General features: G+C 39.5%; 1 long non-coding RNA gene across 1 annotated transcript; it reads right to left on the bottom strand.

The window, feature by feature from the left end:
* Positions 1–11401: 11401 nt before the first annotated feature.
* On the bottom strand, positions 11402–52680 carry LOC125921092 (uncharacterized). The gene is made up of 3 exons (XR_007457296.1): positions 52440–52680; positions 35225–35412; positions 11402–11791 (listed from the first exon to the last, which is right to left on the bottom strand). It is a non-coding gene; the product is annotated as an uncharacterized LOC125921092 (long non-coding RNA).
* Positions 52681–72089: the final 19409 nt, after the last annotated feature.

Raw genomic sequence — 72089 nt, 5'->3', positions numbered from 1 at the left:
TTAAAATCGTTTTGGGTTATTCTGGGGTTGCAATAGTGCCTTCAGGTTTCAGGGCGGTTTTAAAAGCACTTATGCTTTTTACTGTAATCTTCCTTAAATATCTTTTCTCAAGTCAGTTTACATAAATAAGTAAATGAATAAGCGAGGGTTCAGTTAGACCTAAGTCAGTGTGTGAAGTTGAGAAATAAACCCACTTACGATTAGTGAACCGACTAAAGCCCTCCTAATTATAATTGAAGCCAAAGGTCCAAATTTCATGGCATCACTCAAACTATTGACTTAGTGCTCCTATGTTTGAGTGGCAGTTTTGTGTGAAATGGTTTGACAGGATTGTGATTATCTGTAGGCAGTGCAAGGACCCAATGATAATTGGAAGAAGAAAATTTAAATAGTACTGGGGGGGGTCATGGGATTAGCAAGTGTGGAGTTTATACAGTGGAAGTTACAACTAGCCTAGGAAGATACCATAATCCAGACTTATTCTACCAATGCCTGTGTTGCCTTGAGATGTCTGTCTTGGTATTATTAAATGATAACGAGAGTGGTTGCACTGTAAGTTTCCTTCCAGTGCTCATGGTCTATTTGCTGAAAAGTCAGAGTCTGCCTGGGTTCAAATTCCACAATCCACCTTGGAGCCCACAAACCAGTGAAAAAACCGATGCCCTCCCACCACATTCCCACTGCCAGTGGTTAAAGGGCAGAAATGACTGGGGAGGGTTGTGGCTAGAACTTTCTAACTCAAGCCATTCTTCCTGACGAAGGGCGTATGTATTCATTGAACAGTGACTGAACAAACAGTTATCCTTAACCTTCCTTATGTGAATTCCCCAAAGAAAAGTTAAATTATAATTCTAAGGTGCTAGCAGCGGATAGACTCAGAATGCAGAATGAGAAATGCATCTGACAGATTGTGTGGTTCACCTCCCTCACTCGATATATGAGGAAACCGAGGCAAAGAAACCTACCCAAGGGACTTGGTCCAAGACACAGAGAAAGGAAGTCTCAGAGCCAGGGCTGGAGCCCAGATCTGCACTGTTCCTTGGCGCTTATGTTTTTGGTAAGAGCTGAAGCTCAGTCTCCAGGTTGCAATGGATAAATCTTTTTCTAGGCAGCCCAGTTGCTAAGCTTTGATTACATCATTCTCGGTCTCAAAACTCTTTCTGGATTTCTGCTCCCCATTCCTACTTCAAAGTTCATTTTGTGTCATTATTGGGCTCTATCCATGCTATGAGCCCCCGCTTTTTAAAAATTTGTGGATTTCCACTCCCGACCCCACCCCCAATTTTTGAATTCCCTTGTAGATGATGAGATATGGAGAGGTAGATAGGTGATCTTGCTTATGCTAGTTTGACTGTCTCTGACACACACCTAACCTGGTTAACCTTTTCCTGATTTCTCAGTTCTCAGCAGCTTTTCAGTGCAATTGCATAGGTGTCACATTTCTTAACTCATTTCTGAACTCATTTCTTATCTCTTGAGGATCAGTTAGTCACTTTTTTCTTGTAGTGGGAAGAGAGGTAGAGCTGGAAAACAGGGTCTTCAGCAGAGTTTAACTGGGCTATGAATAGAATCCTATAAAGCAGCGCAGGAAGGACCAAGGATCTGTCTTGCAGGTCAGCCCAGAAGGCTGTAACACCAAACCAGCCTGGTGGTTGGAGGTGGAGGTTGTCTTCCCAGAGTTTCCCACCACCCTCACCAATTGTACTCCAACAGCGCCCTCTGCTGGATTGGAGCAGGACCCAGCAGTCTCAACCATCTTGGAAGTGGGGCCAACAGGAACTTTAAAAGAATGAAAAGTAAGATTGGGGTTTCCTTGAGAGAAGGGGTCCCCACTCAGGGAAGCTCTGAGTTGCCAGTATTTAAACACAAGCTCAAAATAACGTGGCTCCATTCCATGAGATTCCCTTGCTTTCCACTCAGGGAAGCTCTGAGCTGCCCCTAATAAAACACAACCTCAAAACAAGATGGATCCATACCATGAGGTTCTCTTGCGTCTCCATTTCTCATTCCTTCTATTTCAAGTTCTGTCTTTTGCCTCATCTCGCTGATTAGTATTTGAGGAAAAAATTCACTGTAGTAATTAAACCCAAAAGATCATCTTTGAATAGATGAAAAGAGGGGATTTATGGAGAGGAAAGTGGGCATAAAATATGAATTCTACCTTCTTGATGTCAAATGGCTGGGTTACAAAGAGCAAGTTCTTGCAATAATGATTTCTAATCTCAGCTTGTATTATTCCTTAGGTTAAAGACTTTCATCAGACCCTCACTGCCTGCTAAATTAAGTCTACATTCTTTACCTTAGCATTCAAGGTATATTTGTATATTCACAATGCATTATTTTGTTTGCATTAATTTATCAAGGCTAATAGCATGCTTATTTTAAACAAGAACCTTACCATGATCTAGTTTTTAGAAAATAAAAATGTATTGAAATTTTTAAAAGTATATTTGAATACCAAATTTATACCTTTCACACTGAAATCAGGCTCAACAAATAATTAATCTGCTTTTAATTTTGAACAAGGCAGAAGACCTTGTGTAATTAATTTTTTTTAAACAGAAGCAATAATTGATAGATTCAGTGTTATCTTTAGCATTGATGTTAGTCCTAACATATTTTTTATTGAGAAAACCAGGTGAAACTTATTTGATATAAAAGGTTTTGGGGGCTGATAATCTTTCTAGTGCCACGGAGACAGTGGGAGACACAGTGGTTAGGAGTGTATTTATTGACCAGAGACAGTAATATGGTAACCACTAAAACTGTGCCCCCAAATTAATGACTAAAGCTGGATGGGGCACCTGGGTGGCCCAATCAGTTAAGCATCCGACTCTTGGTATGAGCTCAGGTCATGACCTCACAGTTCGTGGGTTCAAGTCCCACATCAGGCTCTGTGCTGACAGGGCAGAGCCCACTTGGGATTCTCTCTCTCTCTCTCTCTCTCTCCCTCTTTCTGCCCTTCCCCCTTTTCTCAAAATAAATACATAATTTTTTTTTTAAATCCAAGAAAAAGAAAAAAAAAGAAAAAAAGAAAAGAAAACCCTCCTGGATGAAAACTTACAGAGGGCTCTACCCTTTTATAACTCAGATGGTAAAATGAGACCCAGAAAGAAAAACCTCAGCACAGGTTCACAGGCAGTTAGTGAAGGAGCCCAAGTTGAAATCTGGGTCATCTAATTCTTAGTCCGAAGCTCTCACCACTCCTCAACACAACCTTCCCACAAAGGCATGAAAAAGGACTCATAGAAGAGGACCCTAAAGTGCCTTTGGAAACTGTGGCCCAAATTATATTAAAAATTAAAGAGTCCCCTAATCCAGGATCTGTCCCATTTCACTATATCTTTGAGGCTGAGAAATGGGGCATTCAGATCCTTTCCTCTCTCTGAGCCTTCATTCTGTTTACACATGGGTGGACCAGATGTCAGAGAAATAAGAGAAACATTTGCAGCTGTTACAGGGAGAGGGAGGGGTTGGGTGGAACCCATGAGGTTCCCAGGTTTTGATGCAACACATCAGAACACATTTGATTTTTACTGGTGGCTTAGAGTTTACTACCCTCAGCTCCATCTTCAAAGCTGGGAGTTTGCCACTTCATGTTGAAGGCCACACTGAGACATGCTGAGGGTTTCCGGAGCTAACTTCAGCCCATGGCCACAGCAACCCAGGTGACCAAGGCAGCTACTGCTCCATTACGACTTTAGGGGTCCCTTTCTGCTCACCCCCTGAATTCCCTGATGCAAGGTCAGTGTTTCTTCCTATCAGGCAGAGGCCAAGAGGGACACCATGTGAGAGACAGTGCATTCTAGTGAGCAGAATGTGGGCTTTGGGGTTATGTAAGACCTAGTTTTGATCCTGGCCCAGCCATTCACTGGCCATGTGATTTTGAGTGCGTTGCTGCTTAACTCCGAGCCTTATTATCCTTGCTTTTTCTTAAAAGAGGAATAGATACTAATACTTACTTTTCAAAGTGAAAAGGTTTAGGGATATAATGTATTTGGACTTTATGGTGTACAGGAATGTCCAATAAACTGTAGCTATCACTATTTTTTCCTGAGGGTTTTTTTTTTTATCTTCCTGGAGCCTATATGAATGATGTAGCTACTAATTGGTAAGAATCTAGGGGAGAGCATTAGGCCTGTTACCATTATGCTGTTTCCTGAGGCCTCAAAAAAATGTGATGACATTATCAATAATAGTCTACTGTCTGAGTTTAAAGCTCTTCAAAGCTTGTTCCCCCCCCCTCCATTTTATGGGAAAAATTTTTAAATCTATATCAAAGATAACATAATTTTATAACACTTATATACCCACTACTTAGATTCTACCATTAACATTTGACTGAACCTGTTTTATCAATTATCTATCCATTTAACCATTCCTTTATCCATCCATTAATCCACATTTTTATGTATTTCAAAATAATTTGCAGACATCCATACACTTCCCCTTAAATTCTTCAGTATGAATATCATTAGCTAGAGTTCACTATTTGTTTGCTGTTTTTCTTTCCATATATACTCATATACAATGAAATGAAGTCTTAACTATACGTTCGCTGAGTTTTGACAAATGCGTGCATCTGTGAATCCCAACCCCCTGTGAAGATATATAACACATTAGCATCACCCTGTAAAGTTCTGCTACGTCTCCTTCCAGTAAATCCCTGTCTTCCCCACGTAGCGGGAAACTCTATTCTGATTTTTTTCACCATAGATTCATTTTGCCTGTTCTAGAACTTCCATATAAATGGAATAATATAGTATGTACTTGTCTGTATAAGTCTTTTTTCACTCAACATACTATTTTTGATTCTTGTTACCGTATGTATCGGCAGTTTGTTCATTTCCACTAGACAGCTATCTTTAGTGAGTGGCTTTACATACCTCTTTGAGAATGCTGACTTGGTAAAAACAAAAGCTTATGTGTGTATACAAAAAGAAGAAAATCTGGAAAGATCATCAGCAAAGTGTGTATAGCCTTTACCTAAGATATGCAATTGGAGTAAAAGGAAGAAATGGGGAATTTGTTCTTGAAAGTACACACTTTTATAGTGGTTGAATTTCTACACATGTATAGAGATGTTAAAATATAGGCAACACATAAAAGTATTTTAAAAACAAAACAACAACTAAACTAAACTCCGTGTGGGATGGGAAGAGGACTGAAGGTCTCGTGCTACTGAGGCCAAGGAGCCCCAGGCTTCCTCTCTGCCAGAGCTTTCTTCATGCTACTGAATAGACAATCGAGCCTGGAAAAGTAGCGATGATGAGGTCTGGATGAGAAGAATAGTCAGAGAAAACAGAGAAAGTTATAAAATATGGTCAGGGTTTGAAGGGTTCGGGAAAAGGTATAAAGGAAATAATTCTGGAAGTAGACTGACAGACTGGCCCAGCCAGTAGTCCTAGAATCCTACAGCTATAAATCCATAAGAGGTTTCAAAGGATATTATTGTGACTCCTTTGTTTTGAAAAGTGCAAAATGAGGTCCTACTTAAGAAAATGACATGTAATAGATCTTAGAGATCATCAAAGCTCCTTGAGGGCCAGTCCATGTCTGTGTTTCCTTTCAAGGGTACCATGTACTTAAGTGCCATTTATTGGAAGAGTGATTCTAATCCTAGATCTGATTTTACAGATAAGAAAACTGACACATGAACTGACACTTGCTCAGAACAATACATATCTTACCCAAAGGATAATAAGAGTTGTTGATTACTAGTTTCCACTCAGACAACACAATAAGAGATAGATTGAAATTATATTTCAGGGCTCTAGGTTAAATATAAGGAAGACTTTCTTGGAGGAAAGGGTTGTGAAACCTCCATTTCTTAGAAATATCTAAGAATGCAGTACAGTCTCGCATGTTGAAAGACTTTAAATGTGGCACTACTTGCCACGCTAGACCACCTCTTGTTTCCTCCCAGTTAGGGAAAAAAAGAAAGAAAAAAAAAAAACAATCCAAAATTTTGGTTCTTTCTTGCAGGTCTGACCCCTAGTGGTCATCTCTCTGGGTTGGACCTAAGAGAAAAAAGGCCAAGAAAAGGAGGACTACCAGACTTTGTTTTTAAAATTGGAAATGAACCTTGAAATTTCCTAGTTGAATGATCTAATTTCATAAACAAGAAAACTTAGACCAAATGAATAGCAATGATTTCCCAACATCAGTGACTTTGTAGTAAAACTTGTAGTGGAACCCAGCTTTTGTTAGTGTTATAGGTTCAAGCTCCAATTCCTACACCTCTCATTCTTTGACCTTTGGTGACTCTGGAAGCTGGAGCCTGGCTAGATATTTAGGCCTCAAGTATGCTTATGGTCTTGGTCACTAGCCATTAAAAATAAGTTATTTTCTTTAGCTAAAAGAGCATTAAAAAATCATCTGAGCATTGTGTCATGGACAGGTGACCTCAGACAAACTGCTTCTGTCTCTGAGCTTCAGTTTTTAAAATGGGGAAACCATATGATCTCTAAGGGCTTATCCAGCTCAAATACTTAAGGCTTTCAAGCATACTCTGTATTTTGGCTCAGAATTTTTAGCGAAGTGACGGAACTGTTACATTAACATAATACTCCTCGCTTTTATAATAAGGATCCCTAATCTAGGATGGACAGAATCCTGTAGGATCAGGCTTCATGAGAAGAATCATGAGCTCTCTGACATTGCATGTGGTTGCTAATGCATCTGTATATTTTCATGAAGAAAAACCTTCTTATATTTAATCAGAAGGGTCTAGGACCACCTCAAAAGGTGTAAGAACCACTGAGTTATAATACTGGAATGAGGTTTCCAAGAAAGTAAAGGACACAATCTCTGACCCTTAGCTCTAATTACACAGAGCTAGACTAGTGTCCCTTCAGTCCCTTGTTGACATAGAGACAACAGATAAACATGATCTCTGCATTCAGAGTGCAGGCGTTCATTTCACATTCTCTCCTTCTCTTCCAGGTTGAGGAGCAGTTGGTGAATCAGTAGATGTAACTCCCATTTAACTGTCAGAAGCTTTCAGTTCCCTTTGTAAGGATTCCTAGTGATGCCCTAACACACTACTCATGGATGCCAAGCTGCTGTCCAGTGCCCTGGTGCCCATATTTTCCCACTAGTTGAGCTGTATATTTAGCAAAGATTGGTTGATTTCCTCCCTCCCCCCACCAACATGTTTATGCTGGTTGTATTTGTTAATATAATTATATTATTTAAATATTATGCAAACAGATGAAGTATGGATGTGAAAATAAAGAGACCGATTTCAATGAAAACTAAATTAGTTACATTGGAAAGGCTCAAAGGGGATGGGTTACTGGAAAATACTTTAAAATTAGTTCATGGAAGAGGCAACTATAAAAGAATGACACAGATTTAAAATGTAGATGATTAGTTTTAAAGTCTTCTGTTGTTAAAAAAAAACCACAAAGCAGTAAAAGGAAGACGAAAACACACAAAATGGGAAATAGTGGAGGATACATCATGGGAGTGGTTTGGTCAAGAAGGAAATCGGAATTGGGACATGCATGCTGAAAGACTGAACTTTGTTGACTGGCAAATGAGTGTCTTAAGTTAAAATATATGCATTCATATGAATCCCAGGTTTGGCCAATTCTTCTGATTAGCTGACACTGTGGCCATGTTTCTTGAGTATTAAGACCAAAATATCAAAGTGAGGTCCAAAGGAACTGGTCGACTTGTGTCTCCTGAGTGCTAATCTCTTGAGGGTTTGATCTTTTCAAAATTCCCTTGAGATCGCTTTTCATTCCTATTTCTTGTAGGCACTTCTCACGAACCTTTCCCACCTTGACAGTCAGCTTTGCCTTGGAATCAAAACTTCTATTAAATTAATGTTGGTTCCCCTTAGCAAATCAGTCACATTTACTCAAAATCTGGAATCAGATTCACTCTTCAATGCCTTAAGATTTCAACAGTCCAGGGTCACTTGTGGTCACCATCAATATTGCACTCTCCCTTTTCAGAGTACGGGCCACAGACATGAACATAGCTTTGCCTTAGCTTTGCCTTCTGGGCAATATTTTGCCTTAGCTTTGCCTTCTGGACAATGCTTGCTATAGAAACAATGTGACTGATTAAAAAAAAAAAGTGTTGAATGGTGTAATGATATTTATTGCAACGTTATATATAATAGTAAATATACCTGAAACGACTTAAAGTTTAGCAACAGGGTCATTAGTTAATTTGATAGTTGTTGCTGGTTGTTTATGTAATCATGAAAATGATAATTATGAAAAATTTTCGCAGTGATTATTGGGAAAATGTTCAGGACAATAAATTCAGTGAAGAAACAAAAATGCAAAATGAAATGAACCCCATGATTACAAATGTAATAAATGTCTGTATGAAATTGGTAAGCTGGGGAAGATTTGGGGTTTTTATCTTTTTCCACTTTTTCACTTATAAGGGTCTTTCATGATTAGAAAATCCTGCATTATGCAATGATTCACCAGTTTTTATCTTGAGAGGCCTTGTGATGTCTGAGGTTACCATCGAGTTGCCCAGAACCACAGAATTACCCCCAGAGGAGAGAGGATTAGGCAAGAGCTCACTCAATTATACATGGACTGGGTTGGAATGTGCCTTTGAGGTCAGAGTGGTCCCATCCCCTCAATCTCCAAATAAGACTTATCATAGCAGTTACCAGCAGCTTGACCTGAACAAGTCACTCATCCACCATACTTCACTTTTCTCCTCGGCAAAATGCAATAATAAACATGCCCACGGTTTGTTGTTGTGAGGTTTCAATGATATAAATACAGTGCACGGCACAGAGTAAGCTCTCAATAAATGTTAGTTATTAATATCACCAGAGTTAGTGGTTGAGCCAGGGGCCAAATTCAGGTTTCCCAACTTCCTCACTGGGGCTATTTCTATCATACCACATCACAGAACTCATTCCATAGAACTTAATCCAGGCCGGGATCCTTTGCTCTGCTGAGTGCTGGGCAGGAAAAAGGCTGTTCTGCTAACACAGAAGCTACTATGACTATGCATGACTCTTGCCTATCAGGCGACCAGGAGCTTACACTGTAGTCGGAACCATGTATGAAAACTGTCAGCAGCATCATAAGATGCTAGTACCTTCCAAAGTGAAAATACGTCTTCAGTAAGACAGAACTGAGTTCAAGTCTATAACTGTTTAAGGTCTCCTTGACTTCTTGATCTGCACTTGCTTTCAGGCAAGATGGGGATTCATGGGGGGTAATCCTTCCTGTGGATACGTGATGGGAGCCGCCATATGTGAAAACACTTCATAAAGTATAAAGTGGAATATAGTTCAAAGTAGTGATTTTGTTTTCTAAAATTATTTTTATTTTAAAAACTTAAGGACACTTATATATGTTCTGTGTGCCAGGCGTTATTCCAAGGACTTCACAAGCATCAATTAATTGAATAGACTCTTCACAGCAGTCCTGTACAGTAGGGACTATTACCCTAGCTTTTACTCAGGGAGGCACAAGGAATTTAAGGAACTTATCCTACATCACGGAGCTAGTAAGTGGTGGTGCGGAGGTGTGAACTTAGGAATCTGTAGTTTGGCTACAGAGTCCATGCACAGCTCTCGTGTTGCTCTGTTATCACTGAAAGTGCCTCAGCCCCAAAGCAGAAGAAACATAGGTTCTGGAATCTGTCCTCCCTTTTTACAACGTTTAATTCCGTAGTCCAGTCCAATGCAGTGCAATCCAGTACAACCCCTTCCCATCCAGTCCAATCCTGCCTGGCTTAAACTCAGTTAACTGAACTCAGTTGAACTTAACTCAATTCAACTCAGGAAATACTCTTTTGAATATTTAGTTTGGGCGGGCAATCATTGCACACAGCAGCATGAGAACTAACCTAGAGGATGGGACCCAAGAAACCTGGGTTTAGATGGCAAGGGGTAAGTCACATGTAAAATGATGGTAAAATATAGAGTGAGTAAGGCAGTTGCAGGAAAGAATATCAAATCTAGAACTGTGAAGGTCATGATAAAGGTACTTTATCAAGTGTCTCCTCTCCACTGCTCATTGAATAAAAAGTGGCCCAGCCATCAGGGCAGATAGGGGCCTTTTGGCAAGAAGGTTGCAAAAGAGATACTCTAAACCCCTAAAAAGTAAGTGGTCTTCAACTATGTTTATATCTTCAACACTGGGACCATTGCTCTCTGTCTGACATGTTCCTGACAAGTGGCCACAGCCTTTGGCTGCCGTTTTAAGCTGAGATGAGTCATTTCAGTGGCTTGGTGTGTGTGATTTCTTGTTCTGCCTCTCTCAGCATTCCAAGGGAAACCTACGTATTGGTGCATTTGCTATCTTTCAACCATTAAAGAGATTATCTATATGAAGCAACTGATACAGTGTCTGGCCCACAGTTGAGGTTCATAAGGTGGCAAATACTGTCATCATTAGCCCAAATCTTTATAATCTGACCACTTTTCCGTAGTTCCCTCTGAGAGACAAGTTAGAATGACCTCAGAGGCCTGACTCTATGACAATCATTTGTCTCTTCCAGAGCGTTCTATTTTTCTGTTCCAAGATGAAGAGTGGGACAAACCAGGCTACGCATCTCAGATCATGCTCGTACTTGTCCTGTGGTCCCACTACACAGAATATGAGTATTCCCCATGGGTAAACTGTTCCCTTACACAACACTTTTGACATTACACAATTAAAACGGCTTACATATTAAAATTTGAGGCAATGTGAAAGTACCTCATAATTAACTGCTGTCTATTTAACCAGACAGTTCTAGCAAGTTAATTTGATGTCTGTTACGAGACTTAATAATTGTCAGTGATTTTTAAAAACAATTTACTGGTATAATCATTAACTACCCCTAGATTATCTTGTCAAATTGATAATTAAATGCCTCAAAAATTCATTACAGAGTCAGTGTATTAATAGGAATGTAATTAAGTAATGTTTGCTTATGTAATCTAGAGTTTATTACCTGTACACTTATTTATCTTTTCTACACTTATTAAATCTTTCTAGGGGCCTTTTCAGAATCAATAGAAAAACCAAGAGTCAATAAATGTCTTATTGGATCCAAATGAGGCACTTAATTGAGAGACTGTGAAATAAATATGGATTCTCCATGTCTGTGGAGAGGAAGACGAGATTATTCCTATTTTACAGCAGGATTATCAGTTGGGGACATAGAACACTATTTATTCCTTCTTCCATTCCTTCCTGTGTCTTTTCTTTCCCTCCTGTTCACCTTCCGTCTCTTTCCCTTTATTCTTTCTTCATCCTTCCCCCCCCCTTTCCTTTTGTCAAACACGTAAGTGCCTGCTATGTGCCGGTCGTTGTGTGAGACCCTGAGACTAGATAAGGTCTGATTTGAGTCTAATGTAGCAAAGAAAAAAGACCTATAAAAAATTACAAGGCAACATGTTTAATGCTACCCTAGAGCTGTGTACAAAGTGCTAAGGGAGCACAGAGGAAGGAACAACTGACTGTTTTGGTAGTCAGGGAAGACTTCTCAGAGGAGGTGGCATTCGAGCTTGCCAAATTTCGCAGGGAGAAAGAGTTGGAGAGAGGCATTCCAGGCACATATGTGCAAAGAAGTGGGGCCAGGGAGGAACATGGGCCACTCAGCGACTAGATGGAAAGGGCTGACTTTTAAACTGTAGAGTATCATGATCAGAGCTATGTTTTTCAAAGGATATCTTTGGAGGACAGAGTCTTCAGGATATGCATTCAAACCGCAGTCTGGTTGGCCTGTCCTTTCCACAGCCTCTCATCCTGGTGATGATCATCATATGCCCAGGGGCTTATGGGTTACATTGGCTTTTGCTCTGTTGGCACTGTAAAGATAGTCATACGTTTCAGATTACATATTCAAAGCTTGAGCTTCATAAGTAATATCACAACATATTTCAACCCGGGCCTTCCCCAACCAGGAATCCACAGTTCAGTTTGCTTATTCTCAGAAACTCTCCCATAGACCCAGAACCAAGAATGTTTGGTTGAAGGGAAGGGGCCTTAACTTCCAATTGACAGTTTTCAAACTTCTACATAGACGTGAACCTTCTTATCCCTCATCACCATTGAGGCATACAAGAGTCAGTTGTAATAATTTTTGTCCTTGACCAAGTGTCAATGACTATAAAAGTAAGTCCTTGCATGTTTCCTTTGGCTGTATGGCCGGGTACCTTTTAGTGAAGTGGGAAACATGGGAGAGAGAGGGAAAATGAAAATAAAAACACCTATTCTGGTATTTAAAACTATATTGCTTATACACAACAAGTGAAAAAACATGTTCAGAGTCTCTGAAGACTTTTTCGTGATGCTTGGAAATCATTTTCATATGTTAAGCTCAGGCTCATGGGAGAACCTGCTTGGAGGGCTCTCGTTGCCCTAGGAAATAAGTACAGTGCATTTCTGATACCCATATGCCCTGCATGTGCCGGGCCTCCTGAAGTGATATGTACTGTGACCCGCAGTGTTTCAAAATGACCAAAATGATCACATTAGATCATGACATTAGACAAGGTCAGAGAGGATCCACGTCAATGGCTAATTAGTCCTGAGAGTCTCTAAACTTTGAGCCTAGAAGTGTTTAGAATTAAGTGACAAAAGATACTCTATAAATACAAAGTAGCTTACTTTTAAATGTGTATATATTCATATATGAACATATGAATATATGTGTGTGTGTGTGTGTGTGTGTGTGTGTGTATACACACACATATGAAAGAAGAACTTCAAAATCCTCCTCTGAGATCTCTTATGACACATCTGCAGGTTTGACCAAAGAGGTAATTCAGTTTGTCAAAGCTTCTGGGCCAAGATAGGAAGATGATGTTGTCTCAAGGCCAGACATTCGTGAAACCTGGACCTCAGTCTGATGACCTGGTTTGAAGTCCCTGGTCTGCCGCTGCTAAATGGATGCCTTAGGACCAATGGCCTCTCTTTGGGCCTCATTTCCTCAGTTTCCACTTAGCCACTGCTAAGTGGATGACTCAGGACCAGCAGCCTTCTCTCTTCGGGCCTCAGTTTCCTCAGTTCTGGGAAGAATTGTCCCAGGCCCACCCATCTCACATTACTCTTGGGAGGATCAAATGAGATCATGAGTGTAAAATACCTTGTAAACAGGTCACAAAATCCTGCAGAATCACGAGGGGTAGTATTATGATGAGATCGAAAAGGCTATAAATATTTCAGAGAAAAATACTCAGTATTCAAAGCACATGGTTGGGCTTAGGTGCCCTCCATGCATCCCATCCTGACTCTGGGCACTGATCAACAGATTCACAGAGTTCTGTTCTCTGGGAGGGGCTGCTCTTCCCAGGTACTCCCCTGTGGAGGCAGGTATTGCCACTCCTTATTGACCTGTCTTCAACCTCATTTAGCCTGTGAGCTCTGGGCATGTGGAGACCCTGCCCACCATGACAGTCTGGCACAGTGGCAAATGCACAGGATTTAGGGACAAGTAACCTAGGTCAGTCCTTCTTCTGGCCATGGCTTTGCCGTTGACCCGTTGTGTGACTTGGGGCAAATTACTGAACCTCTTCAAGTCTTAATGTCCTCGTCTGTGACATGAAGATAATAAATATTACCTTAGTGACATTACAAAGATTCAATGAGTTAGTACATGTCAAATGCCTGATTTAAAACCTGCAACATAGAGAGTGCTCAAGGAACACTGGGTAGTCGCTATGATTATTTTTGCCATTGTTCTTCCTTTACATCTCCAGTGCCCAGAATAATGTCCAACATGTAATAGGTATTCATTAAATAGGTAGTGAAAGAATAAAAAAGAAAGTCCCTATCTCAGCAGATGGGTATACTGAGATTGGAGAAACATAAATTCAGAAAAAAGATGGAAAAGGGTTGAGTTTTGTGGGCTGAGGAATTCAAACTTTGAGCTTGTTTCCACCTTTTATCAACACTGGTAAAAGAGCATTTCTATTTGTGCTGGAAATGTATAGTATCGGCATAGCATTTTAGAGTTTACAAACAATTTTTAAGACCAGTGTCCTATTAGATTTCCACACCAGCACTGTGGGGAAGGTATTGTTATATTACCCACTTCACTGATAAGAACATTGAGGTTTAGGGAGGGGAAGTGTCTTGCCCAGCCATCACACATCTGATAAGTGGAACTGCTGAAATCAGGTCTTCTGGCTCATTGTTCTTTTCTCCCTCTGGACAGAGACCCAAGGCTGATCCACCCAGGACTGGGTTTCTGATGGTAACCATGAATAGTATTATACAGAAGTGCCTGGTTTTTCTCCTTTCGTGCTACAACAAAAATTAGTGGGAAAGCCCCTAGATTTCGTGTAGTGATACATTAAGAATCTTTCACCTGTCAGTTTAACTATCAACGCTTGTGAAGCTTATTAGTTCAGTTTGTACTTTGGTTTTGAATCCCAGTTTCCTTGGCTGTGAAATGTGCTTCACCATCATTGTGGTGGGTTTTCCCCTAGGAGAGCCGATCTGTTGCAACTAGTCCCTGCTCTGGAAATGGAAACCAGAAGCCCTGGAGGTCTTTCAACCCGGGTCACTTAGGCAAAGCAGCCCGAGAAGTATAATTACACCATTACTCAACTTCATAGATCCTCCAGATTGCCCGAAGAGAAAAGCACGTCTTTTGATAAATCCGAACCCTCTGATAATTTCCTTTAAGGGATTACGAGCTGATTGCAAAACCAGCATGGCTCCCCACTGCCTCACCTTCTCTCTAGTCCCACTCTCTGATATCTCTCTGCCACATTGATGCTTTTGACAACCTTTCCTCCAACATTTCCTGAGACCCAGCATTACTCTGGTTCTTCTCCAACACCTTCATCCTGGCCGCCTCCTGTTCTTTCACAGCTTTGCAACTATGGACATTCCCTGGAGGCTAAGCCTGTGTCCTCTGTTTCCACTTCTCCCCTTCTCTCTCTCTTCCCATCTGCTCTGGTGCCAGCTTTTAAGGGAGGCACCGGATGTACAAAGACCAACAGATTAGATTGAGCATCTAATCTCAAGGGACTGGCAGTGTGGTAGAGGGAGAAGAGTTGTGAACGAAGACCTCAAATTCTAGTGAGTGCGGTGCTCCCCTGCTGCTGGCCGGGCTTGAATGCAGGGAGAGGCCAGTGAGTGGGGAAGGGCAGAAAAGTCCCTGTGAGAGGAGTCTTCAGACTGTCTTAGAAGATAAGTAGGTGCTCCTCATTCAGATAAGAAAAGCAAGGCTATCTGAGACAGGAGCACAGCTTGTACAAAGACACCGAGGGAAGAAACTTTGAGATTTATTTTCCAAATCAGGAAAATGGGGATAATGATACTTGACTTGCAGTGTTGTGAGCACTGATGATAATATACACAAATGGAGCCTGGAACAGCATAGGTGATAAATGAATGACCAATAATAAAATAACAACAAGCCCCTTTTTCCATTTCTCTAACCAGTTCAGTTTGTTCTCTTTTTCTTTCTTTCTTTCTTTCTTTCTTTCTTTCTTTCTTTCTTTCCTCTCTTTCTTTCATACAGGACTGGACTAGAAGATTTTTAAAAGGCTTTCTGGATCTTAAAAGGCATCCCAATGCCTTAAAATCCTCTGGAAAAGTTTAACAACAGTGCTGTCCTTTCTCCATGCTTTCTGTGAATGCTGCAAATCCTCAGCACTCTCCCACCTCTGGACACACAGATCATTTATTCCAAAGACCATCAATTTTACAGACAATGCTGCCTCATTAGGTATATTTCACCATTGTATGTACTGTCTGGCTTTGACTGTTCAACTTTATACATGGGCTCAGCTTGTCTTCTGTTCTTGATTGTAAATGCTCTGGAACAAGAATGGATGCTACTGAATTCAGAGTAGGAACATTGGATGCCTGTCTGGCTCTGTTACCTACCAGCAACCAGGGCTTGGCTAATTTTGTTAACCTCCATTTTCTCATGATTTAAATAGGGAGCATGATAATGGCCGCCAACAACAACAACTTCTTCTTCTCCTTCTCCTCCTCCTCCTCCTTCTTCTTTTCTTCTTCTTCTCCTCCAAGTTAATTAACATACAGTGTAATAATGGCTTCAGGAGTAGAATTTAGTGATTCATCACTTCCATGTAACACCCAGTGCTCATCCCAACAAGTGCCCTCCTTAATGCCCATCGCCCATTTAGCCCATTCCACCCGCCCCCACCTCCCTTCCAACAACCTTCAGTTCGTTTTCTGTATTCAAGAGTCTCTATGGTTTGCCTCCTTCTCTGTTTTTATATTATTTTTCCTTCCCTTCCCCTATATTCATCTGTTGTGTTTCTTAAATTCCACATGTGAGTGAAATCATGTGATATTTGTCTTTCTCTGGCTGACTTATTTCACTTAGCATAATACATTCTAGTTCCAACCATGTTATTTCAAATGGCAAGATTTCATTCTTTTCGGTCACTGAGTAAAAAATTCCATTGTGTATATATATACCACATCTTCTTTATCCATTCAGCAGTCAACGGATATTTGGGCTCTTTCCAAATTTTGGCTATTGTTGATAGCACTGCTATTAGCATTAGGGTGCAGGCGCCCCTTCAAATCAGCATTTTGAATCCTTTGGATAAATACCTAGTAGTGCAATTGCTGGGTCCTAGGGTAGTTCTATTTCTGATTTTTTTGAGGAACCTCCATACTGTTTTCCAGAGTGTCCATACCAGTTTGCATTCCCACCAGCAGTGCAAAAGGGTTCCTCTTTCTCCACATCCTCGCCAACATCTGTTGTTGCCTGAGTTATTAATGTTAGCCATTCTGACAGGTGTGAGGTTGTGTCTCATTGTGGTTTCGATTTGTATTTCCCTGATAACGATTGATGTCGAGCATCTTTTCATGTGTCTGTTAGTCAACTGGATATCTTCTTTGGAAAATTGTCTGTTCATGCCTTTTGCCCAATTATGGCCAACTTTTGAATCTTTTATGATATTTAAATGAGATAATGCATTTGATGGTACTTTGCAAAGTAGAAAGCATTATGAAGATAGGAATTTTATATTACATTTGTCTCTGCACCTCTATTAACCAGGGCTCTTTTGGTTGCAACTAACAGAAACCCAACACAAAGTAGACTAAGCAATAAATCACATATTGGGTACATAACTGAAAAATTGCAACAGGTATCAAGTAAGAAAATCAGAATAATGCTTCTCTGCTTTTATCAGCTCTGCTTTTCTCTGTGTTGGCTTCTTTATCAGGCATCTGTTTGTTAGTGTTTCTCAGCAGCTGCACATTTATATGCTATCAGTTAAAAAACCTTAACCAAAAGTTGGTTTTCTTCCCCACCCCCCCCCCAAGTAATTTTGACAAAAAATCCACAATCAACTCTCAGTGGACTGACAGGGGCACGTACCCATCTCTTATTTGGTTAGTGTGGCCAGTGAGGTTAGATGTGCTGATTGACCAAGCTTGGGAGCTGAGAGGAATAAGGTCAGTTCCTCATATACCACATGGATTGAGAGGGAGGGGTGGTTCTCTAAAGGAAAAGTGATTGCCAGAATAGGAGAAAATAGGTGCTAAGAAGGCCAAAACAACATGTAGCACCCACTACAGCAGCCTTATCAATCAAAGCCAAGAGAACTTACGAAGGCTAATGCCTTATGGGGCAACACCATACACACATGGGAAGGTACTGTTATGCATCAAAATTCATGTCACCAGAACATGACAATTCATTCGACCACTGATCTGGAGAAGACAGGTTGTGGAAAGTTCCAAAGCAGAATATTCATAGGGTATATATTTGGGAGTCCAACCAATGTTAAATTGCTTTGATTTTGTTGATTTCAAACTGGGCTACTTCTCTTATACTGACCTTGGGGACTATGAGAGCAGGAGGAACAGAGAAAGTTCTGAGACCGTATTTTTAAACAAAGTCTTTTAAAATAAAACATTCACTCATTTGAATACCTGTCCGAAAGCAGGAGGGCCTCGGATGAGTTCACTCCAGGACATGCTCACTTGGTGCTGTGGAGCCAGGCTGTGGCGAGGCAGGAAAGGGCAGAGCCCACAGCGTCTCCTGCCAGCTGGGGCTGCTCCCTCCTCCCACAAGCCTCCCAGCAGCGGGGCCTCCTGGCCTTCGGTGTCCTTTCTGGTGGGCATGGTTTGGGGGCACATCTGGGTGCTTGTGTTTGGTCCCTCCGTCCTGGCTCTGATAGCAGTTGTCTGCATTTGTGGACGGTCACGGGACAGATTTTAGCGAGAAACTCAGGAAATGCCAGAAGTGGCTCCTAATTTGTTTGGGAAAATGGACTAAGCTAAGGGATTAGAGGGTCTTCTACTTCTTTTTTCTCTTCCTCCCCTTCTCCACATTTATCCTTATCTTCCTTCCCTTTCAACTCTTTCTGCCTTCTCCCCCCCTCCCATTTTCCCCTTCTACTAGGATAAAATCCCCTTAAGGACAGTCTCTGTGTCTTAATTATGTACAAAGCCTTGGTTGGCAGAAGATCTTAAGACAAATAAAATACAAATCCTGTCTTTAAACTTTACTTTTATTAAAGGGAAAAGCCCCACTGACAACAAACCCAAGATAGGCATTGGTGACGACCCATCCCCCCAAGACACATGTACTAGTTTGAGAGTTCAGAGGCAGAAGTAATTTCGGCTGGGGATTCACAGGATTCTGAAGGAAGTTTTACTTAAGTCGGGTCTTAAAGGCCATTCACTGAACAAATACAAGTAAACCTGGCAAATAAGCACAGGACATGGATACAGCCACAAGAAGGGCTCAAACTTAATGCACCAATGTTGACCTAGTTTGCTGATGGGCTATAGTCCTTTACTCAGAGCTTGATTAATTTTAATTTATACAGACTAATAACAAATTTGGTTACCTACAAATACATATGAGACCAAACACAGCAAATTAAAAGTGGGAGAAGGTGCTGGCACGGGCAGGCTACTGAAAATGGAGAGAAGTACAAGGTTGATGGCTTAGTAAGAGGAGAGGAGACAGAAAAACAAAAAACAAAGCCCTCCCACAAATCCACAAGCATGAAAAAAAAATCGCTGCAATCTGAACTGAGTGTGGAGGTCAAGAGTCCCTTAAATTTAGAGTCCTCTAGAATGTCATTGTGCATTAGAGTTCAGTGAAGAATGTGACAGCCTGTAGTCCACTCCTCCCAAAAAGGCTAAATTGCATTTTTTGTGCTTTGTTTCAGAATATAGACAAACACGTAATGGATTTTTGAAAGAGTTGTATCCCAACTAAGTTACGATAACATTTGTATTAAAATCATAAACCTTCCCCATCTGGGATGCTACATCCTAGAGAAGGAATGATTTGATTTGATGTTTAATAAGTCCAAGATGCTGTGGGTCATTTTTTGTCATACACTCTCCTTCCAGTATCCTTGTAATCTTTGTGCCTCCCATGTTCCTAAGGTTTCTTCTGGTTCTTTCCTGACTGTGGCTTTCAGCAGCCCCCTCCAGATACTGGCATACTGAGCTGCTTTTGGTCCCTCTTCTGAGGCATTTCCAATATGGCGGTGAGGAGCAGGGAAGAGCTCTGAGGCATGGCCTAGGGACTTGGGTACTGGACTTAGCTTCCTACTTAAGAGATGGGTACTTCAGAAAAATCACATTTCTTCTTTGAACCTCTGTTTTTCCATTTAGAAAATGGAAAATAACCCTTATTCATGGAGTTGTGAAAATCAAAGACATTAATTGATGTGAGATTGGCCAACTGAATGGTGGTTCCATTTTCAGCCTATAACTGCACTTATCTCTACTCCTAACCCCTGATTATCATTTGCATACACATCTGTCTCCATCGTTTGATTGTTGCTTATTTGAGGTTGTGTTTTTCTTGGATTTTGTTTGTTTTTGTTTGTCTTTTGTTTGTTTGGGTGTCTCCTTGAAGAAAGGGTATCTTGAAATGCTTGACAGGTCATGTGTACTACACAACACTGGGGGAGGGGCACCATCCATAGGACCATGATGTGAATAGGGCTTCCTTTCAGGTTGTGTGACTCAGGGGCTCTGACCAAAGTGCCTGGTATATTGTAAATATTAAATAACAATGGCTCTCTTTTCCTTCCCCAATAGTTAAACACTGTCCTGGGGCATAAAATATTGCTGAACACTGGATTCTGGGCCCAAACTGAAGATTTTCCCTCTATTATCTGGTTTCAGGCCCAGCTTTCAACCTCCATTTTATCTTTGGTTGGGCCGAACTGGTCATGTCCTTGGCAGAATCCTTCAGCCACGCAGGTGTCCACCCCACAGGTGAAGAGGGGTTTTGGGCAATCAGGATTTCAAAGTAAAAGTAAGTAAAAAAAAACTTGGCAAGCCTCCTGTTTAGACTTTAGTGTGTTAATCCCAAAATCTTTGTAAATGAGGGGGTCTAAAAAGTCAGGACCGAAAATAGGACAGAAAAAATCACACACGTTTCTCCTCTACTCCTTCATTCATTCCAATCATTATGGAGATTTCATAGCATCTGCGAAATGTTCTAGGCTGACCTCTACATTGGAAAGTGATGGGCTTCACTTTCCGCTTCTGCATATTGGGACTAATCCTATCCACTTCCTAGGGTTACTAAAGAGATGTACCATGAACCTATCCAGGCCCAGAGCCTGACCCCTATTACATGCTCAAAAATGGTAAGTGAATCTGAAACGACGGAGGCAAGAAGCCCACGTCTTCCATTCTCTGATAATGTTTTCAGTTGTTGGGTAGCTTTGCCATAGAACTATCTACCTTGCAAAGAAAGAAAAAGTCCTCTCTCCATGTAACTTCCACCTATGAGGCCTGTGGGCAAGGATGAAGTGCTCTCCCACTTTCCTGGCCTCCCCCTTAGTGAGGACAGACAGCAGAGGGCCTCTGTGGTCAGAGGGCCGAGGAGCCAGACAAGCCTCTGTGGTTACACACTTATTTATTTCCTTATTTATTACTTTTGCAGCTAACATTTTTACAATCATGTTATTTTGTGGTTTATTTGCAAAATGCATCGCGAGTCAAGTTTGCTTCAAATGTTCTCTGGGTTGGGGAGCCCAGGTAGAGGTGGGGGAGGGCAGGAAAGCAGTCACAGAGACGTTATACAATTTATTTATCTTAATGATCCTTTCTTTGTAAATAGGCCATATGAGGCAGACAGAGAAACTGGGAAGGCATCACAGGCTCATGGGTAGCGGCATGAACAGACAGCAACCTCAGAAATGAAATGTAAGGAGACCAGACTTGGGGAAGGCAACCCAAGAGGAAGATGATGAACTCCTGTTCACCAGCCCCCAAGGCATCAAAATGGCATCTTCCGAGAGACTTGGGGAGACACTAGAGGTTGGTTATAGAAGACTGATGGATAATGACTCAATCCATAAACATTAGTATTAGAGACCTTATTATAATTAGGTTTTGAAGATTTTAATAAAAACGAAAACCCAGTTTTCAGAGAGTAGCTAAAATGGGGCTCCGGAGACGCTCTGCGGGAGCTGCTATTTCTTTTATTCTGTATTCTTTCTTCCTCAGCCCCCAGGTAATAGTAGATTCCTGAGAGGGTGCCCAGTTATTGCTACAGCCCATTTTGACTGCATACAAGTTTGTTCTTGTATTATTCCATCTGGTGGCTCCCCAAACCACTTTCCTTTTTTACCCTCCTTGTAAATATTTACATAAGAAGGTTCTTGCAGGATCCTATATTGGTGGATGGTGCAAAGCAGAGAGTCTTGGTGTGTTTTATTCCTTTTACAAACAATTTGGTTAAGTGGATTCCCTTCCAGCTCATTAAAAAAATTCTTTCATTTTAATAACATCATCAGAAGCTAAACAGCATCAGAGGGAAAAATAAGTTCGCAACGTACAGCCTCGAGTGGCAATCTCAGAGCGGCTTCTAGCTGTTAATGGTTGATGCAAAAGCTGGTGATTGTAGTTAATGGTTGGAATGCAGCGTGCATTTAAAGGCCTTCTCTCCTTGGGCCGGACAAAGATATGTGGTGTTTTCTGGGTTGGCCGATGAATAAGAGATCAGATAACTGAATCAGGAGATCAAGACGTGGTTCATAAACTTCAGACAATGGCTCATCCTGCCACCCTCCCTAAGGCTCTGTCTTTGTTTGCTTTCTTGTCTCTGCCCGCTTTCTTGGACAAGTTCATCCTTGCCCACAGCTTTTACCTGTGCCTTTCCACAGGTAAAATCAAAGCTCTCTCTTCAGCTTTGACCTCTTTTCTGAGCCCCCAGTCTGTATTTTCAGCTCTTCTGGACATATCAGCAAGATAGCCATCACTATCCTAACTCAGCAAGACCAAAGCCAACTGCATTTCCATCTGGACCTGGCCCCACTCTGGCTCCTGGGAATGTCACTTTCTATTCCCACCCAAAGCAGCATCCTTCACTCAGACACTTCGTTCCTAAATCTCTCACCTCTGACTACTCCCTCCAGCGGCCCCGAATCTAGTCTGTTACCACGTGCTGTTGGTTTTAACACCTCATGAGACTCGCATGGATTTGTTCCTGCTTCTATCCTGCCTGTCATTACCCGAGGTTTCTTTAAGCTTTATATTCATTTATCCGTATACTCATTGATTGAACACACAAATTGTTTAGATACTTCCTACATGCTAGGTGACTAGCAGGTGCTGGGGACACTGGAGTGTACAAGACAAAAAAGATCTGTACCTGCTTTCTTAGGGAAAGATGCATTAAAAAGAACATTAAAAATTTTAAATTATATCCTGAGAAACTTAACAGAAACCCATGGGGGAGGGGAAGGAAAAAAAAAGAAAAAAAAAGAGGTTAGAGTGGGAGAGAGAGCCAAAGCATAAGAGACTCTTAAAAGCTGAGAACAAGCTGAGGGTTGATGGGGGGTGGGAGGGAGGGGAGGATGGGTGATGGGCATTGAGGAGGGCATCTTTTGGGATGAGCACTGGGTATTGTACGGAAACTAATTTGACAATAAATTTCATATAATAAAAAAAATAATGACAGAGATGAAAAAAAATTAATTATAAAACAGAATGCTTAGGAGGAAAACAGGGTAAGTCACAGGTTTCTCTGTCTTCCTACTCTCCCCAAATCCTGCAACATACTGTTGCCATATTTATCTAATTGTGTCACTTTCCCTCAAATGTCATCAATGCCCTTTGCTGTCACCTACTTCTTTCATGTCATTTATTCGTTCCTCATTTGTATAGTCTTGTGCTTCTCCCTCACACCATGCTGACTACCTTCTTGCTATCATGGTTCCTTCTCCCTGTATTTACCGTCTTTTCACCTTACCACACCCAGCTGTTCTTTACTTGGCTAATAGAAGATACCTTCATCAGTGCAGAATTCAAAATCTCTAGCCAGATCTTTTCAGTCCTCGCCGAGGTGTAACATGTTCACCAGCTTGTTTTCCATCCCCTCGTTCCACCCTTAGGTACCTGTTCACTCATATCTTTAGAACATCGGAGCATTTGATACTGATCAATCTGGCTGTGAACACGTGGTTCTGTGACACTAGCCGTGATCTAAATGTGGTGTTTGTAGCACATCTTCCTTGAGTTAAAAGCCCTGCTTTCCCTAACACACTGCCTTTGATTTGGCTGATCTCTCCCGGCCTTGGGCCCTCTTGCCTGGGGTAGAGACTACCTCCTGTCAGCTGCGGTCCGCCGAAGCTCCTAGTAACCCTGGCTCCTCGGTCTGGACTGTGCCACATTCACAGAACAGATAGGTTCCATATGACTATTTAGTATGTGACCTGGGTAAAAGGGTATTATACAGCTGGACAGTGGCACCTTCACAAGAATCCACTGCTCTGTGTTCCTTCTTTCTCTCTCCAGTTTACAGATGGGGAAGGACAAAGTTGAAAGAATAGCGTCTTGTGCATGTTGTAACGAATTAGAAGAGATGTTAGAAATTGGATCTTATGAAGGCAAATTTCAATATTTGGGCCCCTGGATTTGTGTGGCTGCAGTGAAAATTGGTTAGATGCTGTAATGTTTCGGTCCAGTTAGTCTACTATGTTTTGATTCCCTTACATTGAGTGTCCCTCTCACCCCACCCCTTTGCAAAGAAAGACCAGCCTTCCTGAGAGCACAGAACGTCTGCTGTGGAGACATTGTGAGTACGAGAGGAGCGTCAGGCTATTTAGTAACACCTGCCTGCAGCTGGGCCAAAGATGAGACTGGGTTCTGAGAAAGACTTTGCACTCTCCCTGTTGGAAAGGCAGACATCATTTTGGGAACCATTCAATACAAAGTTTTTGAGACATAGAGTCCAGCTCATGGTGGGAGGGATTGGAGGGAGCTGTTTTCCCTCTCAAGTCTTAGGTCAGTCTGGAAGGATGCTATTTAATGTAACCCAGAACTGATTATTTTGTTGATCATATTTCAAAACCCCTGCCCTTTAAACGAGTTCCCAGAGTAAATTGAATGCAATTGTGGGAAGTTGGACTTAAAAAAAAAAACTTATTATTTTTTTGAGATTTGAGGGAGAGGATGGCAAGAGAAGGTCAATGGAAACCTGCCCAAGGACCAAAATATAAAAGAAGCTTGGGGGTTGGGGACGGAGAGAGCAAAGAAAGATGAGAATTCTGGGTCAGAAACTCTTGCTGAATGAGTCATCCTGCAGGACAAATAAAACCTCACTCATCACCCTGTCTTCCTTCTCTGTAGCGAGAGAAGCAAACAGTGGGGCCCTGGAAAAACATCAGCAACTTCTTGTAGCATCTGTAGGTGGGGAAGGTTTCCAAGCCACAGAGAGAGAGAGCTGTGGATGCCTTTACCGGGGCCCCAGTTTTTCTCAGCCAAATAGGAAGAACCTCCAAATTGACCTTGGAAAAACATACTCACTGAGGGAAAAATATTCTAAGCTCCCTCTGTGTATTTGTATTAAGAGATTTTTTTTTTTTAAAGAAACAAATAGATCGCTTTCCAGTTTTCCATGAAAAGAGTTTGAATGGTCTCAGACGCGCAGTGATGGAATCCTTACAGTAGGTTTCGAAAGGCTGCGGAGAGGACTGAAGCCTTGTCCCTAGTTAGTGAATACAAGGTCACCCACATAGCACAACCGTATCCCTATTGAAAAGCCTAAGGGGAAAAGCATTCTTGCCACTGCTCTCTGCGAAGATTGCAATTAGCATTTTTATGAAGAACATAAACTCTCTGTGTATCAAAGATGCACTTTTATTACTCTGAAACTGGCTCCAAGAACCATCCCGCAAACGTTTGGCTCTTTCCCTTCCAGGAGGAGACCAATTAAAGCACCGTCTGTCTGACTGCCAGCCCCTACCCACCCCTCAGTGGGGCAACAACAATACCGAGATGGTAGCATTGGCACCCTCAGTAGTGGCTTTTCAGTTATTGGGCACCTGGAAAGAAAATAAGGATTCCTTGGCTGTCATCACACACGTACGCACAAAAACAAAAACCCAAGGCTTATTTTACTTTCCCCTCCCGACGCCAGCCATGAATTGCTTGGTTCAGAAGGATGATTGAACTCGCCACCAATTGTGTCAGCTGCCGCCCCACCTCTGGAGCAGCAAAGGCTCCTGGGAGAGTGGCAGTTGACCATGTCTTAGTGGCGCCAGCATGCTTTCACGAGCTGTACTGCCCTCTGGAAAGCAGCCTGTGCCTGTGGGCCGCTGCCTGGAGCAGACACTCACTTCGCACAGTTTCCCCAAGGCGGTTCCCGACTCACGGTGCCATGTGACATTGTTTCTTCGGGTATTTTCTGACGGGACTGATGCTTTTCCTCTGAAAGGTGGAGTCTATCATGGCGTGGGGCAGAAAGTGAAAAGGACAGTGCCCGGCTGCTTTTAGAGCCAAAGGCAACAGGCCAGCTTTGACCTCACCCCTTTGGTCCGATTCGTCAGCCAAATGGGTCTGGCTAAAATATTTAGTCTCCATATACACAATAAACAATCTTGAACCAGAGTCAGGAAAAAGTATAAATAAGCCTAATATCCCTTTCAGTGGAAATGGCACCAAGCGCAGTGTAAGTAGACAGCACTCAGTAAAGGTCTCTTGAATAAAGAATTAATATGGCAAGGCTAGGAAGGGGATACTTTCTACCACATGACTTTAGATACAATTTAAATACAATGGCATTTTCCTATTGTACCTCTAGTTCATTCCCCTCTACTTTTCTAAAGTGATGAAAGTCATTCTTCTGATTTACTAATTTTACCTGCTTTACTAATATTACCTCTGAGACTGAGTCTTCCAGACTTCAGACAAAGGATTGAACTGACTTCATGTGAAAACAATGAATGTAACTCTTGGAAATGTGACAGTTTTGATGTTTTTGGCTGAAAAAAAGAGTGACCCTGTCAAAACTCATTCAAAGGATTCATATTTATTAATAAAAGTTTCAAAGCAAGGCGTCCAGAGATTAGCAGTTCTGGCGTTGGGTCAGCAACTCATCAATGTCAAAGGTTAAGATCAATGTCTGTGGAATTTCCTTTTTCTTTCTTCCATGCTTTCAAGATGGCTGTTACCATTCCGAGCATCATGTCTTCCTAGAATAACATCTAAAGTGCAACATAGGAGGCTTCTTTGAAAGTCCTAAAAGACTTCTTGTTATATCTAATTTTCTATAGCTGGGCCATATGCAAAATAAAAACAAATTTCCATGACTGACTTTGACCCATTGTATTAGTTTCCTAGAGCTACCATAGCGAAGTACCACAGACTGGGGAGCTTACACGACAGAAATTTATTTTCTCATGTTTCTGGAAGCTAAACATCCAATATCAGTGTTAGAAGGGTTGTTTTTGTCTGCAGCCTTTCTTCTTGGCTTGTAGATGACTGTCTTCTACCTGTGTCTCCACATGGTCATTCCTCTATGTGACACACTAGGTGTTAATCTCCTCTTCTTATAAGGGTATCAGTCAGAATGAATTAGGGGCCATCCTAATGACTTCATTTTAACTTGATTACCTCTTTAAAGTTTCTCTCTCCAAATGTAGTCGCATTCTGAAGTAATGGGGACTAGGACTTCAATATGGTCTGAGTTCTGGGGGACTACAATTTAGCCCGTAGTACCTATCGTGATTAATCCAATGAATTCGGCATATTGCTGCTCAGGCAATATTGGGGTTTGGTTAACAAGAAAGAAGGAAGAATGCCACAGATATCCTTATTAGCATTATTATATTTTATGGAATTACTGTTGTGATGCCTTCGTTCCCCCAAAGAGAACCAACTTTGAAGAGGCCAATGTTAGAAATGATTCAGAGAAACCGAAGATCAGGATAACTGACCACCTCTGTCTCTAGCTATGTCCCTTGACACAGGGCTAGCCCATATCCCCTGAGCAAGTGCATGGTAAGGGAAATAAATGGGTTTTCTTAACAAACGGCACAAGGAGTTTTCTTAAGGAAGAAAATATCTCGGGCTAGAAAAATCCTTGACAAGCTGCTTAGTGAGAAAGTGATACTCAGAGGTTCTGAGCTACCAAGAACCAAGATAACAAGAGAGAAGGCTAAACTCCTTTGAATAAATGATGAACAGGGACTTGGGAATTGGGGGAGAAAAGTGAGGGGGTAAGAGGAAAAAGACAGGACATTCAAAGGTGGCATAAGGCTGAAGGCCTCAGGAGAAAAGGGGGCAGTTATAATACCCATCTGTGGGTGAAGCCAAGGCTTACTAGTGCAAAGGAATCTGGTGTTTAATTTGAATGTGTTTCGTTGGTGTAATGTACTCCTCTCCTTGGCCACCTTTCTTTGATGGTTGGTAAAACCCACTAAGGACCCACCTATCTCAAGAGAGTGGAGCTTCATGGAAGGGGCTGGGCTGCAGCTTTGAAAATGTCATGAGCCTATCTGGCAAATGATTCACACATGGAACTGATTCTGCCAAAGAAGGACTTTAGAAACACACGTATCTATGAGGTTGAAACACTTTCTACTCCTACCTCCAGGCAAGCACAGGAATCTGGGGAAACTGTTTTGATTTTCACAGGACACTGAAAGGGACATGTGAGTAAGGATGCATTTAACTCAATCTTACCTACACTTTAAGCGGCAGGCTGATCCCAGATGTCATGTAGTTTACATACATATTGTAACTCATTACTTTTTAGAGACAACAACCTTGGGGCACCTGGGTGGCTCGGTTAGTTAAGGGTCTGACTTTGGCTCAGGTCATGATCTCACAGTTCATGAGTTTGAGCCCTGCATCGGGCTCTGTGCTGACAGCTCAGAGCCTGGAGCCTGGAGCCTGCTTTAGATTCTGTGTCTCCCTCTCTCTCTGCCCCTTCCCTGCTCGTGCTCTGTCTCTGTCTGTCTGTCTGTCTCTCTCTCTCTCTCTCTCTCAAAAATAAAAAAAGCATTAAATTTTTTTTAAAAACAACAACAACAACAAAAATAGAAACAACAACCTTATGTTGGATTACGAACGATTTTAAAATGTTTCTCCACATATTATTCTTTATTTTCTAAGTCTTCTGTTTTTATCACATTTGATTACAATAATGCAGGAAAACCAGCACAAACTTAAAAAAAAAACATTTTATTTCTTTAGGTTAAAAGTTCATCTTGAGATCATATTAAATTGGCATGCAGTTGTAAGAAAAAAACACAGAGAGTTCTTGTGTACTTTTGCCCAGTACAGTATCACAACTGGGATATTGATTTTCATGTCATGATGCAGAACATCTCATCACCACAGGGATCCATCTTTTTCCTTCTTTAGCTGCACACACTTCTCTCCTGCCCCAACCCCTCTTTAATTCCTGGCAGCCACGTATCAGTTATCTATTTCCACAATTTTGTCATTTGAAGAATGTTATATAAATGGAGCCACACAGTATGTTAAGAAGCCTTTGGAGATTTCCTTTTTTCACTTAGCATAATGACCTGGCAAGTCATCCAGATTGTTGCATGTATCAACATTTTTTCTTTTCATTACTGAGTAATATTCCATGGTATAGATCAAGAAAGCCTGTTTAAATATTTACCTACCAAAAGACATCTAAGTTGCTTCCAGGAATGGGCTGTTACAAATAAAGGTGCTTATTGTGAACTGAATTGTGTCTCCCCAGAATTCCTATGTTGAAGTCCTAGCCCCCAGTACCTCAGAATATGACTGTATTTGGAGATAGGGTCTTCACAGGGTTAATCAAGTTTAAATTGAAGTCATTGAGATGAACAGGTGTTCTTGTGAAAGGATAAATTTGGACGCAGGGATGCACACAAGGTCAATACCACCTGAAAATGGAGCCAGAGATTGGGGTGATGATCAGCAAGTCAAGGAGCACCAAGAACTGTAGACAACTACCAAAAGCCAGGCAAGAGGCATGGAACAAAATCTCTCTCACAACCCTCCATGGGGGAAGCGATCCTCTGAAGCTTTGATCTTGGACTTCTGGCCTCCCAAATTGTGAGACAATACACATCTGTTGTTAAAGCCACCCAGTTTGTAGTGCTTTGTTAGGGCAGCACTAGCAAACTAATACACTGCCGTAAACATTTACATATAAGGTTTGGAATGATTACAAGCCTTCATTTCTTTGGGATAAATGCCCAGGAGTACAATTACTGGTTCATATGGTAATTGCATGTTTCATTTTTAAAGAAATAGCCAAACTATTTTCCAGAGTGGCTGTACCATTTTCCATTCCCCCTGCAGTAACGTATGAGTGATCCAGTTTCTCTGCATCTTCTCAAGCATGTGGTGTCACTGTTTTTTTATTTTAGCCATTTTGATAGGTGTGTAGTGATATCTCATCCTGGTGTTAATATGCATTTCTTTAATGGCAAATGATGATGGACATCTTCCATGTGCTTGGTTGTTTGTTTTTACTGTTGAGTTTTGAGAATTTTTTTATATTCAGGATAATGGTCCTTTGTTGTATATGTGGTTTGCAAAGATTTTCTTCCAGTCTGTATCCTTGTTCTGTTATCCCCTAATAGGGTCTTTCTGGATCAAAAGTTTAATTTTGATGAATTCCATTTTGTCATTTGTTTCTTCTTATGGATCATGCTTTTAGTGTCAATTATAAGAATTCTTGCTTGCCCCAGGATACCGAAGACTTTTTCCTATTTTTTAAATAAAATTTTATAGTTTTTCATTTTCCATTTCAGTCTGTGATCGATTTGAGTTAATTTTTGTGTGAGATGTGGGGATTATATTGAAGTTTATTTTTTATTCTAAAAATTTTTTGGTTTATAGATATCTAATTATTCCAGCACCATTTGTTTAAAAACATGGCTTTTCCCCATTGAATTGTTTTTGTACTTTAGTCAAAAAACAGTTGGGCATATTTTTTGTGACTCTATTTCTTACTTCTTTATCCTGTTCTGTTGATCTATGTTTCTATTCTTCCACCAATAGTGGAGGTGTTTGATTAGTGTAGGTATATATATATACCTATACCTATATCTATATCTATATCTATATCTATATATATATACCTATATATAGATATAGATATAGATATAGATATATACCTACACTAATATATATATATATATATATATAGGTATATATCTATATCTATATCTATATATAGGTATATATATATATAAAGCTTTAATATCAGCATGGTGATTTCTACCACTTTCTTCTTCTTTTCTCTTCTGCCAATGCCTTTTAATTAATTCATTTGGACCATTACATTTTTTTATAATTATTGATATCTTAGGGTTATGTTTGTCATTTTATTTTTTGCTTTATTTTTCTGTTTTTTTTAATTTATGTTTTCTTTTTTTTCCTGCCATTCATGGGGTTAATTGAACATTTTTTTATAATTCCTTTTTTATTTTTCTGTATCTTTTGTTTTTTACAATCTTATCTCTTTGTATAGCTGTTTTAGTGGTTGCTCTAGGTTTTACATCACATATGCATAACTTATCACTATTTACTGGCATCATTTAACAAGTTTGAGTGAAGTATACAAACTTTATCTCCCTCTGCATTTCTTAACCTTCCCCCATTTAAAATATAATTTTCTGAAATATTTTCTCTACATACATTGACATCCATATTAAACAGAATTGTAACTTTTGCTTCAATTGTGAAAAATACTTTTAAAAATTCAAGAGGAAGAAAGTCTTGTTTGTATTTTATACAAATTTGTATTTGTCTTTATATTTGTGCTTACCATATACTTTATTTCTTCCTGATATTCTAAGATTTCTTCTTTTATCATTTATTCTCTGTTTAGAGAAATTCTTTCTTCTTTTTGCTGGTTTTCTGATGACAAATTCTCTTGTTTTCCTGTTTTTGAGAATGTCTTGATTTCCCTTTTCCCCTGAAGGATATTTTCACTGGACATTGGATTCTAGGTTGACACTTCATTTAAGCAGTTGAAAAATGTTCTGCCATTTCCTTCTAGCCTCTATAATTTCTGCTGGGAAATCCATTGTAATTTGAATGGTGGTTTTCACAAAAGTATGCTCTAAACTCTCTTTCGCTGCTTTCAATATTTTTTTGTCTTTAGTTTTCAGGACTTTGACTCTGATGTCTTGGTGTGAATTTCTTTGGGGTTTTTCTCTTTAGGATTTTCTCAGCTTCTTGAATCTGGAGGTTTATGTGTTATTTTTGTGTTTGTTAATTTTGGGGGGGACAAACTTGGGAAATTTTCAGACATTATTTCCTCAAGTAATTTTTTAGTCCCACCCTTTTTTCCTTTTCTTCTAGAACCCCAGAGACACCAATGTTAGATTTTTTTCTTTTTATTCCCACAGGTTATTGAGGCTTTGCTCATTTTTTTTTTCAGTCTATTTTCCTCTGTTGTTTTTGGATTGGGTAATTTCCGTTGGTCTTAAAGTTCACGAATTAGGGGCACCTGGGTGGCTCAGTTGATGAAGCACCTGACTCTTGGTTTTGGCTCAGGTCATGATCACAAACTCAAAGTTTGTGAGTTCAAGTCCCATGTCAGGCTCCATGCTGACAGTGCAGAGTCTGCTTGGGATTCTCTCTCTCTCCCTCTCTCTTCTCCTCCCCTCCTCCTGCTCTCTCTCACTCTCTCTCTAAATAAGTAAATAAACTTAAAAAGAAAGTTCACTAATTAATCTGTCTCCTCCATTTTACCTTTGAATCTATCCATTTTTAAATTTCAGTTGTTGTATTTTTAAGTGCTAAAATTTTGGTTCTTTGTGTATTTTATATTCCTTGCCGGGACCTCTCCTTCTTCACTGGTACTTTCTTTGTTTCATGTATTTCATCTGTGTTCATAATGGCTCATTAAAGTCTTTTTATGATGGCTGCTTTACAACATTTGTCAAATAATTCTAACATCACTGTCATCTCCGTGTTGGCATCTATTGATTTTCTTCTTTCATTCAATTCGAGATCTTTCTGGTGTTGGCATGAATTTTTTTTTTCTCAGGAAAACATGGACATTTTGGGCACTATGTTATGACAAACCAGATCTTATCCAAACCCTCCATTTGAGCTTGTCTTCTCTGATTCCACTTTGGCAGGGGTAAGGGCAAGAAAGCAGTGCATTGTTACTATAATGTCGTGGTAGAAGCTGGGTTCCCAAATTGGCCTCCATTGACACACAACAGGTGGGCTCTTCAATTCTGCTAGGTAAGGTTGGGAATTCCAGTTTACTTTTCTTTCATTTTTTTAAATGCCATCTGATTTCTTTGAATCACTTGAGAGTAAGTTGCAAAACATGACAACTTCAGTGTGTCAAAGAATAGGAATATTCTTTACCTGACCACAGTACAATGATCAAAATCAAGAAATTGAAGTTGATACAATATTATTTCATCTTACAATTACCAATTGTCCCACTTACTCTTTGTAACACAAGGAAAAATTACTCTTGGGTATTTTATGGGGAAGTATGTCCTCTCATGTTGGACCTTGGGATTTGCTATATTATTTTATTGGGCAATAAATGCATGGATTCTCTTTCTTATTTGTCTTTTTCTTTTCTTTTTAAAAAAATATTTATTTTTGAGAGAGAGAGAAAGAGAGTGACAGAGCACCAGCAGGGGAGGGGCAGAGAGAGAGACACAGAGTCTGAAGCAGGCTCCAGACTCTGAGCTGTCAGCACAGAGCCCAGTGTAGGGATGGAACTTATGAATCACGAGGTCATGACCAGAGCCAAAGTTGGATGTTTAACCAACTGAACCACCTAGGTGCCCCTTTTTTATCTTTTTCTTTACCCAATCCACCCTGATTCTTGATCTTTGAAGGTACTTTATAACCAACCAGGCTAGAATCTCTTTGCTTTTATTTAACTAGATCTCCACCTGTACCACAATTTGTTAGGAAAGGAAAACACAGTTATTCTAAGTAATGCAGGAATAATATTTTATATAGAATATAAAATATATAGAGTATTGCATTCTATGTAGGATATAGAATATGTAAAATATTGGATTCTATATAGAATATGTAATACTATTTTAATGTAGGAATTAAGGATTAACTGAGAAAGGGAAGATTAAGAAGGGTGCAGTCAAAATATCAGAGAAACATCTTGAAATTCTAAAGTAAAGTAGTTATAAAAAGTTCACCAGGAAATTGCTGCAACTCTTGAGTTTCATAAAACTCTCAATCAACTATGTAACTTACCTCTGGCCACTGGTGTGGCCACGCTGATTTCTCAAATCATTTCTGCCTACCAAAATGTCATGTGAATTTTTCTTATTGGCAAACACTAATGTATAGTCACATAACAAAGGGAATTCCAGGAAAATGTAGTTAGATGATTTCTTTACCCAAGTCTCTTGATGAGTGAATGGTAACCCTGTGATAGGAGAGGTAATGGATGGGAAAACATCCAGCTGCCTCAGGAAATCTGTCTTTCTGGATAATTATTCAAATAGAAATACATTGCTAAATTCTGCCACTGGACCCATGGTAGAGATAATTGGTTCTCCTTTCCCCCATCATAATGTTGAATTTGTTTTTGTTATCCTCACTTTCCCCAACTGATTCACCTTAAAATATTATCTAAAAAAGACATCTATAGTGTTGTCTAATCTATACCTTTCGTTTATTTTAGGAATTGTTTTTTTCCCCATTCCAACCAATTGATTTTAAACGGGACTACTATGACTTTCCATGACCTTGATCCCATCTTTGTCCATAGTGTTTACTGGTCCAAAAATGGCATATTACTCAAGTTAAAACAGTTGGAGTCTTTTGTTTCCTGGAAACAGTTTATTGGTCTAAGTGTAGGTCCTTGATGTGATGAAGCAATCAGAATTATTTCTATATTTTTTTGGAAATGTAATTGAGAGGAAGTGTTAGTTGTTGTATTCTTGTGGGAATCTCAAGAACTTTTGGCAGCCCTGTTTTCTTTTTCAGAACATCCAGTTTGCAGTGAGAGGAAAGACTGTGACAATAGAGAAAAAGAGCAAAAATGAAAAAAACAAACATAGGAAAAGAAAGAGGCATGGTCATGTTCAAGTCCCTGATTCTAGTTGTTCTAAAGTCAAGCTTCATCTCTCCTCTTCTCCTGCTTTTCTTATTCAAATCTTATTTAGTTTATGGGAACCGATTACCTTCTACTCTCTTTTTTTTTACTAAACTGGTTCAAACCAGGTTTTTGTCACTTGGACACACATATTATCATAACACTGGACCAAGTGCAATGTAACTCACATTTGTGAAGCTTCTCAAACCACTTATTTAGATTACCTCCACTTTTTCTGATGGAGTCTTTAAATGATCAAAGTTGGTTATTCAGGCTTGAGTGCCGTTGGTTTATGCGGACACTATGTATACATTTTTACATAACTTGTTCAATTTAAATCTCTTAACAATCAAAGTGTAAAGATTTTTGTACATATTTTAAAGATAAAAAAAAAGGAAGCTTTAGATAAGTTGCATAATGTCTCATAAGTCATCCTACATGTGAGATCTGAGTTCAGGGTTTCAGCTTTCATATAAAGCACTTTTGTGTGATTTGGAAAAAGCTACCTGCGGGTGGACACAGCTCTGAACCATGATGCACAGCTTGGTAAATAAAGCATGAATTAGATTTCAGAATTCACTTGTCCTCATCTGATGTTTGTGCAGTGAAAAACTTTGACAACCAATGCATGGTACCTGGTAGAGTTCATGTCTTAGAGTGGATTGGACTTTTGACTTTAATTTCAGTTACTTTTTTTTTTCATTTGGCTAGGTCGCATTTATTTTCCATTTCTACAAATGGCTTAATTTTAGGATACATCTAGAGCAAATGAAGACTACATCAGTCAGTATAGACTAAGATACGCTACGGTAACAACTCCAAAATCTTAGTAATTTAGCATAGCAAAATTTTGTCTAGTGCTCAAATTCTACTGAAAGTCTAGGTGTTTCTCCAGGGCAACTGTCCCCAACATGCTAACTCGGTATTTAAGGCTGCTTAGATCTTATGGTACCTCCATATGGATACATACTTCCATAATTCTTGTGGCAAAGGAAAAGCCAAGCTATAGTCTCAAGAATCTGCAGTTAAATACTTCCACATGCAAACTGTAGTTGTCACATCCACTCAACTTTCATGGTGAAATCAAATCACATGGTTATGTCCAACTTCAGGAGATGGATTAGTGCAGCTTTCCATGTCCTCAGAGGTAGAGGATACCTAGATATCAATAAACATTAGTGATGGCTACAATGTAAACTTACAGTTGGAGTTAATGATTAAGGTAGGTAAGTATGATGCCCCTATAGTCTTGGTTCAAAACACTGTGAGTCAGTACTAAGGAAAATATTCTCTCTCTCTCTCTCCCTTTCTCTCTGCTTTGATCAATAAGCTTGGGAAAGTCAAACACAACTAATACTATTTCTTTATATTTTGCCCAGCATTGTAGATGGCTTACTTTTCTTTTATATAGTATCTCTTCTGAGTTAGAAAATCTAATGTTAAAGTTAATGATAGAGTACTATTTATGCAGCCTGCCATAAAGCGTTGTTGTAAACCTCATAGGAAATAATGCTTATAAAAAGGCTGGGTATACTTTAATATTTTAAGTTGTTATCATTTTCTCTTTGGATTTCCACAAGGAGCATCTCTGATGACTTTTCAGCAGAAAGACGAGTATATGATTCATTAGAGGGCATAGACCCCCATTTCCTGACAATCTAAAGCCCTCTATTGGCAACAGAGTCCCATAAGCATTTATTTACTCAGTGAAAGACCCAGTTAAGTGTGGCAGGTTAGAATAGGCCTGGGGTAGAAGGTAAGGGTGATCAGAACAAGTCAGTGATAAGGATGTGGCTCCGATGGAAAAATAAAGCATCCTATAGTATAAATGTGAGCCTGCTGAGATCTGCTCTGTGATTCTCTCTAATAACGGAGTCGAGAAGTGTTAATGAGCATGACACAGGGCACACAGCCATCAAGCGAATTAGTCATAGCTTGATTCTTTTATGTGCCTTGTCTAATGGCAAACATTACCCAGCAATCATAGCAGCAGCACTCTCAGATGGAGCAGAAGGTGTGGAAGGGAGTAATGAGGCTGCCTAAAAACTGTTTTACAGAGCCCTGCACCAATTCACAACAGATAATAGAACTCAAAGCCAGACAGATAATAGAAGCGACAGCCATTTATTGCTAAGAGCCTGTCTGAATATTTGTGTGTAAAACAGCCCACTCCAAGTTCTTTAATCACATTTCCTGAGAAAAAGTGGCAAAAAGGCAAGCCACGTGGCAGGCTACTTCCATTAGTGTGTTCTAAATGAATATAAGGAAGAGGAATTAGTAGATGTGAAGAAAAGAATACTGACAGAGACTGCAGATCAGAAACAGTCTGGCCATTTGACTCCAGTAAATTGGGACATGTTCTCCTTGTGGGTAGGGCAGGGTATTGGAAAAAGATCTCATCCTAGGGTTATTTGATATTCAGGATGGTTTTAAAAAAATCTTAGTTTATAATTCTTCTTTGATTCCTGGAAGAGAGGTTGGCTCACCCAGACCTCATTCTCTCTTACTTCACACCTAGACTTTAAAACCTTTTCGGTATTGTGGATAGCGAATGGGGACAGAGGTGTTTGGTAAAGGCCTAGGGAATAGAATTCATAATTTTCCATAAGTTTTTATTAAGCACAAACAGTCTTATCTTTTGCCAAAAGGACCCCAAAGGAAACTTATATGATGCCTCCTAATATAATGTAAAATTCAGAAACTTTTTCTTTTCTTTCTTTTTTTTTTTTTGTTTTTGTTTTTGTTTTTGTTTTTGTTTTTGTTTTTTTTGCCACTTAATCTGACAATCATGTGTCCTGTTCTGGTGCATCATTTTAAGAGGGACATTAACCAGATGAAGCGCATCCAAAAGAAGATACCCAATTGTCACTAGAATGTGAAATCGTATCATTTAAAAATGGTTGGAGGACCTGGAGAAGAATTTAACATGGGGGGGATTTTGAGTGGATATCTTGACAACAGTATTAAAATAGCTGATTACTTTCTCGTGAAAGAGGAATTCTGTATGACTTTAGGGAGTAGAAAAATGAATACAACAAAGTTAGAGTAGGCTGACCTTGACCTGATTATAGGGAATGATTGGCAGTGATTAGAGCTGTGTAGGAATTGAATGGACTGTCTGGAGAAATAGTGAGCTTCCTGTCAGTGAAGATGTTCAAGCAGAAGCTAAGTAACCACTTGTTGGGGATAATGCAGAGAAAAATTAAGCTGGTGAGTTATCCTAATTGATATAAAGTCCACTTCAACTCATAGAGTCTGTGATTTATTTTTGTTACTAGTCTCAGGGGGTCCTTGATACATGTAACCTGGAGCTCAGGGGATGAACAAGGATGGAAAAAAGGAAACTTTAAAGGCTATATTTAAAATAGTTTTTCTTCCCTGCTGAAGTCAGACTTCTGTGTTTACATTGTTAAGATTATAAAATTCTTTTTTTAATGTTTATTTATTTTGGAAAGATAGAGAAAGAGACAGAGACAGAGACATAGACAGAGAGAATGAACACAAATGGGGGAAGGGCAGAGAGTGAGAGGGAGAAAGAGAATCCCAAGCAGGATCCATGCTGTCAGTACAGAGCCAGATGTGGGGCTTGAACTCACAAACTGTGAGATCATGACCTGAGCTGAAAACGAGCTGGACAATTAACTGACTGAGCCACCCAGCTGCCATTATGTTGTTCTGATTATAAAAGCAAGGTTTATTTTTTAAATTTTTTTAAATGTTTACTCATTTTTTTATTAAATTTTTTTAATGTTTATTTATTTTTGAGACAGAGAGAGACAGAGCATTAATGGGGGAGGGTCAGAGAGAGGGAGACACAGAATCTGAAACAGGCTCCAGGCTCTGAGCTGTCAGCACAGAGCCCGACGCGGGGCTCGAACCCACGGACTGCGAGATCATGACCTGAGCCGAAGTCGGCCGCTTAACCGACAGAGCCACCCAGGCGCCCCAAATGTTTACTCATTTTTAAGAGACAGAGTGCAAGTGGGGAAGGGTCAGAGAGAGAGGGATACACAGAATCTGAAGCAGGCTCCAGGCTCTGAGCTGTCAGAGCCTCCAATGTGGGACTCAAACCCACAAGCTGTGAGATCATGACCTGAGACAAAGTAGGATCCTTAACTGACTAAGCCACCTAGGCATCTCGAGGTTTATATTTGAAATAAAGAGTAAACCATGATGTTTGAGTTTTAGTACAATTCTTTGTTTTTCCTGAAGTTAATAATTGCCTTGCTTCTTAATTTTCTTCATTTTCAAGTTCACATAGATAATTAATCTCCATATGCTCTAATGGTTTTGTAAAATATTCTGCATTATTATTTTATACGCAATCAAATGCATTAGGTGATTTATCAAGTCCACATGTAACAATTTAGTACCCACCACTGTTGTGTATCCAAAATCCATTCTCCTTTTCTCTTTTAATGGAAGCCTAATATTTTTTTAGTGTAGCAATACGTATAGCTTTAAAAATTTATTTGCTAGCCTCTCTTACAGGAAGTATCATCCATAAGATACTCATAAAATCCATAATATACTTCACCTTCTCTTTATTCTCCTTCTTCTCTCTATTTTTCTTTCTTTCTTCCTGAATATTTTATGTGATGAATGGTGCAGGCTTATATTACATGAGGCAACCACTAGAATAAAGATATAAAGAGCAGAATAGAGCCTGGGATCTAACGGCATTACAAAACCAAGTCCAGGATTTTTACCTTCAAATTTCTGATTTAAAAAGTAGATTTCTGAAAAAATCTACTTGATTCAATCACTTTGATCAGGTCTCTAAGATATTTAGCTAAATGTAACCCTAACTGATACCAGTAGTATTTCACATCAGTGAATTTCTCACAATTAATGTTGGGGCAAGTACCTAGTTATTTGGGGAAAAAATGAAGTAGAATCTTTCCTTTACTTTTTATACCAAAATTAGTCCCAGATGGACTAATGGTATAAATGTAAAAGAAATACTAAATGTTTTAGAAACAAGTGCACTATTTTATAAAATACAATCTTGGATTATAGAAGGCTTGCCTTAATATTAGTAAAACTTCTGAAATAAACAATCACTAAACTTAATCATACAAAATTTAAATTTTTATATAGGTTCTCAAATAAGACAAATGATTAATTGGTAGGAAAATGGTTGCCATGCTGAACTATAAGGCTAACCTCCTTTATATACAAAGAGTTCTGTAATAAAAACAAGAAAATTTTCTCACAGTAATAGAAAATTTGGCAGAGGAAACAGATAATTATAAGAAAAAACGAAAGATATGTGAAAAAAATCTCTCACAAACAGACTGAATAAATAAGTAAAATAACAAATAAAAAGGAAATTGAAAAAAACAGACATAATGGAAGACACCAATTAAAATACTGTGAATAATTTCCTCAGAGAGATAAGAGAAAATAGAATATTTTGGAAATAACAAAAAGATGTCTCATCTATTTAAAGACAAAACAAACAAAAGCACCTGAAAACAAGACAGATTTTTTTAGAAATTTTAAAAACATGGTAATAAAAATGTGTGAAACATGGTTGGAATAAAAAATAAAGAAATAAGTCAGTAATTACAATAAAAACTCAAAGAGATGGTTAACAACAACAACAACAAACAAACAAACAAAATTGAAATACTAAACCGTAAGCTCCCACATCAACTACTAGAAGCTAGAAGAAAGAAAGACTAAACAGTGGAGAAGAAATAAAACAAGTAACAATTTTCTTCAATTTTCTCAATCCAAAGGATGTGACACCATGTATATGTGGTGCCTATCACAATGAACCAAAAAAAAAAAAGACCCAGAACACCATAGACAAACAGATGTTTCTAAGCTACTAAAAGAGAGAAACTCTCCCATACAAAGGATCAGCAATCAAAATGGAATATCCATCTATTCCTACTTCCTGTTTTATTGTATCTTTGACTCTGGAAAATATGTTGAAGTTGATCAAATGCATTTTCTAGTGATATGAGAAGGTGGTCTTGTAGATATCTCTTAGCCATGAAGAAATTGACCACAAGAGGGGCTTAGTGTGAGGGGACAGGTGAATTGGCAAAAATTCTATCTTCATTGCTGGAAAAACGACTCAGAGGAATTGAGGCTCATTGGTGCCAGTACGATATACTTTTTCATTGAGATTATTTCCGTTTTCTTTCCTTTCTCCATTCATTTTTTTTCCCTATGGCACATATTGTTAAGAGTTGGCATAGGTACAAGAATCTCTAGGCTAAAGACACATCAATTCTGTTTCTGTGTATGCCACTTTCCCCTGGGCCTATCTCACTGTAATCACACAGATGTCATCAGGTGGTTTCCTGTAAACACTCTCAATTTCCTTGTTTGCTCGGGCCTGAGGAGGTTTCTGGGACAGGAGAATTTCCATTTTAAAAGTGGGACAGTTCCAGGTAAATTGGGCCGAGTTGGTCACCCTAGATTGTACCCAACTAGCTCACTGACATACCTACCCTTCAGCCTCAATGAATGAGCACAACCTCTCAGGTTCCTGAAAAGAGTACTTATCGCTCTAGCTCCTGGGAATATCTGCAGGGAATGCATGTCTGAACACTACAATCCAGTAGCTATCTCTGATGCATCTTGATGCCTGTCTCATAGACTGTAAAGAGGGAGGCTTCCTCTTTTGCAGCGTATCTGTACTCTTCCTTACCCTATACCCCTCTCCTCCATCCCTTCACCTCCCACTTCCTCAACCCTTAATTTCTGGATTGAGAAATCCAGAACCCTCAACCCTTAATTTCCGGTTTGAGGCATGTGATTCTTCTTCCCTAGTTTGTCTTTACCTTAGCGATAGACCCTTCTTCTACACCAGGATTTAAGTTTACTCTTAGGGGCTGTGATATAATATAAAAATATACAGTAAAACCTTGGTTTGCAAGTGTAATTAGTTCCAGAATTGTAATCCAAAGTGTTTGTAATCCAAAGCACTTGTATATCAAAGCGAATTTCCCCATAAGAAATAATGGAAACTCAGATGATTTGTTCACAACCCCAAAATATCCATATAAAAATGATTGCAATACTGTAATGTAATACAATATAATAAAGAAAATACAAAATATAAAAGAAAAATAAACACATTAACCTTCACTTACCTTTGAAAACCTTTGTGGCCAGCATGAGGTAGATGAGAGGAGGGTTATTGTGTAGCATGACTTTCACTATCACTAATGAATCGTTTCTATCTATTGGCTCAATGGAATCTTTTTCTTTTCATGAAACTTTAACAAGGAACCTATCCAATGACACTTGCTTTGCTTCCTTTTGAGGATTTCATGGAAATGTGACATTGCATTGGCGATCACTCACAATCCCGTAACGGGGTGGGAGGGAGGAGAGAGAGAGAAGAACCATTGACTCGGTTGTGATCATGTGATGTTCAGCATCACGTACTATTCCTATTGCAAGACATCACTCATTTATCAAGTTAAAAGTTATTAGAAATGTTTGCTCATCTTGTGGAACACTCACAGAGCAAGTCACTCACAATCCACGGTTTTATTCCATTTGGCCTTTGTCTTGGTTCTTGGCACAGAGCTCCTAAAAGCCTTGGAATTTCCTGAGTGATAGAAGTGTCTTTTGCTATTCACAACAAGCCCCTTTGGATCACACCTGAGTTTATACTAATAAAATGACTTAGAGCCCCTAGATACCCAGAGGATGGAGCTGATCAGGGGAAAGAACTAGTGACTAGAGGGTCAGAACTCTCAGCCATGAAACTCACCCATGAAACTCCAGGAAGAGTAGGGGGGGTGGGGAGCGGCTGGAGATAGAGCTCTACAAAAATACGGGGCACCTGGGTGACTTGGTTGGTTGAGTGTCCCACTTTAGCTCGGGTCATGATCCCACAGTTTGTGGGTTTTAGGCCCTCATCGGGCCCTGTGCTGACAGCTCAGATTCTGTGTCTCCCTCTCTCTCTGCCCTCCCTTGCTTGCACTTTGTCTGTGTCTCTGTCTCTCAAAAATAAACATTAAAAAAAAATTAAAGAAAAAATGTTCCAAAAATAAGATAGAAGGCTTCTAGGCTGTTGTATGCACATCAAGATGTTGGGAGAGTAGCGTGCTTAAAAAGAGCCAGGAGCTCTGCCTCTCCCTCCCCCGCCAGTACTTTGTCTTATGTATCTCTTCTACTTGGCTGTTCTAAATTGTAGCCTTTATAATGAACTGGTAATTATAAGTAAAGCATTTTCCTGAGTTTTATAAGTTGTTCTAGCAAATTATAAAATGTTGTGGAGAATGGGGAGGGTGAGTTATGAGAATCCTCACACTTGTAGCCAAGTCAGACAGAAATGTGGATAACCTGAGGAGCTGATATATATGGCTGAAATCTGAAGTGGAGAAAGTTTTGTATAAGGATTGAATTGAACTGTAGAATGTCCAGTTGGTATCATAATTGGTTAGTTTGAGGGAAAAAAACAACAACATACAATTGGTGCAAGAAGTGTTATGAGTAAAAACAGTAAAACAGTTCAGGGCAAAATTTAAAACTCATATTCCTTCCTTCCTGCCTGCCTTCCTGCCTTCCTTCCCTCACTTGTTCAATTAAAGACGTATGGAGGGGCGCCTGGGTGGCTCAGTCGGTTGAGCGTCCGGTTTCGGCTCAGGTCATGATCTCACGGTTTGTGAGTTTGAGCCCCATGTCGGGCTCTGTGCTGACAGCTCAGAGTGTGGAGCCTGCTTCAGATTCTGTGTCTCCCTCTCTCTCTCTGTCCCTCCCCTGCTCACACTCTGTGTCTGTCTCTCAATAATAAATAAACGTTAAAAACAAAATTAAAAAAAAACGTATGGAGTTTTTACTATGTTGCTGGGCACTATTTTATGTGTTGAGGATTTATTAGTAAAGAAACAACAATAATATTCTTGTTGCTATGGAATTTATGTTCTTATGGGAGTAAACAATTAACAAACAGACATGGAAGTATAAGAATGACATAGTTTGGATGTGAATAAAATCGAATGGTGTGAGGGGATAAAGAGTAACGGGGTGTATTTTAAATTGTGTGTTCAGGAAGGAACTCTGTGAGGGTGTAAAATGTGAGCTGTGGCTGGAAACAAGAGAAGGAGCCAGTACTAAGATTTAGGAAAAGGAAGAGTGACTATACAAATACTCCCAAATGAAAAGGAATTTGGCTTATTTGAAAAACATCTAGAAGACCAGTATGGCTGGAACATAGGAAACAAAAATGTTTTTGTGTGATATGAGAAAGGTTAGAAGGAACCAGAGCATGCTAGGACTTTGAAGTCCTTAGTAAAGAATTTGTTTTGTTTCTTAAATTGTTCTTTACTTTTTGTATATCTATTACTGGGTTTTGATTTGTGGTGATCATTAGGCTTGTAAATAACATATTCTGCATAAGCAGTCTACATTGAGTTGATGGTTGCTTAGGTTTGGACCTATTCTTTACTACTCCCTTGCTACATTATGGATACTTGGTGTCATACTTTACATCCTTTCATTTTTTGAATATCTTGACTGATTTTTATAGATATACTTAATTTTACCGCTTTTGTGCTTTGTACTGTTCTTACTCCTGCTTATGGTCTTTCCTTTCTACTCCAGGAATCCCCTCTGACATTTCTTGTAGGGCTGCTTTAAGTGGTGATGAATTCCTTCAACTTTGGTTTGTCTAGGAAACTATCTCCTCTTCTCCTCTGAATGATAGACTTTCTGGAGAGAGTATTCTTGGTTGCAGGTTCTTTTCTTTCAGCACTTCAGATATTTTACTCCTTTCTGGACTGCAAAGTTTCTGTTGAAAAATCAGCTGATAGTCTAACGGGGGTTTCCCTTGTACGTAATTGTTTTCTTTTTTCTCGCTGCTTTTAATATTTTCTTTATCACTACTTTTTGCCATTATAATTACTACATGTGTTTGTGTGGACCTCCTTGACTTGATTTCGTTGAGGACCTTCTGTGCATCCTGGATCTGAATTTCTGTTTCCTTCCCCAGATTTGGGAAGTCTTCAGCTATTACTTCTTCAAATAAGATTTCTGCCCCTTTTTTTTCCTCTCTTCTCCTTCAGGGATCTCTGTAATATGACTGTTATTATGCTTGATGCTGAGTTTTCTAAGTATATTTTCATTTATTATTAATATTTTTCTCTCTCCTGTTCAGTTTGATTGCTTTCTATTACTCTTCCAGGTCACTAATCTGTTCTCTTGCCTCCTCCAGCCTACTATTTATTGTCACTAGTGTATTTAAAAAAATTTTTTTAATGCTTATTTATTTTAGAGACAGAGCATGGAGGGGGGGAGCAAAGGGAGGGGGACAAGAGAGAGAGGGAGACACAGAATCTGAAGCAGGCTCCAGGCTCTGAGCTTTCATGACCTGAGCCAAAATTGGACGCTTAACTGACAGAGCCACCCAGGCACCCCTCATTAGTGTATTTTTAATTTCAGTTATTGAGTTCTTCAACTCTGATTTCTTTTTTTTTTTTTTTTTGATCTCTCTGTTAAGGGTCTCAGTGAGGTCCTCCAATCTTTTCTAAAATCTGTGTCTTTATGAAAAATATTTTAAATTCTCTATCAGGCATATTACTTGTTTCTGTTTCATTTAGCTCTCTTGCTGTGATTTTGTTCTGTTCCTTAATCTATTCCACATATTGTTCTGTCTCCTCATTTTGTCTAACTTTCTGTGTCTGTTTCCATGCGTTAGGAAAATCAGCTATGTTTCCTGTGGTTGAAAATAGTGACCTTATGAAGAAGAGGTCCGGTAGTGCCCTGTAGTGCAATATGCTCTGTTAACCAGAACCTGGTGTTTCAAGGGGTTTCCTGTGTGTGTTGTGTGCTCTCTGCTGTTGTGGCGGAACCACTTTTGCCTTCAGTCCAGTCATCTGCAGTGGCTCTTCTTGACTATTGTGGGTAAGGTTTGGTTCCCATACTGTGAGTTTGCCAGTCTGGGGCCACCTTGGGTTTGAGTTGATTCAGAGCAGGCGTTTGCCATAGATGTGGTAGCACTAAACTTCAGGGTGCTCTCCCTGTGTTGTCCTCTAAGAAGTTTTCATTGGTGGGTGGGGCCTGTAGTCAGACCAGCTGGCTGTCCTCAGACCACTGCTTGGGCCGCAAACTGCTGTGTGTGGTTATCTTCTCCTTTTCCCCAGGGCAGGAGTCACTTTGGAGTAGTGCTGTTCCCTGTTGGGGTTGCTTGAACACTGCTAGGCTTATGGCACCATTTTGGACAAACTCCAGCTAAGAGCGTATTGGAGAGGACAGGTCTGAAGGGGAACACAGAGGTTGGGCCTGCAATGTTGGCAAGGTTTGTGTGTGTCTGCTCTGGAAGGATATCTGGAGCCAAGACCTAGCTGGAAAGGGCATGTCTGCAGAAAACGTGGGGGTGGAGTGTGCTCTTCAGTTAGGGAGCGAGTGTTGGCACTGTGTTGGTTCCCATAGGTATTCCTGTGTCTAGCTGGGCGGGGGTGGGGGGGTGGGGTGGGGGGGGTGGGCAGGGGAAGGAAATGGTTCCTGCCAGCTCTTTTGTTCTTGAAGAAGTCTTCCAGTGATTGCTGTCCCTCTAGCACATGTTTTGAGTTTAGTAAATAAATCTCCCTCTTGTATACCCCAGGCATTTTTCAAATTGCTGCTTCTATGTTGTATCTCTGTGGGGCCGTTTGTTGTGCTGTATCTTTAAGGGCAGGAACTCCGCCCTCCTGGCTCTCCCAGAGCTGAGCCTACTGATTTTTAAAGTTCTAGGTGCTAAGCCCCACTGATTGTAAGAACCTGTGATATGTAGTCCTTCTGGTTTTCAAAGCCATATGTTATGGGAATTTGTTTTCTCATGTGGGCTCCCTGGTGTGAGAGTCAGTTTCTTTCCCTTCTCCGTGCTGAAGGTGTCCCTCCCTCCTTTGGACAGTTCTGTGGTCTGTTTAGCTCCCGACCATGTCTCCACCCTTCCTACCCTCTTTGATGTGGCCTCTTCGCTACATTTAGCTATGGAGAGTTTGTTCTGCCAGTCTTCGGGTCATTTTTCTGGGTTATTTACACTGATGTGAGTGTTATCCAGTTTTATCCATGGGATGGGGGAAGTTTAGGGTCCTCCTAATCTGTCATCTTCCCTGGAAGTCTATTCATTTTTAGATTGTAGTAAAACATACACCATATAACATTTATCATTTTAATCACTTTTAAACGTGCACTTCAGTGGTATTATATGCATTTATGATGTTGTACAACTTCACCACTATCTATCTCTGTAACCTTTTTCATCTTATAAAACTGCAACTCTATGCTCATTAAGCAACAACTCTCCATTCTCCCCTTTCTCCAGATCTTGGCAAAAACAATTATACTGTCCATTTCTATAACTTCAACTATTCTAAGTACCTCAAAAAACTGGAATCATACAGTATTTTTTCTGCGACTGGTTTATTTTTCTGTGACTGTTTTATTAATTTCCATAATATTCAAGGTTCATCCATGGTGTAGCATATCACAGAATTTCCTTTCTTTTAAATGCTGAGTAATATTCCATGATGTATATACCACCTTTTGCTTATCCATTCATCTGCTGAAGCATTTATTAAGTGCATGGGTTGCTTCCACATTTTAGCTATTGTAAATAACGCTGCCATAAACATATATTGCTTGGAGACTCTGTTTTCAATTCTTTTAGGTATATCCCCAGAAGTGGAATTGTGGATCATACGTTAATTCTATTTTTAACTTTTTAAGGAATTACCATGTTGCTTCCCATAGCAGCTGTATCATTATACCTTCCCAAAAATGGAGCACAAGGATTCGTTTCTCCATTACCTCTTCAATACTTTTTTTTTTTTTTTATTGTATCCATTGTAATGGATGTAAGGTGGTATCTCAATGTAGTCTTGACTTCCATTTCCTTAATGATTAGTGATATTGAGCATTTTTTCATGTGCTTATTGATCATCTCTCTGTCTTCTTTATATAAATGCGTATTCAAGTCCTTTGCCCATTTTTGAATTGGATTTTTGTTTATTGTTGAGTTTTAAAAGTTCTCTCTCTATTCCGGATATTAACCCTTTATCGGATATATGATTTGCAAATATTTTCTCCCATTCTTTGGGTTGCCTTTTTACTCTGTTGATATCATCCTTTGATGCATAATTTAAAAAAAATTTTCATGAAGTCTAATTTGTTTATTGTTTCTTTTGTTACCTGTGCCTTTGGTGTTAAATTCAAGAAATTACCAAATCCAATGTCGTAAGGTTTTTGACCTATGTTCTTATCTAAGAGTTTTATAGCATTAGGTCTTACATTCAAGTTTTTGATCCATTTTGAGCTCATTTTTATCTATCAGGTAAAAGGTCTAATTTCATTCTTTTGCATGTGGCTATCCAGAACCAGTTGTTGAAAAGACTGTCCTTTTCCCATTAAATGGTCTTGGCACCTTTGTCAAAAATCATTTGACCGTAACACAAGAATTTATTTCTGGACTCTATATTCTATTCTGTTGGCCTATATGTCTTTCTTTATGCCAATATCACACTCTACTCATTATTGTGCTTTGTATTAAGTTTTGAAATCAGAAGTGTGAATCCTCCAGTTTTTTTTCTTCTTTTTCAAGATTGCTTTAGCTATTTGGGGATCTCTTTAGATTCCATATAAATTTTAGGATGGGTTTTTCTATTTCCGTAAAAAAAAGGTTATCGGAATTTTGATAGAGATTGCATTGAATTTGTAGCTTGTTTTGGATACTATTGACGTCTTAACAATATTAAGTATTACAGTTCATTAACGAGATGTCTTTCCATTTATTTATGTCTTACTCAATTTGAGTAACATTTTGTAGTTTTAATAAGTCTTTTATCTTTTTGGCTAATTCCTAAGTATTTTACTCTTTTTGATGCTATTTAAATTTTTTAAATGTTTATTTATTTTTGAGAGAGAGACAGAGTGTGAGCAGGGGAGGAGTAGAGAGAGAAGGAGACACAGAATCTGAAGCATGCTCGAGGCTCTGAGGTGTCAGCACAGAGACTGATATGGGGCTTGAACCCAGGAACCACAAGATCATGACATGAGGTGAAGTCAGATGCTTAACCAACTAAGCCACCTAGGCATCCCCTTTTTGATGCTATTTTATTTTATTTTATTTTTTTAAATATGAAATTTATTGTCAAATTGGTTTCCATAAACACACTGTGCTCATCTCAACAGGTGCCCTCCTCAATGCCCACAAACCATTTTCCCCTCCCACCCACCCCCCATCAACCCTTAGTTTATTCTCAGTTTTTAAGAGTCTCTTATGGTTTGCCTCCCTCCCTCTCTAACTTTTTTTTCCCCCTTCCCCTCCCCCATGGTCTTCTGTTAAGTTTCTCAGGATCCACATAAGAGTGAAAACATATGGTATCTGTCTTTCTCTGTAGGACTTATTTCACTTAGCATAACACTCTCCAGTTCCATCCACGTTGCTACAAAAGGCCATATTTCATTCTTTCTCATTGCCAAGTAGTATTCCATTGTATATATAAACCACAACTTCTTTATCTATTCATCACTTGATGGACATTTTTGATGCTATTTAAATGGACTTGTCTTTGTCATTTCCATTTCAGGTTGCTCATTGCTAGCACATAGAAATGCAACTAACTTTTGCATGTTGACTTTGTATCGTGCTACTTTACTGAATTCATCTATTAACTCTAACAGGTTTTTGTTTATTTGTTTTTCTTTTTGTTTGTGGGGTTTTTATTTGATAGAATTGTTAGGGATTTCTACATCTAAGATCCATATCTTCTACAAATAGAGATAATTTTACTTCTTTATTTCCCTTTCTTGCCTAATTGGCTCTGGTGAGAACTTCCAGTTCTATGGTAAATAGAAATGGTGAAAATGAACATCCTTGCCTTGTCCCTGATCTTAGAGGAAAAACTTTCAGTGTTTCACAATTGGGTATGATGTTCACAGTGGGTTTTTCACATGTGGTTTTTATCATGTTGAGATAGATTCTTTCTCTATTCATCAGTGAAGCCCTCAGGTCTAGGGCTTTTTCTTGTTGAGAGATTTCTTTTTAAGTTTATTTATTTATTTTGAGAGGGAGAGAGAGAGAAAAAGAGTGACAGAGAGGCAGAGAGGGAGAGAGAGAGAATTCCAAGCAGACTCCCTGCTATTAGTACAAAGCCTGACCCAGGGCTGGATTTCACAAAACCGTGAGATCATGACCTGAGCTGAAACTGAGAGTCAGATGCTTGTTAACCAACTGAGCCACCCAGGTGCCTCTGAGAGACTTTTGATTACTCATTCAATCTCCTTACTGGTTATAGGTCTATTAATATTTTCTAATTTTTCCCATAATTTAATCTTGATGAATTTTGCGTTTCTAGATTTTGTCCATTTCATCTAGGTTATTAATTTTTTTAGTATATAATTTTCCATAGTACTCTTTTATAATTCTTTTTATTTCTGTAGATAAGGTAGTAATATCCACATTTTCATTTCTAATTTTACAAATTGAATCTCCTCTCTTTTTTTCTTAGTTTAGCTTGCTAAGTTGGTCAATTTGGTTCTTCTTTTCAAAGAATCAGCCTTTGGCTTCATTGATTTTCCTCTATTCTTAAAAATTTTCTGTTTCATTATCTTTATTCTCATCTTTATTATTTCCTTCCTATTTCTAACTTTGGGTTTAGTTTATTCTTCTTTTTCTAGTTCCTTAGTTTGCAAGGTTAGATTGTTGATTTGAGTTTTCTTTTCTTTTTTTTAAATGTAATTGTTCATAGCTACAAATTTCCCCTTATCACTGCTTTCACTATGATCCCTAAGTTTTGGTATGTTGTTTTCTCATTTTCATTCATCTATAAGTATTTTCTAATTTCCCTTGTGATTTCTTCTTCGACCCTTTAAGAGTTTCTTGTTTAATTTCCACAAATTTGTGAATTTTCCAGTTTTACTTCTGTTATTCGTTTCTTATTTTATTTTATTTTTATTATTATGATTTATTTTTTAAGAGAGAGAGGGCATGAGATGGGGAGAGGGGCAGAGGAAGAGAAAGAGAGAGAATCCTCAGCAGGCTCCATACTCAGAAACCTATGCAGGGCTCAATCCTATGACCCTGGTATCATGACCTGGGTTGAAATCAAAAGTTGGATGCTCAGTCATCTGAGCCACCCAGATGCCCCCTATTATTCATGTCTAACTTTATCCTCATCCTGTTGTGGTTGGTGTAAAAAATGTGTCTATCTATCTCTTAAAATCTATTAAGATTTTATTTGTGGCCTAACATATGGTTTCTTCTGGAAAACGTCCCTTCTGCACTTGGTAACAATGTGCATGCTGTTGATGTTGGGTAGAGTGTACTGTATATATCTCTTAGAAATAGTTCATTGTGTTAAGTCTTCTGTTTTCTTACTTATCTTTTGTTTGATTGTTCTATTATTGAGAGTGGGGGATTGAAGTCTTCAACTATTATTACAGATCTGCTATTTTCCCCTTCAATTCTGTTTTTGATTCATATATTTTAACGGTCTGTCACTAAATGCATAAATGTTACAATTGTTATATCTTCTTGTTCTATTTAACCTTTATTAATATATTAACTCCTTCTTTGTCTCATATTTTTTTTTCATTTGTTTTAAAGTCTATTTTATCTTATATAGTATTAGTCTTATGTAGTATAGTTCTGTTCTCTTTTGGTTACTATTTGCATGGAATATCTATTTTCATCCTTTTACTTTCAACTTATTTGTGTCTTTGGAAATAAACTGAGTGTTTTATGGAGAGGATATAGTTGCAACCTGTGTTTTTATCCATTCTGATAATCTCTGTCTTTTGACTGGAGAAATGAATCCATTTGCATTTAAAGTAATAGTTATCAGTAAGGACTTACTTGTATCTTTTGCTATTAATTTTCTATCTGCCTTATATATCTTTTGCCCCTAATTTCCTTCATTGCTGACTTCTTTTGCCTTTAATTGTTTTGTGTAATAAAATGTTTATGCTTATTTCTTATTTTCTTTTGCATGTATTCAATAGCTATTCTCTTTGTCGTTACCATGGAGATTACCAGTAACATCCTAAAATTATAACATTCTTATTTGCTATAAGCAGTTTAACTTCAATAACATACAAAAACTCTGCTCCTTACAGTTCTGTCCCCACCCTGTTTGGTTATTGGCATCACGAACTTACATCCTTATGTTTTGTATGCCCCAAAACATAACTAATAATTCTTTTATGTTCTTTAGTCTCTTAAATTGTATAGAAAAGACAATGTGGAATTAGGCACTGAAGCTATAATAGCACTGGCATTTATTTATTTATTTATTTATTAAAAAAATTTAATGTTTATCTATTTTTGAGAGAGAGACAGAGTGCAAGCAGGGGAGGGGAAGAGGGAGAAAGGGAGACACAGAATCCGAAGCAGGCTCCAGACTCTGAGCTATCAGCACAGAGCCCCATGTGGGATTTGAACCCACAAACTGTGAGATCATGACCTCAGCTGAAGTCAGACATTTAACTGACCCATGTGCCCCTACAGTAACACTAGCTTTTAGACTAACACTTTTTTTTTTTTTTTAAAGTAAGCTCCACACCCAGCACGGAGCCCACTGTGGGGCTCAAACTCACAATCCTGAGATTAAGGCCCGAGCTAAGATCAAGATTTGGATGCTTAACTGACTGAGCCACCCAGACACTCCTACTAATACTTTTTAATTAATTAGTTAATTTACTTATTTTTAAAGGTTATAATTTGTTTTATTTTTTTAATCTTTTAAAATATAATTTATTGTCAAATTAGTTTCCATACAACACCCAGTGCTCATCCCAACAGGTGCCCTCCTCACTCAATGCCCATCACCCACTTTCCCCTCTCCCCCACACCCCAACAGCCCTCAGTTTGTTCACAGTATCCAAGAGTCTCTTCACTTTTTAAAAAATGTATGAGTCTCAGGGTATCTGGGTGGCTCAGTTGGTTAAGAGTCCGACTTCAGCTCAGGTCATGATCTCATGGCTTGGTTTGTGAATTTGAGCCCCACATCAGGCTCTCTGCTGTCAGCACAGAGCCTACTTCAGACCTGCTTTCTCCCTCTCTCTCTGCCCCTCCCTCTCTTTCTGCCCCTCCCCCACTCATGCTCTCTCTTTCTCTCTCAAAAATAACCATTAAAAAAAAAAAGTATGAGTCTCTTTAATGATGTAGAAGACAAAAAGTAGTTACAAATTATTGGTACAATAATATTAGCTTTTATAATTGTCCGAGTATTTACCTTTATTGAGATCTTTCTTCATATGGCTTATAGTTACTATCTAATGTCCTTTCATTTCACCTCACATGACTTCTTTGAGAGTTTCTTGCCAAGCAGGTCTAGTTGTAATGAACTCCCTAAGCTTTTGTTTACTTGGGAATATCTTATTTCTCCCTCACTTTTGAAGGACAGTTTCGACAGATGTAAGATTCTTGGTTGACAGTTATTTCTGTTAGCACTTTGAATATATGGGCCCACGGTCTTCTAGCCTCCAAGGTTTCTGATGAAAAGTCTGGTATTTAATTGAGAATTCCTTGTATGTGACAAGTGTCTTCTTTCTTGTTGTTTTCAAGATTCTCTCTTTGTCTTTGTCTTTCAAATAGTTGTTTATAATGTGTCTCAGTGTGCATCTCTTTGAGTTTATCTTCCTTGTAGTTTGTTGAGCTTCTTGTATGTTTACATTCGAGCCTTGCATCAACTTTGGGAAGTTTTTAAACATTCTTTTTTCAGATACCCCTTTTGCTGTTTCTCATCCTAAGATTCCCAAATGTGTATGTTGGTCACTTGGTATCCCATATGTCCTTTAGACTCTGTTCTCTTTTCTTTAATCTTTTTTTTTCCTGTTCTTTAGACTCAATAATATCAATTATCCTATCTTTAAATTTGATAATTCTTTCTTCTGTCTGCTCATATCTGTCTTTGAATCCGTCCAGTGAAATTTTCATTTTTGTTATTATATTTTTAACTTCAGAATTTCTTTTTGGTTTCTTTTCAGTTTTTTTTTTTTTTTCCATTTTGCTCATACACCATTTTCTTACCTTCTCCACACCATCCTTTAGTTCTTTGAACATCTCTAAAATGTCACTGACTTTGAGTCTGGAGTTCTCTCTTGTCCAACAAGAGAGTGGAAGCAGAATTGAATATGGCAGAGGCTATGGGGCACCTGGGTGGCTCAGTGGGTTAAGCGTCTGACTTTGGCTTAGGTCATGATCTCACGATTAGTGAGGTCAAGCCCCACATCAGAATCTGTGCTGACAGCTCGGTGCCTGGAGCCTGCTTTGGATTCTGTGTTGCCTTCTCTCTCTGCCTTACCCCTCTCGTGCTCTGTCCTCTCTCTGAAAAACACTAAATAAACTTAAAAAAAAGGTTTTTTTTTTTTAATATGACAGGGGCTAATGTCCAGGAGGAGAGAAGAGCCCTGAACAGGGGTTTTGTCTCTGTATTTATTGAGCTTTCAAGGTTTTACATATGTGGTGAACGTGCAGAAGAAAACAATAAGAAAGTGGCCATTAATTTGTGTGTGTAAGAAGCAAAAGGTTTGGAGTGCGAGTGGCATTAGAAGTTGAGATTAAAGCACAATAATATATTGGCACCTGATACCAGACAGACAAGAGTTTCTCTGTGGGCGATACAGCCAAGTGACTGTTATCTCCAAAGTTAAAGATTACTGGAGCATGATGCCTCAAGGGTAGCCCTTTTCACTAGGTAATCTTGGGTGCAGTGGTTGCTTTCTGCCTCTATGCTTGGTCTTACTGGCCTTGGATATTTTCACCCTGTGGCAGCTTTTGCTCTAAGCCTTTTAACCCGTTGGTGTAAGCATACAGAATTCTAAATTTATTTCCCACACTAAAAGAGGTGTTTTAAAGTCTTCGTCTAATAGATTTGCCATCAAGTCTTTTTCAGAGATAGTTTCTGTTGATTTCATTTTCCTTTGAATATGACACATTTTTCTGTTTCCTTATATGCCTTGTGATTTCATGTTGAAAATTGGACATTCAAATCTAATAAGGTGGTAACTCTGGAAATCAGATTCTACCCCTCCCGCCTGGGTTTCCTGTTTTTGCTTTTGTTTTGTTTGATGTAGACTCTCTCTGTGCCCAGGTTTAGCATGAGATGTAAACTTATGGTCTTCTCGGTCCTTTTCTGAATCTGGTATTTAATTGAGAATTCCTTGAATTCTGAATCTGTGTTTTCCCTTGGGCACGTACTTTTTAATTTTTCTCTATATGTGCAGTTGTTTTTGCATGTCCTAGTCTTTAATATCTAGCCTCCAAAAGAGGAAAAAGAGAAAAATGAAGGGAGGAAGAAAAAGTACACTGGCCCTTTAAGTCCCCAGAAATTCACTTCAGCCAGGGGGAAGAGATTTCCAACAATAGAAGGAAGTGTAAGGAAGAGGTCACCCACCTCTTTGTCTGACTGATCAGCAGCAAAGATCTCAGATAATTGGAAGATAGAGCCCTTTTTGCTCATCCTGGCTTTTGGTAGAAGCTGCTCTTGAAACATGGTCACAGTTCCCTGTCATGGAGCTGAGGGTGTGGGATGGGTAGCTGTTACTATCTGAACGTTAAAATTGACGGAAACGAACTGCACTTTGTTTTCTAAGACTTCTCTGGAAGTTGAAAGCCTTCAGTAGACTCCAGAGTTCCAAAATCGTTAAATCAGATAAATTCTGCCAGTGCAATTATTGTCTAGACAAAGAGGAAGGTTCCTAATGCTTCTACTCCACCATCTTCCCAGAATCCTCTTTCCCTTGAGGAAACTTGACCTTTGTTTTATTGAAAGATGCTGAAGAGAAGGTGAGTTCAATAACCTGGGACTCTTTCTGACTGTGAGAATTGGAAATACAGAAATGACAAAAATATATTACACATATGTGTTGCTATTTTACTTATCAAGGTGTTTTTATATCCACATGTCACATCATCTTCCCAGGATCCCTGAAGAAAAGCAGGGAAATTGTTAAAATGTCCATTTTACAGAAGAGGAATTCATCCCAGAATGCTTGAGCTGCCTTGAGTGGCACATCTTGTTGAAGCAGCCCTTGGTTCAAGATAGGTTATTTGGATTCTAGTGCCTGGTCTATGATACTCCTGAGCCTAGTGGGTTCTGGGTATGAAGAGCATGATGTTTTCAGATTGAAGAGCATTAAACACGAGGTACACTGCCTCATGTACCCAACCCCTGCCCCAACGAAAATATATTTGACTCAGGACAATTTGTTTTCCACAGTTTAAACCCTTTTCTCCTCTGCAGAGGCCAGAGTTTTGTTTTGTTTTGTTTTGTTTGTTTTTAAGTCCTTGTTACTTTCTTTCTCAATGCCTGTTCATGTGAAAAGAAGTTATATATCTAAATTTCACAGGTACTTCCTTATATTTCAGCTATTGACAGATTTGAAGTCTAAGTCATAGGGCAGAAATGTGACACAGTAGGCACCTGAGAGCTGGGTTGGAAGATAATGTTTTAATCAGGTTGAATTTTTCACATGCTGGGTTCACACTGTGTAGACAGAGCTTTCCTGTTCTGTCTGGCCATTGAGCAGATTCCATATAATAGGGGCTTACAGATATAGAAGAGCCCTTATATGCATTTCCCATTTTGTAGATGGAAAACTAATGCCCAAAGAGGTAAACTGATTTTTCAAGGTCACTCCATGCAAATTCAACCTTTGTTTCGTTGAAAGATGATCCAGTTAAACCCTAGCTCAGTGATTAGTGATCTGTGGAAGGTTGGCTGTTGACCCTGCTACAGAGATTAGTTCATAGGATGTTTGCTGGGATGTTTATATCCTTAGGATCAGCACCCATGGAAGAAAAGGGCAAATGTGGGAGAGGGCAGAAGAAGTGGAGCTGTCATTCAGGAACTCGGTTGCCTGGTCACCTCAACAAACACCACAAGAAGCCCTGGAGCTAAAATGGTCCACCAGAGTTGCTCCAGTTTGATTGCAATGGCCAGGACTTTTTAGTCCAGTCTCTATCCGTTCTTGGATATGTACCACACCAGGAAGGAGTCACCTTGGCCAAGGAAGCTCTGCACCTGAAGCCCTGCAGCCCCGGAGGGCTGACAGCTAAAGGCAGTCCATGATAGCAGTTTCAACAGCTGGGGAAGCAGGACCTTTCTTGAAGGGGGATCAAGGCCATGCCTCTTCACATCCATCACAAGAGGCTTGCTGAATGTGAAGATTAGCGATTGTGGCCAAGTGTTATCAACACTTGCGGCAAAACTGGGACTTGAAATGAAGATTCCCTGGTTATTAGCCCCAGTCTTTACCATTCTCCTTTGCTAGAATTCAAAATCTTTCTCAGGGGTTTGTGATTTGGAGTTATTTGTGATTCTTAGACGTGAACTGTTGAACTGTGAAGAGACTTGCCAATCTGGTTGGCTCAATCTGTTTATTTTCATGCTCAACCACCACAATAGAAACACTTAAGTCTATTCCTGGTGGTTTAACAGTTCTGGTTATAGAGCAGAATACTTAATACCAGGCTCTCCAAATCTCTCCAAACTCCATAATTAAAAAAAAAAAATCTGTTTACTCCATTCTCCCGGGAGCTGCATGTTGATAAATGATTACCCTAAGGTATTTTCTGAATCTACATCTTTTTTTTTGTCCGCAGACATCATCCTTCATCTGATGAATACCGAACCAGAATTCTCCAGTGCCACACAGGGTTTAAGGATATTATTTGGATCTTGCTATAAACCAACACAGGCTTCACCTAGGACCTGAACTCAGTCATATTCTACCTTCCCACTATATCAACATGTCAGTGTCTTGTTTATTTTTTAAGCATCTCTCAAAGGCCACCCCCTCCAAGAGGATTAAATGATTTAATATATGAAAAACACTCAACCACACCTAGCACATATATTTAAGACTTCAATATATATCAGCTATTATTGTTATTGTCTTTTTAATGGCTTTGAATCTTTCACACGGAGTTCTGTAATGTGCACTCTACAGCTTATTCCTTGGTGTGTTAAAGGCCCAACAACTGCATTTTTTTCCACATGCCATTGTCACTTGCAGCTGTGGTTTCGGAGATGATGATTACGTTTGACTGCAACTAACTACTTGGTCCACATCCCATGCATATTGTTCAAGCAGTGACACAGAGAGGGAGAGAATAGGAGAGAGAGTGCTGAAGTCATCCACAAGGACCATCTATCTCAAAGTGCTCCCACAGTACCTCTAGCCAGTTGACCCCCATGCTTATGTTACATCCCTCCCTCAAAGTGGCACAGTGGTCCATGCTATCTCTAGAAAACTGTTTTAAATTTTTCTCAATTTGGAACAAAGTTTACCTTTGGGAAATCCTTGGGGATTTTCATCCAGGCTTTTCATTCTGTTCTCTAGGACCACATGGATCAAGTTCATTCCATCTTCTTTAAGACTACCCTTTAATATAGAGAGAAACCTATTGTGGCTGATTACTCTAGAACACATTTGTAGAGCTATGCCTTGTATAATGACTGACTTCAAAATCCCTTTGTGTTGCCTAGTCTCTTTCATTTGTGGGGGGCTGAGTATGGACTAGAGATTCAGTTTGATCCTTGGATGGGTTAGTATCACAGTTCTCTCTTGCAGGCTCGTCTGGAAAGTCCTTTCTTTCTTTCCATTTACTCAAATGTGACCTTTTCAAAAAAGGCTCTATTTATGTCAAAGAATGCTATGGCTCAATATTGATATTCATTTATTCTTTAGAGTTGTCCTTTCTATAATCTTCTTCAGGAGCACCTATATCTATGTGCCATTCTGGCCTTTTAGGGGCACATATAGCTATGCACACTTTTTGCCATCCCCTCTATGAGGAGCTAGAGAACGTTATACTCTTGAGCGGAGAATTTAGGGGTGAATCTTACCAGGTGGCTCTTGTCCCTGATTCTATGTGCTCATATAATTGTATTGGTGGAAGTAAACACAATCAGTGAAACCCACAGAGTGAATTGATGCTACTGAAGAGCCAAAGGAAGACAGACTGTTTGGATGCAGTGAGCACCAGGTTTTCTTTATGTTCATTTTAAAAGTTGCTATTTTTTTGGAAATGGTAATACATTTATGTGGTTCAAAACTCTAAACAATGTTAACAGATATAAACGGAAAATCTGGCTCCCACCCCTGTCTCTCTTCACTCTGTTTTCCCTTTCTCACTGTGTTTGTCCTTTTACTGTTTATTTTTAAAATAACAAGCAAATATAAATGCATATATTTATTTCTCCCCCCCCCTTTTTACACAGTGGGTAATTATAGCAGAAACCAGTAATGCTCACCAATATTCATGCTCCCCTCTATCTAGGAAAGACTTTGTGTGTATTTGTATAAGAAACTGACAAGAAGGAAATAGGTTCTAAACCTACCAAATTTTCTGGTGCATTGTCACATCAAAGAAACCATGGCCCAGGACTGAAAATGCTTTTATGGTTTCTTCAGTTCTTCATATTTGCACCAGCAAGAAGTTGGCTGTAAAATTTGGACTGCTGCAAAAAAGCACATTCACTTTAGATATGGCCACAGAGGATATGGGTAAGGAAGAACTTCCCAAGGAGGATGTCATTGGTCATAGCAACAAATGGACAAGAGAGCTCCTCCCAAGGGCATCATCAATATCCAGTCAACTAATCTTCTGTATTCCCATTTTAAAAGGCCTTCAAAATGCCTTCCCAGGGGGATTTAGGAATTACTATGGATTAATCACTTCTGTGTGTTGCCCATTCTTCCCCTTTCTGAACGACTATTTCTATTGTGGCTATCCTTCTTATTATATAATTATATATTCCATGTAGCTTCCAGGTCATTGGTCCAACTGGACCATAAGGAAATATATCCAGATCAGACAGAAAGGACAGATTCAGCATGCTGGACTTGCAGTTTGGTGAAGTTACTAGATGGATATATATATATATACATATATATATATATATATATACATACACACACACATATATATATATGCATATATGTATATATATGCATACACACACACACACACACACATATACACACACACACACACACACACACACCACATTTTCTTTATCCATTCGTCAGTTACTGGACATTTGAGTTCTTTCCATAATTTGGCTATTATTGATAATGCTGCTATAAACATTGGGGCCCATGTGACCCTTCAAATCAGCATTTTGGATCCTTTGGATAAATACCTAGTAGTGCAATTGCTGGGTCGTAGGGTAACTCTATTTTTAATTTTTTGAGGAACCTCCATACTGTTTTCCAGAGTGACTGCACCAGTTTGCATTCCCACCAACAGTGCAAAAGTGTCTCCCTTTCTCCTCATCCTTGCCAACATCTGTTGTTTCCTGAGTTGTTAATTTTAGCCATTCTGACCATTGTATGGTGGTATTGCATTGTAGCTTTGCTTTGTATTTCCCTACTGATGAGTATGTTGAGCATCTTTTCGTGTGTCTGTCAGCCACCTGGATGTCTTCTTTGGAAAATTGTCTATTCATGTCTTTTGCCCATTTCTTCACTGGATTATTTTGTGTGTGTGTGTGTGTGTTGAGTTTGATAAGCTCTTTATAGATTTTGGATACTAACCCTTTATCTGATATGTCATTTGCATATATCTTCTCCCATTCCATTGGTTGTGTTTTAGTTTTGTTAAGTGTTTCCTTCACTGTGCATAAGCTTTTTTTATTTTGATTAGGTATCAATAGTTCATTTTGCTTTTGTTTCCCTTGTCTCTGGAGAAGGCAAGTAAGAAGTTGCTGCAGCTGAGGTCAAAGAGGTTGTTGCCTGTTTTCTCCTCTAGGATTTTGACGGTCTCCTGTCTTACATTTAGGTCTTTCATCCATTTTGAATTTAGTTTTGTGTATGGTGTATAAAAGTGGTCCTGACTGAGTTTTGACTGATGAAAGAAGAACCGAAGTGATGTGTCCCTTAAAAACTTTCCTCATGTGATTCCATTCCTCATGATTCTTACTCTCTTGGCACTCATCCTCTGGCTGAATAGTGCAGACCCTAAGGACTTAGAGCAGGGGAGAGTCACAGGAGAGCAAGGACGCCTGAATGCCATCCTGGAGCAGAACTCTTAAGGAACTTGCTCTTCAGACCTCTTTTTGAGCCAGCTGGTAAAGTCTCTTCCTCTTTCTTCTTCCAGCCGTTACCTCCTCAAATGCCTGACCAGGTGCCAGTACTCAGTACAAGTCCATGTACCACTAGAAGTCTGGAGCTGGGAATTTGCCCTTGGAAGATTTCCCTGCCTATATTGGCTCATACTGATCTCTCTCTCTCTCTCTCTCTCTCTCTTGAGTTTTAGGCCAACACCCCAGAGCATACTTTACAGAGTCCATTTCAGAATCGTACATCTGTTCTTACTCATCAGATCATAAACTGCTGGAACTCATAGATCACATCTTTTGCTTCTGTCACCACCTCAGTGCCCAGTAAAGTGCCTGATACATAGTGGGGATTCAGTATGTCTTAATCGATTTGCTGATTTCCCAGTGGAGCAAATGAGAGATGATTGGGGTGCTTGAATGAGATATTTCTGAACTTTTGACCCTCTCCAGGGCTCTCCAGGAGTGTTTGTCATATCTTCCAAGAAAAATTCTAAGTCGAGAGAAAATTATCATTTTTACTGATGATTCAGCCAAAGCTGAGCATCTACTAATCCAGAAAATACTGCTGACAGCTTTTCTTTTGTTGACGTTTAGGCATTAATGATTCTATAAGAAAGAGAAGTCAGCTGGGGGTTATGTTCCCTTACTTTAGGTTGTTAAGTAAAGTGTTTCTGGGCATGTACACTTGGCTAAGGGGATTCTTTGAATTGAGAAGGAAATTTCTTTTATATATTGTCTTTTTAAAAAGGAGTCATCCAATTTTCCTCTGCTTTGGGGGATATTTTCATCACTTTTAAAAGGAAGGAGCTTATAAATACAGGTCTATATAACCAAATCATTAGTAAACTAATTAATTTTTTAAACATTTGTTTAATTTTGAGAGACAGAGAGAGACACAGCATGAGCAGGAGAGGGGAAGAGAGAGAGGGAAACACAGAACCAGAAGCAGGCTCCAGGCTCCGAGCTGTCAGCCCAGAGCCCGATGCGGGGCTCGAACCCACAAACCGTGAGTGAGATCGTGACCCGAGCTGAAGTCGGATGCTTAACCGACTGAGCCACGTGGGCGCCCCATTAGTAAACTAATTAATTCAATTCACTCAGTATTAATTAAGCACCTATCAAATAAAGGCACTGTGCTAAAACAATGAAGCATGCAACAGTGAATGGAAGTGGATGGAACATGTGCAAAATGGGAAGAATCCTGGATAAGCAGTAGTCTTAATAGTAGTAGTTTTAATAATAATGGCATTAGCAGTGGTAGTAATGGTAGCTGCCAGTATTTACACTAATTAATACCAGAAATTTTGATCAAATTATCTCTAATTCTCAGCACAAACCCTAAAGGTGAATATATACTGGTGTCCATATTTTTGTAGTGTAAGAAACAAAATTTCGAGGCGTCGACTGACTTACTCAAGATTACGAAACTACCAACTGATTTTTTTCGTTTTACAAATATTTATGTTTATAATCAGCCAACTGGATTCGATTACGATGATCCCAATTTTGTTGGCAATATGCAAAGCATCATAGGAGCAAGTCAAATCTATGCCTTTTTCTTTCCCGCCCGCCTCATCAGGAAGGGTGTGGATGTTGGTCACCGTCAATGTCGTAGAGTTTCTTCACAGGCTGTTTAATCTGGTGGTCTTTGGTCTTGACCTCCACAATGAATGTAAAAGTGTGTTGTGGGGTTTTTTTTGTTTTTTTTTTATTTTCATAGCCACTACTAAATGAATTTGAATGCAGCTCTCTGATTCCATATGCAGTTTCCCCACCTGCATTAAACACGCTTTCTTGCCATCACAAGATCTGGACTCAAGTGTAGACTGCCTCTTAATGCTCAGTAATTTTGTTGAGTCTTAGTGTTCTCATCTTGACATCCAGGTGGTGATCATCATGGTTCCACTCGTCTCCCAGGGGGATGACGAAGGCCTAGTGGATGTGAAAGTGGCCGTGAACTGCAGTGCAACCTGTGCATGCAAATAATAATAATACTAATTAGTAGTAGTATTCATTACAGTAACTATCATTCAGTTGCTTATGGTCTAGAACAGGAAATAGAATGTGCAAAGTAATAGTGCGGAAGGGGACAAGTAATGCAATCAATATACGCACAGAGAAGGAGCTAGAGGTGTCCAGAGGGAGGTACCGAACATCTGTGGGTATGGGCTCTTGGGGACCACCGTGGCCTCTGCCCTGAAAAAGCAGCTCTATTCAACAGCAGGAGTAGGCAGAGGAGAACTATTCTGCAGGAAGTCTTTCCTTCAGGCGGGCAAATACACTCCAACAGTTACAATGGAGTGCGGAAGGCCACTGGCATCAGACTCACTGTAGCCCCCGCTTGAAAAATGTAGTAATTGCTTTATATGTCCTAGAGACTCTAAATTGAAGGTCTGCAAACTGTAGCTTGAGGGCCGGGCACCTATTCTCACAAATATAGTTTTATTGGAATACGGCCATGTCCATTAGTTACATATTTTCTGTCTTTCTTGCTACAACGGCACAGTTGAGTACAGAGACTGTATGACTTAAGAAGTCTAAAATATTTACTATCCGGCTCTTTAGGAAAATGTTTAAAGAATTTTGCTGTAAACAGATAGCAGCTACTAGTTAAATAAACAACTCATTATTCTAAGTACATACCTGCACATATGTGAGTAGGGAGAGGGGACACGGAGGGGAAGCTGAGGTGAGCAATGAGGGTACCGTCCACTTCTTTGTTCACTGTCCATGGGACCTAGACCATTGGCCATTAGTCACTAGGAGAGGCAGCACACTGTGATGAGTGGTTTTGCAAGCTTGGCTGCATATTAGAATCACCTGGGGATCTTTTAAAGCTCTGGATACGCAGGCCATCAGACCAATTAAATCAGAATCTCTTGGGGTGTGACTGGACATCAGTAATTATTAAAGCTGTATAGGCGATTTCAGTGTGCAGCCAAGGTTGAGAATCATTAATGTAGTGGAAATAACGCTGGCCTGGGTTTCTGAAATATAGTTCTAACCCAGGCTCTGGCACTATTTTATTTTAACTAATTAGTGGAATGTCTCAATGAGAAATTAATTAGTTTGCTATGCTTTCTTCCTTCTAAAGCAAGTACTTTTACTGTCTTTTTTGGGGTAGGAGGATGCCTGGGAGGCTCTAAAGTAATGGCATTCTTATTTGGGGTTTTCTCTTTCCAGTCAGAGATTGTTCCCATGTACAATGGATTGAAGAGTTTATGGACCCTGGGAGTCATCAAATGGGCATGGAAAAGGGAACAGTCATAGAGCAAATCCATTTTGAACTTAAGATGTGTCAAGTAAAACAAAACAAAACAAAACAAAAAAACCCCAAATCTCTATTTGAAGAGCTCTTCTACTGAAGAGGCATAGGCATAGGTATCTAAATACTTTCTTTTCTCTTTCCTTTTTTTTTTTTTAACGTTTATTTATTTTTGAGACAGAGAGAGACAGAGCATGAACGGGGGAGGATCAGAGAGAGAGGGAGACACAGAATCGGAAGCAGGCTCCAGGCTCTGAGCCATCAGCCCAGAGCCCGTCGCGGGGCTCGAACTCACGGAAGTGAGATCTGACTTGAGCTGAAGTCGGACGCTTAACCAACTGAGCCACCCAGGCGCCCTCTTTTCTCTTTCTAAGACCTCTTTACTCTTTCACATTAAGAGTGAATGGATCAACCAAGGTGGTTAAGAGAGAGGTATGAGAATAAACCAGGGTTTGGCAATTTGGCACGGTGCTGTGGCTGTCCATTTGCAACCACAGGACTAATTATTTACTCCAGTATAAAGTAGGGTTACTGAATCAGTGACCACATTTTGGTTAGTGACTGGAAGGCTGGTCTAGCCCCACCCACACTTTCATGGACCGCTGGGTAGCTGCAGGGTCAGAGAGTCCACATTTTGGAAGTGTTTTCTGAAGGTGTGATCGAAATTCAAAAATGTTAATTAGAGTTGTAGGGCACTTAACCCTATTAACTCATTAGCTCACATTAATATGGTTAATTTATTTGACTGACCTGAGGGAAAGGACATTGGTCTAGTGAATGTAAATGATGACCAAGGAGCAGGGCAGAAATGGTGCTAATTTGAGAAGGTAGATCTATTGAGACCTTATAAGGAGAGACCCGGGAGACTGGATAGAGATTCTGCTCTATCCAGAGTAGAATTTCTTTATTTTTTTCCCCCTTGATTCTAAAAGTAATATTTAATCACCAGAGAAAAATTGCAAATGCAGAGAAGCATTAAGAAAACAAACAAACGCTAAACTAAAATCACCTTGTAATCTTTTCTCCTAAATCCCAACACTTTCTGATCTGTTGTTTCTGATCATTCATTAATGCAAAGTCCCGTGACAACAGGAATCAATTTAATATTTATTTCTAATATTTACCTATAGTGTTGTCCTATGACTCTCAGATGATCATTGCCCAAGCACAAGAATTCTCAACTGGTTTGCTGATGTGCCTTCTCAGGGATGCAGATGAAATGTGGACAGTGTGTTAAAACTAGGTTGTGGTGTGACTGATTGTACACACTCTGATGGTTGACGTCTTTCCTGAAATAAGAGTATGAACAGGGAGTAACTTCCTGACTGTGGGAGGGAAGAGACATGGCACAATCAAGCCTGTGTTTGCTTTCTGGAGTGTTCTCTAGAATGTGAAGGAATGTTGTCTTTCAAATATTTAAGAAAGCACTGTCAGATCAGTCAACATATCTACAATAAAAATAATTACATTATTGTGTAATGACCCCCCCAAAAGTGCAATAACCATGAGTGATATTTAATCATTGGGAATCACTGTTCTTCCTCAGAAGTGATCGCATTCTCATTACTAGTGACTTTTTCAGAGAGTTTACATACCCAGATTTTTAGTCCCATATTAGCACATTATTCAATTTAAAGGACAATTTAAAGGACTCAAAACCAGTCATTGAACACAATATTGAGACTCCCTATCCTAAGGAACGAGGGAGAGTATTAGTCTGCTATACATAACTCTATAGGCTGGGTGGCGTAAGCAGCAGAAATTTATTTTCTTATAATTCTGGAAGTTGAAAATCTAAGATCAAAACACCAACAGAATTGGCCTCTGGTGAGGCCTCTCTTCCTGGCTTGCAAATAGCTGCCTTCTTGCTGTGTCCTCATATGACTTTTCCTCTATATGTGAATCCCTGAGGTCTCTTCTCTAAGGACATCAGTCACATTGAATTAAGACACACCCATATGACTTCATTTAACTTTCATTATGTCCAAAAAGGCCTTATCTTCACATATAGTCATGCTGGGGGTTGGGGCTTCAAAATAAGGGTTTTGGAGGGACATAATTCAGTCCATACCAGAGTATGTGATTTTTGCATTTTGGAGGACGAGGTGAGGTTAGCCTTGCTATTGGGAGGGTTTTTGATGGACTGTGGACAGGGCCATAGACACAGGATAATCAAATCATGATTTTGGAATAGGAAGAGAGGGTTTAAATTTAGCTGGAACACAAGATTTGTGGAGAGAGAAATTTAGGACATAGGTTGAAAAAGGAAGATTGGGGCCAAGTTGTGGAGCCCCTGGAGTACCAGGCTGAGGATGTGTCACTGGGTTTGGAAGGGCAGCTAGGGGCCACTGAAGTATTTTGAGCTGGGGGATGACATGGGTCAAAGCTGCATTATAAGCAGATCATGCTGGTGAAGAACAGGTTGGAAGGTGGGGCGTACAAGACGGGGAGTAAGGAAGCCAGTTCAAAGGCCGCTGAAATAACTTAAGGACATTTCAAGAGGCAGCTTGGTGTGGTATGGTTGGTAAGAGCATTGACTCCAAAGCCAGGTTGTCTTGTTTCACACCTGATTTATGCCCCTTACATAACCGAATTACTTTCGGCAAAGACTTTGCTTCTCTAAGCTTTTGTTTCTTTGTAAGTGATATGTGGCTGATGGAAGTGTTAGGAATTTTACACAAGTCAACAGATGTAAGGTGTTTAGAATAAAGTACGTGGCGTACAATTCTGTTTAACTGTTTGCTTATATAGTGAAGGTGGGAAAACACTAGACCAAAATCCCAAACCACTTTCTTTTTTCCTTGCCCAACTTTGAAATAAATTTCTTGCTTAATGACTACTATAATTTTCCCTACATTGATATCTCAGGCCTACTTTTGTCATCAACAAGATTTTCGCTCAGCCTACCCCGATCTGCCTCCACTGATCCTGCCAAAAGAAATCCAAGATATACCCAACCAGGATTCAGAATGCATACAAGCAACCAATAAATCTTTTGAATCTAAAGGATACAGCTGTTCTAAAAGTTTACATCTGGATTAAGTAAGGTATGTAAATAGAAAGTCAGAACTATGCTAAAAATCTCATCTTTCTGCATTCATTTGAACAACCAGACTATAATGAACCAAATCACTTTAAGCTCTGCCTAGGAATATAAACACATGCATAGTGCACTCAGGACAAGCCCACAAGGGCAACGTCCTGTGATTAAAAATATTGTCGGGTCGAAGTTCCTCACTAGGTTCTTGAAGGCATACAGAATGGCAGTTTTTATAACTAATGCAATATTCCATGCTGCTAGTGGATGGTACTTGGACTCACGTTAAGTTAGTCTGTGTTTAGGATGAATTATGTAAAATCCCCAAATCATCTGTTTTGTAAACATAAGAAAGGAAGTGATTCCAATGAATGGGAAAAGTTGTTCCAAATTGGGAAAATGGAAAATCAGGGCCAGATGGAAGTGTGTGAGAAGGCTTGAAAGCTCTAGCATTGCAAACAGTGCACTTACATCCTCTATCGTGCACTGAAGTGAAAGGGAACCTTATTTATGATTCCTGGGAACTGAGCTAAGGGCCATATATGTGTTGTTCACTCATTGTTTTCATTATATCAGCGGAATTTTTATTATTAAGAACTTACTCTGTGCCAGGTGCTGGGTTTCTCAGGAAACCCATATTCCAGTAGTTTATAGGAGGATTACAGCTAGAAAGAAGGAAACTTTATGTAGTTCAGCCTCATGACTTTACAGATGAAGAAACTCTGTTAAATCACTGCCAGGGCTAGGCATCCAGGTCCCTGATCTTCACTCCAGTGCCCTGCTTGTCACCGAACACTGGCACTTGAGGTAGACACTTCAGCATTCTTTGCACTGCTCACTGTAGAAAGGTGGGGAAAACAGTGCAAAAACAGATGACCTTGGAAGCCTTGGAAGATGACCGATGGTGTCAATGATCTCCTCTCTAGGGCCTTGGGATTACCTTCTGCTGCCCTTGGAATAGCACGCATAACTTATGAATTCCTTGGCATTAAGTAAAGGGTGGAGGACAAAGATCATGGTCTGTCACATCTGAGGTCTTCACCCATTACAGCGAATGGCTGAGAAAACAAGGGGCTTCCAGTGCAGATCTAGATTTGAATACCCTTTTTAGTGTTTTCTCGCTGTTTTTAATTCTCTCTTCTCCTCAAACCTCAGAAGATGTTTCTGCAAATGAGGTATGCTAATATTTCTTACTACTCAGTACTGTTGTGAGTCCTGAGGAAGGTCATTGAAAAGGTGTGACTGCCAGTTGACGGCTGGGCTGGACCTTGGTGATTGGAGGCTCCTTACCCCCTCTCCTACCCTTGGAATGTGAGTTCCACTTCCTTTAGCCATTCAAGAGGCTGCCCCAAAGGCATAGCCTTGACATAGTGATGTGGATTGCAAATACCTGCATGGTATACACGGTTGAACCAAGGTGCAACGTCTTTACAAACTTTTAGGATTTGGGGGGGTGAATGTGGGGATCCACTCACCTTGCTTCTGCCCCAAACTAGTCTGGTATGTAAATTTTTTTGCTTGTTAAAACTGCCACATCGTAAGTTGGGGTGGTCTGCCTATTTCTTTGGTCTCTCCCTGCCCTCTGTAGAGGGGAGCTGGTTTCACCCATGACTTTCTGAGAGAGTTGGAAATAACAGCAATGTACTAAGGTGTAATGTAAGCAATGTAAATAATATAAGGTGCTAAGCACGTTGTCTGAAGGATGGTAATCTCAATGGTAGTTAGCATTTTTCTCTGCAAACAGTGATGTGCTTAACAAATGTAGTAATTCATTATTTGTTAGGGTTCTATATAGTCCCTGCCCACAGGAAGCTCCCATTCCAGCAGACAAGGCAGACGCATGCATAAATAATTTGTATGCACTGCAGGTTATGATGAGCATTTTAAGGAAATGGAGTAGAAAAGCCAGGGAGTCTAATTTAAATTTTTCCCCAGGGGCCCCTGGGTGGCTCAATGGGTTGAGCGTCCGACTTTAGTTCAGGTCATGATCTCACAGCTCATGGGTTCGAGCCCCACGTCAGGCTCTGTGCTGACAGCTCAGAGCCTAGAGCCTGGAACCTGCTTCGGATTCTGTGTCTCCCTCTCTCTCTGCCCCTAAACCACTCACATTCTGTCTCTGTCTCTCTCAAGAATAAATAAACATTAAAAAAAAAAATCAGGGGAGCCTGGGTAGTTCAGTTGGTTGAGTGTCCGACTTAGGCTCAGGTCATGATCTCGCGGTCTGTGAGTTCGAGCCCCGCATCGGGCTCTGTGCTGACAGCTCAGAGCCTGGAGCCTGCTTTGGATTCTGTGTCTCCCTCTCTCTCTGCCCCTCCCCCGCTCATGCTCTGTCTCTCCCTCTGTCTCTGTCAAAAATAAATAAATTTTTCCCTATCCCTAATCATGGTGTATTTCCTACTGAAGATGGAACTGAGTAAGTGTCTTCAGTGAAAAAACAAAGTGATTTAGGGGGTTGGATGTGAGAATTTATTTTCGGTAAATTGAACAGTTTGGGAAGAGTTTCAGTGAAAATTGGGCCTGTTTTTTATTTTTTTCCCTTTCATCCTGAAATTGTTAATATGGTAATGTCCGCTATCCTGTGCTAAGGGAGCCAGAGGAAATAATGCCTTTTTGTTGAAATTTAAATCCATACAAGGAGAAAAAAAGAGAATCAATTTATGTGTGAGATGTGACTTCCACAGCCAAAAACAGGCTCTTGGAAATGTAGTTCATTTAGAGGTGCGATGTTTTATGCTGCTGCTGCTTCTGATAAAAAGAGCAGGGAGTAAACAGTATAAAATGTTGATATTATAAAACATTCCATGTGAACTAACATCAATAGAGATGAATAGGGCTTTCACGTAATTAATGCCAACCTGCCTCTGTGCTGTCATTTATTGTAGAACAGACAAAAGCAATTCAATCAGCTTTTCTAGAGCAAGCCCACGCGATCTTAATTAATGGGTTAATGATTTTAGGAACAAAAAGGTAATGTAGTATAGGGTTTCAAAAGTGGCTGGGGAGCTGGATTACAAATTTAAGAAAGATATTTTTATGTAACTGGGTCAGGGGGTAGAAACCAGAGATGTTTCTTTCCCTTTCACTCATTTTTTCACCTGAATACTGCTGACAGTCTCTGTGCTTCATTTAAGAAAAGAAGTCGGAAGGCCTGGGTTTACGTCTTGGATCTCATTCACTACATGTAGGAGACTTTATTTCATCATCTATTTCTCAGTTTACTCATCATAAAATGAGGGAATTGGGGAGATGATTATTAGGGCTCCTGAGTACTGTTGTCAGATTAGCACAAGACAAAAGAAAAACAAAGCAAAGCAAAATGAACACCCAGTTAAATTTAAATTCACATTGAAACCCAGTTAAATTTAAATTCACGTGTAACTGGGCATCCTCTACCTTATCTGGCAACACTACTCTGAGGTGTCAATTATGCCCATTCCTCATATAAGTTTTCAATAGTCACTGGATTCAGAAATCAAAATATCTGTTTTTTATATTCCTAATATATCTGGGTTGGATAATCTGGCTTTGAGTTAAAGCCAAATTCAGTCTCCCATTCTTCCAATCATTATTCCCAATTAAATTTACTAGAGGTTATTTACAGGCAATCCCTTTGCAGGGGAAGAGCTGGAAATGTTGCTTTAATCCTATCCCTACCCCACCCCGCTCTACTCCACCCCAGGGAGTGGGTTGGACCACTTCTCCTAAAAGCAAGAAGAAGGGTTAATGGCAGATCCACCATCTAGGACCATCTCTCTTGGGATGAGGTGGATTTCATTTTGCTGCTGCTCATACAGACTTCACAATAAAGTATAAGAAGATTTAATTGATTCATTTAGTCTTGACTGAAGGCTTCATAAATGCCATTAAAAAATAGCTGGCATGTACAGAGCTTACTATTTGTTAGAAACTATATAAGTACTTTATGTTTATTAACCCATTTAATCTACTCATCAATCCTAGGAATTAGTTTCTATTATCATTATTACCTCATTTTACAGATGAGGAAACTAAGGCACAAAAATGTTGAGTAATTTGTTTAAGATCACACAACTTGTAAAAAAACAAAGTCGTCACCTGAAACCCAGACTATTTGGCTCTAGTGTCTGCGCCTTTAACCATAATACGAGAGGGCTCTTGTCATCAATGCCAGCACAGCATCATCAATTGCTGGAGAGAATATTCAATAAAAAATAAAAAGGGACACTGAGAATCCTATAAAGTTGAAAAGACAATTTCTATGTACCTTACAGAACATATGACACACATATACTTCATATATGCATGATTGATATTATATTTATACATTTATATCAAGCCCATTTTATATATAGACATGGATATATCTGGAAGTCAAGACATGTAAGACTTGAGTGGTAGATGAACATTTTCTATAGTGTCTTTCTTGCCATATTCCTTATGTTGTTGGAGTTCCCCTTTTGGTTGTACTGTCGTATTAAGACTAATTCAGTGCTTCACTCAGCAAACTTGTACTGAGTGAATACTGTGTTCTAGATACTGTTTTAGGCCATTGACATATAAATTTGAACAAGATAGGTTTCTTTAATAGTACCATTGATTATTGGCCCTGTGGAGGGATGATTGAGACCAAAAGAGAACATTTCAAGCAGCCTTGTTTAAGTGGGGAAGCAGAGTGTATATGACATATTGAAAAGAGTTTTTCAAACAAAGAACTTCTTTGGAAGCATTCTTGAAAGAAGTGCCTCAACAAGAAAAGAGGCAATAAAGATAATAAAAGTAAGCATTAATAAGAATAAATTAATAGAGTGGGGGAAATATGGGGAATATTAGAATCTAGGCCAGCCATGTGTAAAGTTGACCAAACATAACAGTCATTAATTTTTTTTTTAAATATTTATTCATTTTTGGGAGACAGAGAGACAGCAGACAAGCAGGGGAGGGACAGAGAGAGAGGGAGACACAGATCCTGAAGCAGGCTCCAGCTCTGAGCTGTAAGCACAGAGACTAATGTGGGGCTCAAACCCACAGACTGTGAGATCATAACCTAAGCTGACGTTGGAGGCTGAACCGACTGAACCTCCCAGGCACCCCATTTAAATAAGATGTTGTAGATAGAACAATGGTCCTTCCCAAGATATCTACAGCCTAATCTTAGAACTCATAAATATGTTACCTTACATGGTAAAAGAGACTTTGCAAATGTGACTAGGTTGCAGATTTTAAGATAAGGAGAGTATTATGGGTTATCTGAGTGCAATGTAATCACGAGGATCCTTTATAAGACATGAGTAAGTGAAGGAGAGGTTGGAGTGACACAAGCAAGAGGCCATGGTCTAAGGAAGGCAAGCAGACTCTAGATCCTGGAAAAGGCAGAGAAACAGATCTATCCCTAGAGCCGCCACAAGGAATACAGCCCTGCCTGAACCTTGAATTTAGGACTTCTGGTCACCAAAACCAAATGAGAATAGATTTACTGAAGCTACTAAGGTTGTGATCATTAGTTACAGGAGCCATAGAAAACTAACATACAAGG

Source organism: Panthera uncia, chromosome C2, assembly GCF_023721935.1.
Source record: "Panthera uncia isolate 11264 chromosome C2, Puncia_PCG_1.0, whole genome shotgun sequence".
Taxonomy (NCBI): domain Eukaryota; kingdom Metazoa; phylum Chordata; class Mammalia; order Carnivora; family Felidae; genus Panthera; species Panthera uncia.
The sequence above is the reverse complement of the archived record's forward strand: the minus strand, read 5'-3'. Positions and strand labels throughout refer to the sequence as shown.